General features: G+C 32.9%; 6 protein-coding genes and 1 non-coding gene across 20 annotated transcripts in view; 3 read left to right on the forward strand and 4 right to left on the reverse strand.

Moving 5' to 3' along the window:
- LOC123204236 (putative glucuronosyltransferase PGSIP8) overlaps positions 1-1,585 on the forward strand; it is a 4,285-nt gene extending 2,700 nt beyond the window's left edge. The window contains exons 2-5 of the mRNA XM_044620834.1: positions 1-121; positions 241-442; positions 566-713; positions 819-1,585. The exon at positions 1-121 is cut by the window's left edge and continues 129 nt beyond it. Of these exons, the coding sequence (XP_044476769.1) occupies positions 1-121; positions 241-442; positions 566-713; positions 819-1,359 (1,012 nt within the window). The 3' untranslated portion in view covers positions 1,360-1,585. The remainder of the gene's footprint in view (positions 122-240; positions 443-565; positions 714-818) is intronic.
- A 12,749-nt stretch (positions 1,586-14,334) lies between these two features.
- On the reverse strand, positions 14,335-16,296 carry LOC123204274 (peroxisome biogenesis protein 19-2-like). Its single transcript, XM_044620879.1, has 2 exons — positions 16,031-16,296; positions 14,335-14,847 (listed from the first exon to the last, which is right to left on the reverse strand). Exons 1-2 carry the CDS (start codon positions 16,241-16,243, stop codon positions 14,521-14,523), a joined length of 540 nt encoding a protein of 179 aa, XP_044476814.1. The 5' UTR covers positions 16,244-16,296; the 3' UTR covers positions 14,335-14,520.
- Positions 16,297-18,623: 2,327 nt separating this feature from the next.
- LOC123204646 (asparagine--tRNA ligase, chloroplastic/mitochondrial-like) lies at positions 18,624-25,064 on the forward strand. Of its 2 annotated transcripts, XM_044621419.1 has the most exons (15): positions 18,625-19,106; positions 19,207-19,275; positions 19,380-19,490; positions 19,717-19,821; positions 20,046-20,183; positions 20,590-20,670; positions 21,189-21,266; positions 21,367-21,435; positions 21,560-21,634; positions 21,770-21,853; positions 22,028-22,114; positions 22,612-22,707; positions 22,824-22,898; positions 24,400-24,526; positions 24,728-25,064. In XM_044621419.1, exons 1-15 carry the CDS (start codon positions 18,750-18,752, stop codon positions 24,841-24,843), a joined length of 1,668 nt encoding a protein of 555 aa, XP_044477354.1. In that variant the 5' UTR covers positions 18,625-18,749; the 3' UTR covers positions 24,844-25,064. The 2 variants fall into 2 exon arrangements, with proteins under 2 accessions (XP_044477355.1, XP_044477354.1); XM_044621420.1 differs by lacking the exon at positions 20,046-20,183 and having other exon boundaries at positions 18,624-19,106.
- A 718-nt stretch (positions 25,065-25,782) lies between these two features.
- Positions 25,783-34,560, reverse strand: LOC123204197 (protein transport protein SEC16A homolog). 6 transcript variants are annotated; one of them, XM_044620792.1, is made up of 15 exons: positions 34,420-34,522; positions 32,767-34,318; positions 32,443-32,679; positions 32,010-32,324; positions 30,777-30,896; positions 30,562-30,684; positions 30,235-30,405; positions 29,884-30,009; positions 29,662-29,796; positions 29,260-29,387; positions 29,069-29,177; positions 28,683-28,991; positions 28,424-28,582; positions 27,993-28,294; positions 25,783-26,749 (listed from the first exon to the last, which is right to left on the reverse strand). In XM_044620792.1, the coding sequence occupies exons 2-15, from the start codon at positions 34,177-34,179 to the stop codon at positions 26,266-26,268; spliced, it is 4,131 nt and encodes a 1,376-aa protein (XP_044476727.1). In that variant the 5' UTR covers positions 34,180-34,318; positions 34,420-34,522; the 3' UTR covers positions 25,783-26,265. The 6 variants fall into 6 exon arrangements, with proteins under 6 accessions (XP_044476727.1, XP_044476722.1, XP_044476725.1 ...); XM_044620787.1 differs by having other exon boundaries at positions 32,443-34,220; positions 34,420-34,560; XM_044620790.1 differs by having other exon boundaries at positions 32,443-34,236; positions 34,420-34,550.
- A 2,379-nt stretch (positions 34,561-36,939) lies between these two features.
- On the reverse strand, positions 36,940-39,495 carry LOC123204021 (protein NONRESPONDING TO OXYLIPINS 2, mitochondrial-like). Of its 3 annotated transcripts, none has more exons than XM_044620547.1 (4): positions 39,167-39,495; positions 38,955-39,073; positions 37,472-37,513; positions 36,940-37,159 (listed from the first exon to the last, which is right to left on the reverse strand). In XM_044620547.1, the coding sequence occupies exons 1-3, from the start codon at positions 39,334-39,336 to the stop codon at positions 37,494-37,496; spliced, it is 309 nt and encodes a 102-aa protein (XP_044476482.1). In that variant the 5' UTR covers positions 39,337-39,495; the 3' UTR covers positions 36,940-37,159; positions 37,472-37,493. The 3 variants fall into 3 exon arrangements, 2 of the variants coding, with proteins under 2 accessions (XP_044476482.1, XP_044476481.1); XR_006499438.1 differs by lacking the exon at positions 37,472-37,513 and adding an exon at positions 38,370-38,432 and having other exon boundaries at positions 38,899-39,073; positions 39,167-39,494; XM_044620546.1 differs by lacking the exon at positions 37,472-37,513 and having other exon boundaries at positions 39,167-39,494.
- Positions 39,496-47,154: 7,659 nt separating this feature from the next.
- LOC123204974 lies at positions 47,155-47,261 on the forward strand. Its single transcript, XR_006499660.1, has one exon. It is a non-coding gene; the product is annotated as a small nucleolar RNA R71 (small nucleolar RNA).
- A 13,492-nt stretch (positions 47,262-60,753) lies between these two features.
- Positions 60,754-71,787, reverse strand: part of LOC123203916 — a 14,201-nt gene continuing 3,167 nt past the window's right edge. For 5 of the 6 annotated variants that reach the window (XM_044620400.1, XM_044620402.1, XM_044620399.1 and 2 more), the window contains 14 exons: positions 70,451-71,787; positions 70,053-70,370; positions 69,495-69,641; positions 68,499-68,896; positions 67,844-68,316; positions 67,602-67,654; positions 65,024-66,843; positions 64,727-64,835; positions 64,087-64,267; positions 63,417-63,484; positions 63,199-63,314; positions 62,213-63,097; positions 61,394-61,491; positions 60,754-61,318 (listed from right to left, as the gene is read on the reverse strand). The exon at positions 70,451-71,787 is cut by the window's right edge and continues 375 nt beyond it. In XM_044620400.1, the coding sequence (XP_044476335.1) occupies positions 61,312-61,318; positions 61,394-61,491; positions 62,213-63,097; positions 63,199-63,314; positions 63,417-63,484; positions 64,087-64,267; positions 64,727-64,835; positions 65,024-66,843; positions 67,602-67,654; positions 67,844-68,316; positions 68,499-68,896; positions 69,495-69,641; positions 70,053-70,370; positions 70,451-71,787 (6,010 nt within the window). In that variant the 3' untranslated portion in view covers positions 60,754-61,311. The remainder of the gene's footprint in view (positions 61,319-61,393; positions 61,492-62,212; positions 63,098-63,198; positions 63,315-63,416; positions 63,485-64,086; positions 64,268-64,726; positions 64,836-65,023; positions 66,844-67,601; positions 67,655-67,843; positions 68,317-68,498; positions 68,897-69,494; positions 69,642-70,052; positions 70,371-70,450) is intronic. The other variant, XM_044620405.1, reaches the window with a different exon arrangement.

A 71,787-nucleotide genomic window follows, 5' to 3' on the forward strand; every position in this document is an offset into this window, starting at 1 on the left:
GGTCATGCTTGATTCTGATAACCTGTTTCTTCAAAACACTGATGAATTGTTCCAATGTGGACAGTTTTGTGCTGTTTTCATTAACCCGTGTATCTTCCATACAGGCCTCTTTGTGTTGCAGGTAAATTCAGTTGCTCCTGTTTCCCTTAACAGTATCTTCGAACTTAATTAATTTATTATTTTAAAGACAAGCCATTTCTACTGCTTTTAATGTGTATCTCTATGAATATGAAATTGCAGCCATCAGAGGAGGTGTTCAAGAATATGCTTCATGAACTGGAAATTGGGAGAGAAAATCCAGATGGTGCGGACCAGGGTTTTATCAGTGGATATTTTTCTGAATTGCTTGATCAGCCAATGTTCCATCCTCCCCCAAATGCCTCCAAGCTTAATGGCCAGTATAGGCTTCCTCTGGGTTATCAAATGGATGCCACATATTACTGTTAAGTAAAACACATAATAGTATATCAGATTTATATTCTTTGAACCATATACATATATACTTGTGAACTTTTGCATTACATTTGTCTAAACTAAAAGTGAATTTATCAAAATCATGTTCCAGATCTTAGACTTCGATGGAACGTACCCTGCGGGCCAAATAGTGTAATTACATTTCCTGGTGCACCATGGTTGAAGCCATGGTATTGGTGGTCATATCCTGTTTTTCCATTAGGAATTTCATGGCATAACACTCGTCTTCAAACTCTAGGGTAAGTCACGAAGTCACTTTCAATAATTTATTTCCAAAAGGTAACTCCCCTTGTTTTATCAAATTTTACTGCATCACATAACATTGCATAGCTGGAATTATACAGATATGGTGCAGAGATGCCAATAGTGCTTATTCAAACAGTAATTTACCTGGGAATAATAGCAGTGACTCGTCTAGCACGGCCTAACATCCCAAAGCTGTGCTATCGGCGGATCGACAGGAGTGTCTCCTTGATTCAAGCAGGCCTGAAATTAGTAGCAATATGGTCCATTCTTGCTGCTTACATAGTACCCTTCTTTCTTGTACCTACAACGGTGCATACAATATTAGGCTGGTTATTATACTTACTAGGCACTTTTGCACTTTCCTCTATGGCAACCAATTCATTTTACTTGCCAATGCTTCCTGCTGTGTCTCCATTGCTGTTGATATTTGGCTCACTTTTGGTCATGGCATTTCCTTGGTACTCGAACGGTATTGTAAGAGGTTTAGTTATATTTGGCTACGCTTTCTGCAGCTCACCGTTTGTTTGGGTTTCATTTGTTAAGATTATGGCATGTCTACAAGTCTCGCTTGAAAGGGAAGCCTTTTTCCCTAGATTGGGTGAATCTACACCGCCTCCTGGATTTAACAAGTTGTACTAAGGAGCAAGCCTTCCTGGGTAAAAGATTTTGTAGCTGATTTTTTTTTTTTTTTTTCTTTTGTGGGAGAAGGCTATGGGAAAGTTGCTCTCCTGGGTATAATTTTTTTTCCCTTTGTACAACACTTGATACATTTTAGAATAGCGGTCGCTCAGCTCCCTTCAATTAGAACAGTGGCTATATAATGACACACATTGCTTCATTAATTATTCAATTGCTTTCATGGAAACTACTTATATTCCCAAACATAGAGATTCATTTTATTATGGAACAAATGAATTTGAAATCGGGCGATTGGATAAAAGATGGATAACTAAAACATGAGCAATGCAACATGTACAGACTTTTGAGTACACAAATGATGTGTTATCATATAAATGAATGTTATTTTATTTTTAATTCAAAATAACTTAATTATATAATGAAACATCATTTATATATCAAATTTTATACTCAAAAATATATGTACATATATTTATTGCTAAATCATACATTACTTAAGTGAGAAATGCTATGCATATACTTTTGTATAAACAAATGGGTGCATACCTATATTATTAAATATTATTTTATTATAGTCAAAAAGCTTATTCCCACCCAAGGCTTAGTGTATCCCTAAACTCCTGTCTGCTAAATTTTAAAAACTCAAATACTCATCCGTTTGTTGAAATTTGTTATTACTATCAAGAGGAAAAATATTATTTAGAGATATTATTTAAAGAAAGAAAAATTTATACCTTTTTCTCATCTTAGTTTTGAAAACTAATAATTTCTTCCTAATTTAGTTTTAAAAAATTACTTTTACACTTCCACTATCTATGGTGTCCATATTTTAAGGTTAATAATCGCCTCTTCTCAAAGTTCAAAAGATTGCATTTACACATCAAAAAATTCATTATCTCTTTTCGAAGACTTTTCTTCTCAACGATTCACTCCAACCCGTCATCAATCCCACCATCGATACCTTCTCTCTCTCCCCAATGGTTTCATATTACAAAAATCACCTAAAATTTGATCAAAATTGTTGAACTTTTTTGCACAGATATGTGCAAAGATCTGTGTGTTAGTTGACACACAAATAGGTCAGAGTTCATGCACACAAACAACTGATGCACATATCTGTCATACAGGTCTGTGCAACAAAGTTCGACCATTTTGGTTGGATTTTATGTGGTTTTTGCACCAGAAAATGAGACAGAGTGTCAATGGTGGGTTTAACAATGCACCAAAGTAAATGATCGGGGAAGAATGATCATCGAAAAAAGAGAATAATTTTTTTTAGATATAAGTGCAATGTTTTGAACTTTGAGAGGGACGATAGAGAACCTTAAAATATGGAAACCCTAGATGGTGGAAATAAAAAGTAACTTTTTAAAATTAACTTGGGAGAAAATTGTTAGTTTTCAAAACTAAGGTAAGAAAAAGGGATAAATTTTGCTTTCTTTAAATAAAAATCTCTAAATGATATTTTTACCCCTGATAGTAACAACAAAGTTTAATAGATAGATAAGTGTTTGGAGATGTACTAAACCTTGGATGGAAATAAGTCTTTTAGCATTTTATTATTAATTCAAAATTATCTAACCACACAATAATATCTCATGTGATTGTTAAAAAATTGTATGGTCCACATACAAGAAGACAAATAACAACGCTCTAATGAAAACTCTAATACTCTTTTTCATAATTACAAAAATGTTACGATATTGTATCCCAAAAAACAAGGATTGATGATCCTCCATTATTCAATCCAATAGTATTTAAGGTCACCACAAATCATTCAAGAATCACGACCCTGATTCATCACAACCATGTGGGACGAACTAAAAATAAGGCCAAGGACTATTTCCCACCCAAGGATTGTTGTTTTCTCAAGTTTCCCCCCTTTAACTTTGAAAATCCCAAATACCCACCCATGAACAGTTAAATTTAACTGTAGTAAGGGTAAAATCATCATTTTATCTATAATATTAAAAATAAACTAAAATATAACCTCTTTTTTCTCTTTTAAACTTTGAAAACTAAAAGTTTTCCCCCAATCGAAGTTTTAAAAAAAGATAGTTTCCCCCTAGGGTTTGGTTTATAGATCTCTAGTGCTAAATCCGACAACATTGTCGGCCATCTATCTCTTTCGAAGCTTCCTCTCCCTCTGGCAATCTCTTTCCACCTATTTGGATGTCTGTTCGACATCGATCTTCTTCTAAAAGAGACGAAGCTCTTCGTCTTCGTCAGGGAAGACAAAGCTCTTCATCTCCCATTGTCTTCCAAGCCTCATTCGATGCCGATCGGATATTCAAATGGGTGGAGAGAGACTGTCAAAGGGAGAGAAAGCTTTGGAAAGGATAAATGGTCGGCAATGACGTCGTATTTAGCGTTGAAAATCTGAAAACTAAACCCTGGGGGGAAACTATCATTTTTTAAAACTTAGGTTGGGGGAAAACTTTTAGTTTTTAAAGTTTAGGGGGGAAGAAGAGATAAAATTTTAAAGGGTTAGTGTTCCGTTAAATTTAATTGCTCATGGGTGGGTATTTGAGATTTTTAAAGTTAAAAGAGGGATACTTGAAAAAATAGCAATCCTTGGGTGGGAAATAGTCCTCTGGCCACTAAAAATACATGCAATCATAGTCGAAAAATTTTACGAAAATGTCACAAGGGTATCTCTACTGGTAATCATAAAATATGATTTGGGTGATGTTTTTAGTGACAATTTTGTCATATGAAAGAGCTTGTATCTTGCTCTAAATTAGGAAACAATGAGTTTTTGGACATGGATTGAAAGTCAAGCTGGTTCAAGTCTTTTCTTGTTTGACCATACTATAAATATATATTTATAATATATATATAGTTGTATTGATGCTATATGTGTGTGTGTATTACCTTATGTTTTAATCCTTAGCAGCTAAATATTCATTGTAGCCATCTTTCTATTTTTCTATTCTTTGACCATTGTAATGTTCTTTTAATGGCATTTTTGTTATCTTTGGTACTTTAGAACTAATATTCTTGGTGATATATATCTATGTTAATTCATGTTTATACTACTATAAATGACACTTTTTATTTGTAAGCGCATATATTTATAGGTATGCTAAGATAAATGCCTTTAAAATAGTGGAACCATGATGAAGATGTATCTTGATCATAAGGATCCTATGTGCATATTGGTTGTCACTCTAAAAATATTCGTAGTCCTAATATTATCCTGACCTAGAGCACAAAGAATATGATAAAGCTATTATTGTGTTGATGTTGAGTAGTGTTCCAAAGTCAATCGTCATTACTGTATAATCACGTGCAATCATGATTTTGAATTAATAAAATGATTTTTTTTTCATTAATCTTGTATATAAAGTAAATAAAATCCCTTAACATGGTAAAACCATCCTGACGAAAGGATACGTGCTTGTTAACTAATCATGAGGACCTTATGCTTACATGAGGTGGCCATTTTAGAAACGTCTATAGTCTCAATATTATCTTGACTAAAGGCACAGGTAATATGGTGTGAACCATCATAGTATTGAATGATCCCCCTAAAAGATTGGTGACAAATCTCACGTGTTAAAGTTGTTTATAGACAACTTGATACAATACATGGATGTATACTGTATAGAAGTTTTTAGCAAACTAACCAACCAAAAGGATTCCATATTGATGGTCGCTCCGATGTCTATGAAATACATCCTCTTAATGAATAATAGTACATATGATCCTTTGATTTGAGGTCATCAAACCATCTTGTACCATGTCACACCCATATGTATGTCATAAGAGTAATTTTGTCATTTTCAAATTTGAATTAAATTATGCACACGTGTTATATGTTGAGTGCACTATACAGTCATGCATACCAAAAGTGCACTTGTGCATGTGTAGTGAAGGGTAGAATAGTCATTTCTTGCATGAAAGTTATAATTTTTAAAGTACATAAAGGCATACAACTGTGCATGGAGGTGGTGCACGTCGTACACCTAATAAAGATGAATAGAATCAACAGGTCGCTATGAACACTTGTGCATATGGAGATCTATGGTTGTGTATAGAGTTTAAATTTTTGGATAACATGTTCCCAGAGATTGTAAGACCTAATTTTCATTGAGAAACCATTTGGACGATTGTGCAGGGAGGCTACACAATTGTGATTGACTTTATATGGCCAAAAAAGGGGTGAAACAATGATCAAAGGAGTTATTTGACTTTTATACAATTTTTAAGGACATAGTAAAAGGAGAGAGTTTGAGAGAAGAGTGCTTGAGTGACCAAAGGATGTCGAAAAAGAGGTGAGTCGTTGAAAAAATGACCATGGGAAGACCAGCTTGTCATCGAAAGTTCAAGTGAGTAGGATGTCATCCCTATTATCTGGTTGTAAAATCTATAGCTCTTAGAAAATTGTGATGTGATTTTAATATTGAGTAGTTTAATGAAGAGAAGTACTTATGAGCATATGGTATGTATAGATATTGGTAGGACAAGATTCAAATCTTAAGAATGCATGATGCCATGTGGGGTGAATTTGATATATTGTTTAAGCATGAAGATAAGTATGTAGGGATGATGAGCATGACCTATTAGGTAAAGACTTATGTTTCTTGCACTAGGGAATAAAGCTTGTTCACCACATGGGTATTAGTATTGTATGATATGCATAATACAAATAAAAAATAATACGTATCTTAAAGTGTATCAAAAATTGATATGATATTGTGTGCGTATTATACGACATAATACGTATTGGTTTTTATCAATAAAATTAATTAAATGGATTGATATACTTTTTTAAACTAAATTATGTAGGTCAAATTCAAAACTGGGTCATCCAATCAAATCTAAATAAAATCAGTTAAAGATATAATTTTATTAATTTTAATTTTTTAATTCTTTTGAATTTATCTTAAACTTAAATTCCTAATCGGGTCCACAGTCCATCATTTTCTCTTTATTCAATATTCATTTTATTTTTTCAAAATCCCTAAATCGAAAAGTCATCGCATTAAAACTAAGCATTAAACATTATGTTGAGTGCCAAACAAAGTGGATCAACATTGTAGCAAAGGTAAGTCAAATTCTGTTTTTGTATATACCTGCCCAATGCCGACAATAATCACATGAGGAAACAAATTTCTCATTATATCTCTTGACAATCATGTGAGCAAAATATGTTTGCTTTTGTCTCATTGATCATTGTTTTGATAAAAAGATGCAAACTTCAGTTGAAACTTGAAAGAAATGAGATTTTTGGGTGAAGGGTAGCCTCGCAGGTGTAAAGTTGCAAAAAAAAAAAAATGTAGAATTTTATCAACTTTTGGAATAGCCATTGCAACTGGTATCTTCAATATGAATTATACATGTTTGTCAATTTTTCAATTTGTAAATTTATTTTTTGAAATGAATGTTATACCTAACATCTAACATTTTTATTATGGTTATTTATGTTATCTAGAATTTAGTAATGAGACTTTATTTGGATCTTTTGAGATATAAATTATGTGTTTTACTTTATTTAATATAATACTTATTATATTTGACTATTTATGTTTTCGTTTCTTTATTTGGTTTGTTGCTACTTGTTTTGGTCAATTAAATTAAGATTAAGATTTGAATAATTAAACTAAAACATGAGAAATAATAAGGGGAAAATAGATGATTTTACATGGGAGTACTGTAAAAAAGTGAATGCAGAAAAATGATTTCATCTTTTGTGTAACAATTGTGGTATATCATATTAAGATGGTGTAAGAATGAAAAATCATCTTACTGGAACTTACGATCAAGTTAAGTCTTCTTGTCAAGTTTCTAAAGATGTTAAGATGAAATTTCAAGAGATGTTAGAAGCAATGAAAACATGTTAGTGATGATGATGATGATGCCGACATATTTAAATAGCAAGATGTTAATCCAAATAAGCATAAAATTGGTAGTTTTCTCACTAAGGAGAAAAAAGGAGTTTCTAAGCAAAAAAAATCTTTAAAAGAAGTTGTAAAAGATAGAGAAAGTGTAATTCAAGGTATATGTAGATATCTTTATAGTAATGTATTACCATTTAATTTAGTGGGAAGTCCTCTTTTTGTTGTTAAAGTTAGTGGGTGATTATGGAAAATAAGTGAAACCTCCGACTTATCATGAAACATGAATTTCTTGTTTAAAAAAAAAAATTGATCTTGTGAGAAATAAGCTAGAAAAATATAAAAATGAATGGAAAAGAAATGGTTGCACATTTATATCAAATAGGCCGACAGATGAAGAGAGTAGATTACTCACTAACCTTCTTGTTGATAGTGCAAGTGGGATAGTTTTTTTTAAAAATCCATTGATACTTTGGAAATTGTAAAAAATGCATAAAAAATTTTTGTGTTACTTGATAGTATAGTGGAGGAGATAAGGGAAAAGCATGTATTACAAGTGATAATTAATGGGGCATCCAATTATATAATCATCGGTAGAATGTTCGAAGCGAAAAGGAAAAAGTTATTTTAGTTTACTTATGCGGCTCATTATCTTGATTTAATTCTTGAGGATATTGAAAAGATTCTAGTATTCTATGACACCATTGCAAAACTAAACAAGTGACAAATCTTATTTATAGACATACTTAGGTGTTTACTTTATATAGAAAACTTGCAAAGGATAAAGAGCTAGCAAGATCAACAGTAACAAGATTTGGAGCCTCTTTTCTTACATTAAGTTGAATAATGGGCAGACAAATAGCTCTTAAATCTATGTTTGTATTTGAAAAATAGGTAAAAAGTACATATGCTACTACAATTAAGGGAAAAAATGGTGAATATTATCTTGAGTGATAAAATATTTTGGAAATCTATCTAGTTTGGCTTGAAATGTGTGAATCCACTTCTAGATGTTTTGAGGCTTGGTAGATGGCGATGTGAAATCAGCAATGGGATACATATATGAAGCTATGAGCAAAGCAAAAAATCAAATTGCAAAGAATTTCAACCATGTTGAACATTGATATGCACATTTATGAAAAATCATTGACACTCGTTGGGATTTTCAACTCCATAGGCCACTTCATGCAACAACATACTATTTTAATCCTAAGTAAATGTTGGTTCTTTTTCTTTAATCCATACAAGAATTGCTTAAAATTTTGAATTTAATATATTAATTTTGTTTCATTATATATTAGATCACTAAGAAGTTACAACTAGATTGTATAAGGTCATTGAGAAGATGTATCCAAATGTGGAAACAAAAATTGAAGTTGATTCTCAACTTGACAAGTTTAAATGAGTAGTTGGATTATTTAAAATAGATATGACCATATTAACAAGAGATAAAATACAATCAGGTATGTTTACTTACATGTTTGTTACATTTTCCTTTTAATTTTAACATACTAACATACTTTATTTATATGTTTGCAACTTTTTCATTTTTAAATAGCTTTAAGATTACAAGGAGTTGTAAATACTTGCTATGAAATATTAAGTCTTATATGTAGTGCCACAGGTTGTGAAAGAAAATGAAGCACGTTTGAGCATATGCATTCCAATAGAAGGAATCTTTTGGAGCAACAAAGATTGAATGCCCTTGTTTTTGTCAAATATAAAGTTCAATTAGAAATGAGGCAAAAGCTTTGAGAGGAGAAAGGAGAGGCTTATGATCCAATATGTTTATTAAACATAGAATCCAATGATGAGTGGATTATAGAAAAAAAAAAAAAAAGATATGTGCTTGTCGAATGAAAACTCATGGATGGATTTTCAAGAATGCTTCAATATAGATGAAGTTGCTCAACAACAAAAGAGCTAAAGGTCTTTCTTACATTGATGTTAATCTTCCTATCCTTTTAGTAAAAAAAAAAAAATTGAATTTACTATGTATACTAATGGTTTGATGATTTCTTTATAGGACCAAGGAATTTGAATGGTAACAACAAAAAAAAAGGGAAAGAAAAAATGGTTAAAGATAATGAAATGGAAGTTATGCATAAAGAAGATAGAGAAATTGAAGAGGAAAATATGTTACCCATTTTACATAATATTGATAACACTAGTGGAGATATAAATTTTTATACTGATCTTGGAATGATATGAATTAATGAGAGGAAAATCTTATGTTTTTGGCTTGATATATTTTCTAACAATTCCCTTTTACTCTTTAATGATTGAGAGTAAAAAGTTGAATATAAAAGATTTTGGTTGTTTTGATTTAGTTAACAAGTATAATATTCAAAAATGTGTTAAAACTAAAATAAAGAATGATTTGATTACTGTAGAGTTGGGTATTTAATATATAACTATATATTTCTATTTATTTTTTATTGTATTATTTATTTTTAATGATGAAATTTAATTCTAAATTTTTTTTCTTATGTTATTTTCTTGGCTAAGCTAGTCATAATTTTATAAGATAATTTTAGTCTTACATTTATGTTTTATAAACATTGATAACATTAAATTGAAGTAGAAGATAAAATGAAAAGTATAAAAAAAAAACTTTAATTTAATTTTTTAGATTTTTTATTATTTTATTTTAAAAGGTGTACATGTGATATGATACATAATACATGATACACGATACACGATATACGATACAGAAAATTAAGTTTCTAATAAATAATACGATACGTGATTTGACTACCATAAGAAAATGCTAGAATTTTAGAGTAGACAACAGTGCATGGATGTGCACAAGGAGGTGAACGATTGTGCATACAATAGAAAGAAGACGATGCAATCGTGCATGAGTATGATTATGATTATTAGAATGAATGGACATGTATTATAGGGTGCATGCCCATACATAGAGTCTTCAAAATGAATTGTCATATGTGGAAGGGATGCACGATTATGATAGGTATTAGAAATTTAATGAATATTAAGGGAAAGGTTAACAAACCAGTAGTTAACAAAATGATGCATAATCATGACTCAGGTTGGTGTAAACCACACTCATGCATGTAAGAAAAATTACCATTTCACCCTTAAGTTGTATGATGGAATGAGAAAGAGATTAAAAAGACCTTATTATATGAGAACTAAGGCAATTAGTAAATGAAGGTGTCTGATTATATGAAAGATGACACAAACCCTAAACGAGATAAATTTGGATCGAATTTAGGAAAAGTCATAAAAGTGAGAAATGACTAAGTAAACAATTTAGTAACAAATGTATTGTATGATAGGTGAAAACATTTAGGTTGTAGCTAAATGTCGATGAGATGTTTCATTCACTTGACGCATAGCAGTTCATTATATCTAAAAGTGCATAGACAAGGAGAACTACACTTGTTTATTCCTCATACGGTCAGTGAGGTGTTTCATATGCTTGATCGTCATTGTGCTTTATGCACCACTATTAATTAGACATTTGGGATGTCGTTTTAAATATGTTTTCACAAGACATCTGGGATGTTTGAAACTAGGATTAGGTATTTGATTAATATTGTGAGTTTAGAACTACTTATATGAGATGACAATACTTATTGAGGAAAGGCATATGAAATGTTATAGTATAGTCTGAATAGGCATAAGAGATGTTGGAAAATATTTGAGAGTAAACCTTAGTTAAATCAAGAACACATTGTAGTGATAGAACGCTAGTTTGAGTTGTTATTTTGATGCCCTGATATGTTACCCATTTACTGAGTGTTTTCACATTCACGCATTCCTTTTGTGTTTTCACACTCACTATATTATCATCACACAATATATTGATGATAATGCATGCTTTATTGAGAAATTAGGATATCTTTGATGACCTCAAGCTAAAGACTCAAATTATGTTCAATAAGGCATAGTATGAACACCGAAAGAATTTCAAACGATGTTGAACGATCATTCATAACAAAGGTATAATTGTTCACATGAAAGGAAGACATGATGAACAATGATCATGCATAAGGTGCACGGTCATAAATCACATACAAGGACACATGATAGTCATCTGGATAATGACATTCGAGGATATGAATAAAGTAGTGAACAGTTGTACATGACTATTCATAGTCGTTCATAAGGTTGAAATTATGAAAACACCCTTAAGTTGTGTGCAATTAACAGGGATTGAATGGGTATAGTCTTAAACAGATAAAACTAAAGTGAATTTATGATAAATGATGTCTAACTATGTGGAAAAGGACACAAATCTTGATATGTTTAAATTCAAATCGAAAAAAGTGAAAAGTCATAATTGTACGTAAATGACTAAATGGATTATGCTAAGTCATTTGTTTTGTGCAATGTGACATAAGATGTTAGAGATGAGTCGATGTTTTGTGATCTTTGATTCGAAAAGATTAGAAAACGAACCAATGTTGTATGATCTTTGGTACGAGACATTTAGAGCCTTTGTTGTGTGATATGGGGCAAGAGAGTAAATGTCATGTTATGTGATCATGGTGATAAAGAATTTTTTGTTACTATTGTGCAATCTTGGACATGAGGTGTCATGTTGTGTGATCATGGTATTATTGGATTTTGTGCTACTAGTGTGTGATTTTTAGTATGTTAAAATCAATGTTATGTGATCTTTTGGTTGGAGTTTGGAGTCATTATTATGTGATCTTTGGCTCACAAACTTAGTGTGAAAACATGAGAGTTGTCGCATGATATCTATGAGATGTTTCATACACACGCTTGTATGGAGGCATCCACAATTAAGGGTTTCAATTGAACAGTTCACTTATGAATATGTGCATGGAATGGAGAATTGCACCAATGTTTCCTCATGTAATCAATAAAATGCTTTATTCACACGTTTGTGGTTGGGACCACTTCTGGTTGGCTTTTTGACAGGCCACTTATGAAATTGTATAATATAAAGAAACATTATACATGCGACAATTCACATATAGCGCAATACTATGCGTACATAGTTTTAATATATAAATGGTATACATTTACGTTTGTCATTATATAATTGGATGTTATTTTATCTTCAATTCAAAATCATCTAATTACATAATAACATATATAAATGTGTATCTGATTGTATACTCAAATTGAGTATGCATAGTTTTATTGCCACATATATTGTAGGATCGAATGGCCTAAGAGGGGGGTGAATTAGGCAATTTTAAAACAATCTTTACCAAATTTGAGAATTACAGTAATTTATTCAAATCAATGAATGTTGCTTATTTTTAATCCAATTTATGAGAATAACTAAAATATTCCAAATAATCAATACAATCAAAATAACATAACATAAAGTATGAGTTTAAGGGAAGAGAAAATCAAACACGCAATATATAGTGGTTCGGCTCAACCCGGCCTACGTCTACTCCTCCAAGCTTTCTCCCTTAAAGTATTCCACTAATCCTTGATTGACTAAAATCTCAACCAAGCTTTTCTTCACAACCAAAATAGCTTCCAAGGTGCTATTAACCTTTACAAATGTTAAAACTTAATTTCTCTCACTAGAAATTTGCTAATCTCTCCAAGAGTGAACCTCACTATTTTATAGTACGATTTTTAGTACGAAATTAAAATATGATCTCTCTCAAAGAGTGTATATGAAAATTAAAGCTTAGTACAACCCAATGCAAATGGAATTACAAAGTGTATGAGCAAGAGTTTTGATTAGAGAAAAGAATTTGTAAGTAAATAGCTCAAAACTAATTTGCTCTCAAATATGTGAAAGTTCTTGATGGCAAAAGTTCTTTTCGAACGAATTTGATTAGGTTTATATAGGGGAAAATAAGGAAAGTTACCGTTGTGCACAAAGAATAGCCGTTTTAGTTTTCCAGAAAACGCACAATTCGATCGACCGGATGTAATTCGGTCAATCGGATGTAATTCGGTCAACCGGATGTGACGTGACACTTCCGTGGAGCTTACGTGGCACTAGCCGTTGGAAAAATTCAAACCAAAATTCGGTTGACCGAATTTTTGAAGTCAAAATACATGGCTTCTGGATAATTCGGAAGCTGATTCGGTCGGTCAAATTCGGTCGACCGAATTTTATCACATTTTACCCCCTGAATTTTCAAAAATCATAATTTGACCCATAAAACTTTGAAAAGTGACAATTTAACCCCTTTTTGAAAATTCTTTCAAAACCAACTTTAAGATATGAAAATGTAGTTCACAAAACTTCATCATTTTAAATGAATTAATAAACTTTGGTGAAAAAATTTGCTTAACCCAATAAGTTTGAAAAATGACATTTTAACCCAAAATGTAAAAGATATAAAAATGAGTTTTCAAGTGAGCTATCCTATGCAAATAAATATTCTAATCAAAACGAATGCTCCAAATTACAAACATGTCTACCTAAACTTGAGTTTTACTTCAAATCTTCAAGAATTATTCACTTGAGTCTTGTCTTCATTTTCATCTTGAAACTCTTTCAAGTGCATTAGATAAATTCTTGCAATCTAAACACATACTCAAGTAAAATCATTAGTTAATATGTTTAGGGACATATTAGTTTGTTATCATCAAAATAAGAGTATAATGACTCATTGAGTCAACAATATATAATATTAAAAGAATATATATGGCATTGTATGAAGAGAAACAACTGCAGGGACTAGCAACTTCAAGACAATTACTTCACATTATACAACAATTTGGCTGAGAGTCAGGCACATCCGGTGACCTGCAAGAACAAGAGCTTATTACCCATAAATTCAGAGACATTGCACCTAAAGCCAAACTAGTCAAATGTTTCCCAATATCAAAGCGAAACCAAAAATATCTCGGACAAAGACAATTTATGGGCATGAGTTCTCTGGTGCAAGTAACCAATAATGGTTTAAACATTTTTCCAACAGTTTTTGCGGCACAAATTCTGGGATAAACATTTCAACCTCAAACCTCTTCCCAATTTTTCATAAGCAATATCTTAAATGTTAAACAGTACCTACCCCCAGCCCACTGTCCTGCAGCACCAATCCCAAGCTCCAAGAGGAAATGAAGCTCAGGAAGAGTCAGTTTCCTCAAATCAAACCAAAACAATATATGTATTTAGTGATTTTAAAATAATCAACCCCTAAAATTTTAATATGATTTATACGAAAATTGTTTTGCTTCTGTCACAGTCTTCTTATTCCTTCAGTAAGAAATATTGTTCAGGCACACTTAGCTTGTATTTAAGAAAGAAAATAATAACAATTAGATTCCAACAAGGTTACACGTGCAATGAAAAACAACATTTGAATAATGATTTTGATCACTGTTGACGATAAATGAAGAGCCCTTACAGTTGGCCAAGACTAGTTAAATCGAAATCAGGGGCAAGCTCTTGAACAATATCGTTTGGTGGTTGGCCACATTCTTGCATTTTCTGCAGGAGATCAACAATCTTGGTGAAGTTACTAGAATCGTTATCATAAACTTCATTAAGCTGGTTTATAAGTTCATGTTGATGGGAGTAACGTTCATAGTCTTCTTTGCTCAAACGGGCTTTATGGTCTTCCAACCACTTAGGATATCTTTCTCCAATTTCCTTCATGGGTTCGTGAAGAATCTCCTTAGACAGAAGTTGTTGCATCATGGTCTCCACAATGGATTCCATATTCATATCCTAGGCAAAATAAAGAAAGAAGTTACCACATATTCCTCACGATTTAAAACACAAAAAATCAAGTTGGAAAAGCATATTTAACACATGCATCTGATGCAGCAATAGCAAGGGAGAGGAGAGCAATCGTTTCTTAAGGCTCACTAGCATATAAAGTTTACTGGTCTAGACAAGTTTAATCCAAAATGTGGAAAATTTAAGGCCAAATTATGATTAAAAATCCTTTACATTGGAGACTCAAGCAACACTCAAGGTCAACGACACTTAAAATCCTCTCATGCATGCAAAACTTGGCAGCACAGAATGTGGAAAAACTATACATTTTTATCCCGCTTTCCAACAATATGGCATGCAAGTTGCATAAACATATCACTGGATTAACAAGAGTCATTCACATAAACCATAAACTACCAATTGTGCGACACGAGTGGTGGGGCCCACAGAGATCTAGCATATAACCAACATGCGCGTGTATTAAGATTGCAGAGCGTGATAGTATATTAGAATTACAAATACAAGATATAAGATTAATCACAAGTACAAAGTATAGGATTTGGATCCTATATAAAAAAATATGAGTTTCTAATGTAGGTTTTATATGGTTTTAAACTATTTAATTTCAATAACTAGTTTTTAGAATGTAATTTTCTTAAAGTTCGTATCACTCTCCAACTAACTAAAACCAAAACCATGAACAAAACCACTAAAAATAATCAATCATTTCATGCAATGTTTCGAGCTCCAGGTGACATGAGATAAGAGTGACACAATCACCAATGATAAACTTCATAGCACATTTAAGTCAATAAAACAATTGACTTACACTCATCTATTTTTCTTTTACTTTAACTAGCTCAATCAATTTAGAATGCCCCTTTCCACAATAAGGTTATTAATTAAATAATAAGCTTATTTACTTTGCGGAGTTTAGGTAATTTTGCCTGCTATTGGTGCAAACAAATCGGTTGCTCCTTCTGTCTCTCATATGCATTTGATATGTGGCTTAAGACAATTCCATAAGGGTTTTTAAGTTTTGAAAGTCTTTTCTAGACTCTCAATTGAACAAGCCATTACCCAAACAAAGTAAAGCAGCACTAAACAGAAAAACCAATTCAGAAGTGGCTGCAATTTAGTTATAAATAAACCATTAAATCATAAACTCAAAAAAGATAAAACGAAGAAATACCTGAGAGCCAGCAAGCTCCTCAAATCGCTTAACCCAATTGTCAACCGCATCATCTTTACCGAGATCAAATCCACCTGGTTGTGCCATTGATTCAAATCCTTTCACAGCCTCTCTCGTCTGTTCTCTGAGCTTATCAAGAGTCTCATTGACATGGGAATCTTTTGAAACCTTTTGCTTTCCCTTTTTCTTGGTTTTCAAGTCAGGTAATCCCATTCCCAACCCTTGTACCCCAGATGGCAAAGTACCATATTCTTGCCTCTTCTCTCTGCCATTTCCTTCTCCACTCCTACAAGCAAACCAAACCAAAGCTAAAAGATTCAAAATTCTTTAACCAAAAAGGTAGATCAAAAATTTTCTACCTATAAAAGAGGAATTTTAAAGCTTGGTAATATCTACGTAGCATACTAAAAGTCATGTAATGGTGACATCCTAATACCAAAACACCACCACTTGTTTGATATGTAACAGATAAAAGATAAAAACTTGAAATTTGAATCAAAAGAGAAAAACTTGTGAACAAAATTGAGAAGCAGGGGAGTAATTTAAAGCCGCATAGATTGAAGATCCAGGGTTTGGAGCGAACAAAGACAGAAATATATTTAGGTATAGAAAAAAAAGTGAAAAAGAGAGGCCTTTGAGTTTGAGAGGAGGGATTGAGGTTGAGATGCTGGAAATCATCCAAAGCACCTGCAAGTAATTGAATTAAGAAACATGGGTAAGAGATGAAAAGAAAATTTAAAGAGAAAATATATATATACATATATATATATATATATATATATATATATATATATATATATATATATATATATATATATATTGTTGAGAAGTTGGTCTAAATCATCGGAGTGATCAGCCATAACTGCAACTCGTCGGAGAAATGCTCTGTAAGACTGTAAAGGATAGAAGTCGCACCGCTTATACACAACCAATCAATAACAAGAATAAATTTGACCCCTCAAGTCCAACAACTTTTTTATATTTCTTATAATTGTTATAAAATTCTTTTAACAATTCAGTTCATGAAATATAGGAACTGATTGATGGATAATTTTATTCCGGGGAAATTTTCTGCAACCCAAGTGGAAATTTTCAATTCAGAGGAAGACGTAAGACAGCTATCAAGCCCCACATTTGATGGAATGTCTAAGTGAAAGTGATAAAATTGGAAGTTAATTACTCCATTAAGGATAGTGCACTAGCAGGAGGATGAACCACTGAAGTTCAGAATATGGGATCAATTAGAATTTGCCTGTGTCACAAAAGCTTGTGGGATCTTTGTTTCTATTGTTCGATGCCTGTTGCTGAGTTTTTTATACCATTAGAAGAGTACTGTGACAACCAGATTCATTGGCAGTTTCTACCAGAGCCATGGAATGCTGTTGAAAGACATGATCCATGCCAGTTGATAGCACTGCAGCTTGGTGAGTTTGCGAAGGCAAGGGAAATAAGCCCTGAAAACTATGGAACGATGGCTGATGATGGCCTTGAGAATGATGTAGACCTATGTAGCACGAAAACATGGAAAAGTGAAAACTTAGACGCAGAAAGGGATATTCTATAAAAATATATGAAACGTAAACCTAGAAAAATTTATAAATACGAAAAATAATGTTTTTTTTTTATAATATTATTAATAATATATTTAAATTTTGGTGATCATTTTATTGCAGTTTATGAATTTTTTTAAATTAAATTATTTTAAATTTTAAATTAAAACAAATTAAACAAAAATAATAATAATTTAACTCATTTTAAACTATGATTTAAACTTATAGAAAATTGAAAATCATTTATTTTTAAATTTTTTTTATTTTTAAAAACAATTCAAAATAAATCATTAACACCTTTCAAATTTCAAAAATTATAAAATATCATAAATATACGATTATATATTTATATTTTTATTTGTAAAGTTTTTATTTTTAATTGAAATTATTATAAATTATGAATAAAAATTATTTAATAAAATTTTGGAGGCAAAATGTTATTTAACTTAAGAAATTTTTTGTTTTTTCAACTATTTTATAATTTAATAATTTTTTTATTAAATTTAACTATGTCATTTCATCGAATCCTAGGTGGGAAATGCTCATTTAACCTATATAAAATTTTAAAATTGATAAATGTTCCCATCAGTTTGCAAATTACTCAAATTGCACCCTTAATTGTAATCTATTTTTTAAAAATTTATAAACTTAAACCAAATAGTTTTATAAATTAAACCAAATTATATTTTTTAAATAATTTAGTACAACTTCACAGTTTATATCAAATTATATATACTCTTATATCTCTTTAACTCACGAATAATGTTAGTGTATGTATTTTGAATACAAAAAATAGATACTTATATAATTAAATAATATTTTAATTTAATTTAAAATTATTTAATTATATTATAATATATTATTTATATATTTTTTTTAAATATTTAAGATACATACATACATATATATATATATATATATATATATATATATATATATATATATATATATAATTTTGTTTTGATTCAGTGAGTATACTCAAGTTGAGATGAAGCATAATGTGTTTATTTATTTATTTATTTGTGATTTCAAATGAAAATATACTGGCCCTTCCGCTTAAAAATTCCGCTACTCATATACGACAGGTTCCAAAATAATAACAGGAGCTTGAGCTGATGACAAAGAAACATACAAGCACACAAATACGATAAACCACTAGATACACACAAATGGCTGTGGCTTTTGCACCACCCGCTTCTCTCCGCTTTCTCTACTCTTACACCAAATCCCTAACCAAAAGTCATCACCTTTTCCCGCCATTTCTCCACCGCCATCCAACTCCTCGCCCAAGATTCTTCTGCCCTGTGATTTCCGCTGCTCTGCACTCTGGCGAAAGGACGAAACCGGAATTGATGGAAAATTTGAAGGGCAAAATGGGAAGTGAAGTTGGACAATTCCGAACGAAGTTGAAGATTGTCGATATAAAGGGTGGAGCTGACCAAGGTTTGGGTCGGGTCGGGCATACGCTTGTTGTCATGGGTTGGGTTAGGACTCTTCGGGTCCAGAGCAGCGTCACATTCATCGAGGTACCAAGAGTTTCCCTTTTGTTTTTTTTTTTAAATTTATATTTATCTTTATAGAGTTTAGAGTTGAAGATAAATATTTCTTTCTTATGTGGTATAATAGGTTAATGATGGGTCATGTCTGTCAAATATGCAATGTGTGATGACCTCTGAAGCTGAGGGTTATGATCAGGTATTATTATTCTTTTAAGTAAAACCTTTTAAATGCATAGACCATTTTAGGATTTAATGCATAGACCATTAGTCAAATTTAATCTGTCTAATGCTTATTAATAGGTGGAATCTGGTTGGATCACAACTGGGGCATCAATATGGATACAAGGGACTGTGGTGGCAAGCCAAGGATCAAAGCAAAAAGTGGAATTGAACGTCAAGAAGATTGTCGTGGTACAACTTTGCTTGTAATTCTAGTTGACCAAAAATTGTGGTACAAATTTAAGTCTCAAGAGGAGTTGAAGTTTCTGCCTCAACAAGATGACACTCTATAACTATTTTGAAATATCAGTTGAATGTTTGTATTTGAGTTGAATACCGTGTGAATTATATGTTTTCAGCTGCTAATTTTTCTCTTGAAACCTTTTGCGTTGATTGTGGTTATACATTTCTTTCTTAGGTTGGCAAATGCGATCCTTCCTATCCCATTCAAAAGAAAAGGGCCAGCAGGGAATTCTTGAGAACTAAAGCACATCTTCGTCCAAGAACAAATACATTTGGTGCGGTATGTTCTTCATTTGAGTGGTTTACTTCTATCCTGTTTCTTTCTTTAAAATGTGCTTCAAGCGTTGATTAGGTCTCTGTATTGGCATGCTTTTGTCAGGGACTTGTTATGATATCAGGTTTAGTTATCTTCCTTGAACGAATAATATGGTTTTTTTGTGTGTGTTTTTTAATGTTATGTTTTTTGGTTCTTCTATCTTTAGTGACTGATGGAAGTGGTTTTAGGTTGCAAGAGTAAGGAATGCTTTGGCCTATGCTACACATAAGTTTTTTCAAGAAAATGGTTTTGTTTGGATCTCTAGTCCTATCATTACAGCTTCAGATTGTGAAGGAGCTGGTGAACAGTTTTGTGTGACTACATTGGTACGCTCGGTCGCTTAAAATAATAGAGTTTCGAAATAACTAATTGTTATATTTATTTATGTTTAGCATTATTAAAACAAAATAATTCAATGTGGATCTATCAATTATTTGTATTTGAATCTCTTATGTGTCTGTTTCCATTTCTGTTTTATGCACGATATCTTTGTATAGATTGAACATGCATGTTTTTATGTGGACCAGTGCTTTTTGTGTACTGCATCATTTATTTTCTTCCTTGTTTGCTATGATTGGTGTATCCTTGAGGAGAATTTTTGTTTTAGTATTTTGTAACTGTTCATAGAAATTCAGTGAGGTCATAACTAATTAGTGTTACTGTTATCTCATAGCACTGCTATTGCATTAATTTATTCTGTAGATCTCTTAGTGAATGTTGTTCAATTGACAGATTCCAAGCACCAGAGAAGCTGCTGATTCTCCTGCCGATTCCATTCCAAAAACAAAGGAAGGTTTAATAGACTGGTCACAGGTATGTTTCCCTTTCAATCTTAATTTTGCTTAGTGGTTTACAGAAAATGAAGAATAATATGGTACTTTTTTAATTATAATAACTGACATAAAAACTTTTGACGCTCAAATGAAGGTTCTAATGGAAAGTGCAAGTTGTCATTCCAAATTGTTCACAACTGAAGAATAGATGAAATTTTTAAAGTTTTAGAAAGGAGAAAAGGGATATGGTAATTTGGTCATTTGAGGAGTAGAGGTCTTGAAATCACATGACTAAAGAGCAATTGTTTCCTCATATATTTGGAATTTTAAAGGCATATTAATAGGGCAAATGTAACCACCTTGAAACAACATATTTGCATGCTTCTTGGGACCTGTTGCTGTGTATCTATGGTTAAGAAAACTTTATTCTGAAAATTTTCTTGGTTGATCTCTCTCTTGCATCTTAGTTGGGGTCTGCTTTGTTCTGGAGTGGTCAAAACAAATATTTATTGTTTTCAGCTGCTTTTAATTTAAGTTCACTTTCATAATTTCTTTCAGGATTTTTTTGGAAAACCAGCCTTCTTGACAGTCTCAGGCCAACTTAATGCTGAAACATATGCAACTGCTCTATCAGATGTATCTCTTTCTTATCTCATAATTGTCGTCAGTCTTATATCACAAATTGGATGAGTAACAAACTTATCATTTTAATCAAATGAAACTTCTATACTTTCAGGTGTATACATTCGGTCCCACATTTCGAGCAGAAAATTCTAATACTTCTAGACACTTAGCTGAATTTTGGGTTAGTGGATTCTTATTTGATCTTGTACTTTTTCAAAAAATAACATCTTTTCTCAATATTAGTACTTCCAATTCTTATTGCATTGAGTATCTTTTTTTCTTATGCTTTCTAATGTTTTGACAAGATGATTGAACCTGAGCTTGCATTTGCTGATCTGAATGATGACATGGCCTGTGCAACTGCCTATCTCCAGTATGTAGTATGTTACTTGTCATATCTGTGGTAATTTTAAAATTTGTGCATAAATTGTGATCTTCCATGCTCTCATACATATTCTTCTCTTGAATTTTAAAATTATGAATGAAAGAGTGACATATATCCTTTTGTGTGAAAGGTGAGACATATTCTTGATACCTGCAAGGAAGACATGGATTTTTTCAACACTTGGTTTGAAAAAGGGATCATTGATCGATTGAGTGTATGAGCTCCCAGTGTAACTTATCTGTCTGCAGCCTATCTGCTGTATACTTAATACTTTTCACTTTTTGGTTCCTTGGTCTTTTGTAAGCTTTTGCTTTAGACCTTACTCCTTCATTTTTACAATAATTTTATTAGTCCCTTGGTATTTGGATGCATATTCTCCTGTTAATAGGCAGTGGCTGAGACAGACTTTGTTCAGTTGACTTATACTGATGCAGTTGAGCTCCTTCTAAGAGCAAATAAGAACTTTAAGTTCCCGGTAATGTATATTACTCACAATGTTCAAATCTTTATAATAACCATGGACATAAATTCAGTTTACAAGATTATATGGCAACATCTTTTAGGGTGTGCCAAAGTGTTCCTATATCTATCTTTTAGTTGGCAAAAACAATTTCTTATCATGGATGTTCAGTGGAAATGCCAAATAGAGGATTCATGATGATATTTGTTACCACTGAGATTTTTTTTTTTTCTTGCTGTCAACATTTTTTAGCTAATTCTCTTTGTTTTTATTTAGGTAGCATAAGTATAAACTCTCCTATATTAATTATTGTTTTTCCTGTGGCATTTCTGAAGTTCCATTTTTTCTTCCTTTCCTGTCATAGTATTTTAGCAATGATTTGGTAATGCGATTCAATGATATTTGAAAGTACTTCAGTTCTTCACATATTGTAGAAATTGTCACACTACTAAATTGAGATAATTAGACAGACAATAACTACTTACACTTGATGGGTTGTGAACTTATTTCAGGTCAAGTGGGGATTTGATTTGCAGAGTGAGCATGAACGTTATATAACTGAAGAGGCTTTTGGTGGATGCCCTGTCATAATAAGAGACTATCCCAAGGCACGCTACCCCTCTTTTTTTGTTTCTTTTATGGAAGAAAGTAGGAGATATTATTTTTTAATTCTTGATCATGCTAGGAGCTAATATTTCAAAGTTCCTTAAATTTAAACCTGCAGGAGATCAAGGCATTTTATATGCGGCAGAACGATGATGGAAAAACTGTGGCAGCTATGGATATGCTGGTTCCTCGAGTAATGATGCTATTATCTTATTTTTACTCTACATGCCAGATTCTGTCAAAAACAGTTATGGCTATAGTAAACTGGAATTACTCTCTTGAATAGTCTCTTTCAGTTTTTGAATTTAGGTCCAGTAGTAATGTCAAGGTTTTAGTGCTTGATTTGCAGTCAATTACCTGACATGGCATTCTAATTTTTCTTTTTCTTTTTCTTGTTGGTAAGCTAAACAAATAAATGCTTATGAATACTTAGAATGTTCCCAGCCTTCCCCACCCCCCAACCGCATTATAATATTCTTGATTTTATGCTTGAATTTCATATTCCCAGCGTATACAATTCCAGGCTAATATGATTTTTGCCATTATGCCTAGTGATATTTGCATAACTTCTAGGCTTTTGCTTTATTTTGTGTATCTTCTATAATCAGGTAAACTTATGCACATTTATGTAGGTGAAAAAATACTGCTCTAATGAAGTCCATTTGTATTAATCATTTGATTATAATATCTAATTTTATCCAAAAATGGTATACTTTTACTTTTTCGCTTTCCTCCTTGCTCTTTTCTTTCTTGGATTTCTGAAAATGAGTGGTAGCAGAAATTTCTAGTGTAGCAAAATCAGCTTGTAGTGTGTTATTTTATCAAGTCACAAAACCTTGACTACATCAGTGAACCAGGCTGTTTCCTCATAACAATTCATCTCATATTGCAGTGTCATTGTCCTCTACCAACCTTGAATAGATGCTTGAAAACAGTTAACCACTTTGATTGAAGAGCATTGATTTATCATAATATATATAAACTAACAAAAAGATATAGGAATAGCTGGATCCCTTCTTTGTTTTTAGTTTATTACCAGTATATTGCTGCAAGTAGAAAACTAAAACAATTTTAAACGCGAGATATAGTATAATGCGATTTTATAGGTGATTGTCATTCTGCGCTTCTCTTTGCCAGCAAAAATATAAAATTCTGTATCCTCATACTGATATGTTGAAGCAGTGAGTGAACTTGTAGCATGTGTGCTGCTATTCTTTTATTATAATAATAATAATAATTATTATTATTATTATTATTGTGCTAGGAAACAAAAGAATTATAATCGAACTATAAAAGATCCAAAAAAAAAAGGGACTAGCTAACCACAAAAATGTGCAGCTTTCTGTAAAGACCTAAGATAGGTCATTCACTATACAATAACACACCACTAGCTATCTAGCTATATAATATTGAAGCTTCCTAATTATAATGAATGAAGAAAGTGATTGTAAATACTCTCTTTTGAATGTTATCCTTTGTATATACTTTATTAAGGGCTACAGTCCAAGCTAAGACCCTTACCTTGTTTGGGACTTTGCATTTCCAAAATACTTTTGATGGCTCAAAAAGAGGGGAAAAAGGAGATTCAATAAGATGGTTTCGCTATTCTTTTATAATTATGTCTGCATGTACTTTCAATATTTGTTATTATCAAACTACTGAGCTTATTTTTTGTTTTTGTTTTCTTTTTCGAGGTTGGGGAACTTATTGGTGGAAGCCAGAGAGAAGAACGGCTTGAACATCTGGAAGATAGATTAGATGAAGTGAAGCTGGATAAAGAAAACTACTGGTGGTATCTGGATTTGCGTCGTTATGGGTCAGGTTAGGGTTCATAAAAAATATTTGCAGCAATTGTAGAGGCAGGGCAATGCCAAGAAAAGATTGGCTTTTTTTTTTTTTTTTTTGGTTATTTTTATTTTTTGAAGTTGATATTCCAGATATGTGAATAGTAAACATATAAATACTCGTAATAATTTCTTTCCAAGATTTTGTTTTAAGTTCACCTTAATTATGTTGTTGCAGTTCCACATGCGGGCTTTGGACTGGGATTTGAAAGGCTTGTGCAATTTACAACTGGAATAGAAAATATAAGAGATGCTATACCTTTCCCTCGATCACCAGGTTCTGCTGAATTTTAATTGCGAAAATTCATCAACTTATGTTATAAAATTATAGACATTCCTTTTAGTTGCTTCTCTTCATATTCATGGTTTTTGGTATAAATTCTGAGTTTCTGTTGAGGGAAGGGATTGTATAATTCAAGTTGGTGTTAGCCATTTTACCGAGACATTCAAAATTATGTAGAATTACTTCATGTTTATATTCTGAAATGAATTTCAATGATGTTTTGAGAGTTTTACCAAATTATTTAACAAAATTAATTGATAATTATACTTAATACCTAGCGTAGCTTCTATCTACGGCTAAAAAATTAATGAAATTGATGTAATTCAACATTGAGATTTGAAGTTTGACGGAGACATGTGAGAGATTTTTTGTTTTGAAATAAATCTAGTTATATAGTACCGTTAGGTTTTAACTTTTTAATTTAAAATTTTATTATTAAAATATTAATGTATTTAATGAAAATAAAAACTTACAAAACTGGGTTTTATTGGTTTTTTTTTTTTTTTAAATCCGAGTTAACCAATTTTAAATATAAAATGATAAAAATGAGAGAATTTAGTTTATATATTAGAATATTTTCGTTAAAATAGAGATGTAATCATATGAACAATAAAATTATATGCATAATTTTATGCGTAAATAATAATGCATCATCATATGATGGGTATTGATTTATCTCTAATTTAAAACTATTCAATCATATAATGATATGTCGTTTATATATAAAATTATGTACAAAATATTACTCTTGCATGAATATAAACTAATATGTGATTCTTTCGTATTGACCCCTTAAAAATTTCCCATTCTTAATTATACAATAATAAATGGTTAGCTTCTAATAATTACATCCCATTCTAAAGTTTAAAATCACCTAAATCTAATGTTTCAAGTATTCTTATATTAATTGTTCCTCTTGTTATTAGTCCATGAGCATCTGCTTCACTTCATGAAGAAATTGTGGCAATATTATTAAAAGGAAAAAATAAATGACGAAACATCTTATTTTCTGGAAATCGGTACATTATCCTTTTTGCCCCGTCAGGGTATCTTTTAAGAGTTTTTCTTCTATCTTAACTTAAGGGACATTCCTGTTGTAAAACAAATGAACAAATCATCAACTGTACAATAGTACGCCCTATTTAGACTTTCTTTGCCTTTAAAGTCAGAAGAAAAACCCAGAAGAAAAGAAAAAATAACCAGCCCCTCATATCTTCAGTGGAAACCGAAGGAATACATTCGAGACGTCACTTGTGACTTAAGTTAAATATTTGCCGGCCGGAACCATCCAACCCAATGCTGATCCACTAATTCAAGCGTGCCACCAGTTTCTTTTCTCATATACGAAAGGCGTATGAGCAGCACAGCGTCCTTGAATATCGTATTGACCAAAGGGAACAAAACTTCAATATTTACATCTTCGTTACTCTGGTTCAAAGTTCCACCTCATGAAGGTCATCCCCAAAACTCCCATTCATTGGACCAGGCATAAATGACGATGGCGGCATGCTCACTGCCTCACCTTTACCTTCTGTTTGAGGCATGTGTGGATTGAATGAATCGCTGAAGCTTCCACTCCAAGATGCTGTCCGTCGACTCTGAAGTCGGAGGAAGCTATTGTCTTTTGTCATGACAGCTGCTGGGATATTATCCATACTCAGGAACCTTTGTTTAGCCATTGTTGATGTAGGAGGCGGGGAAGCCTCATTTACAGTGGATGTTGAAGGCTTTTCAAACTTTGCAGTTTCTTCTTGAACATTTTCTGCAATAGCCTCCATTGGTTGTTCAGCTGGCGTTGTAGGTGCAGGAACAAAAAAATTGGCATTTGAAGGAACAGCTGGTTTCACAGAAGGAACAGGAGGAGACTGGAACGATTTTGCTGGGCTCACATTACCTTGGTTGAAGGTGTCCACATACCTATCAAAAATGAATAAACATGACATTTTAATCAATAATAACTAGAACCTTTATCATATCTTGCTGACTTCCCATTTGGCTCCCTCTTTGACACTTCAGTCTTTTAAATGCCATCAGGGGTAAAAGAGGGATCCATTGGTGCAAGACTTCTCAAAATTAGTGAGCTTCATTGATTTCAAATAATAACACATAAGGTCAAATGATATTTTTTACCCATAATCAACTCTTATGAACCTCGTGCACAAACATTATATTAATTTAATTATCATGTTTTTGCTCCATACTTGTTCACAGAAAGTAGGGAAGAGTTCAGAAGAGACATGTGGAAGGTAAGCCATCCATTCCAAAACTAAAACTTGGCTGTCTGGTATGGGTGAAAAAAAAAAAATTATTCTTGACTCTAGTTTCAAAACCTACTATCATTTTATCACTCAGTCTAAATCTTGGTGCCCTAATCTTTAGATCTGCCAATAAAGATGGTTAACAGATTGTTTCACCAATTACGCATTACTAGAAAAGCCACAAAAGCACAATCAGTTTCTCAAAGAGATGCATGAAACAACTTATGGGATATGTTTGGTTCGAGTAGTATTTTATTACTAAAAAATAAAAAATAATTATAAAGATACATTATTTATAAGATTACTAAGTATAAATTATTACTATATTTGATAAAATTATTCTGTATAAATAATTATTGTGTTTGGTTAATAACAATAAAAGAATACTAAAATATTATTTTAACAGATTTTTTGCATTGTGAAATTCTGAAATTAATCATTTAATTATTTTTTTCTAATTATCATTTTATTGTCAATATATTTTTCATATTACTTATTATTTGAATTAAAAACAAAAGTATTTTTGTTCTAAATATTTAATAAGGATAAAATTGTAATAAAATTAAGATTACCAAGACAGAGGTGATAATTAAATTATCCACTATATTCTCTGTCATGTCACCTTGGTAATAATAAATTACCGGAATCTTTTATTGATGCCACTAATAAAATAAATTACCAGGGTAATTTGATTACCCCGAACCAAACGTCCCCTTAGACAGTTCCCATCAACCTAAATGAGCAAATGAACTATTGGACCATTAAAAAAATTGATTTATTCTTTACAGTCAATTTCCAATTCAATTTCAATCAGTAATCTACTAAAGGTACTCCAGCAATATGTCTACTTTAATGAGCATTAGGAAGGCTTTTCAAAATAAAGAAAGAAAAATTTAGAATACCTTGATCGAACACTCATACGCCCACGAGCAGAAAATTGGTTTGTGCTTGTTGGAATAGGTGGGATTCCCGAGGCATGTTCTGATGGAGATGAAGTTTTATTTGTCAGACTCCCATTACTAGGAAAGCTGCCCTCACTTTTCAATGCAGACTGCAAGTTGTAGTCAGAAGTTCCATTCTGGAAGGAAGCAGTTACTGGAGGGGGTGGCAGGGCTGCTTCTTCAGCTGGGGGTTCAGCCCCCTCCTCCACCCACCTCTTAAGCTTTTCATCATAGTAGAATTTATTCTTTTCACCCAATTTAGCCTTTAAAAAGAATGCAAATCCAAACAAACAATCAATTTTGGGTACTAATATAATTTTCCAACATTTTTTCCATGAAAATCCATAGAGTAAAAGCTAATGTACTATGAAGATATAGATCAAGAACTTTACCTGTTTATCTGATCGAGGCCTTAAGACTAGCCCCACTGTCTTTTGTAAAAGCCCTGAGCCAAAGCCAAAACGAGGAAATCGAGATGCCCCACCTGAGTCAGATGATTTACCTTGTGCACTGGATGAGGTCGCCTCTGTTGACAAATCGCCATGATGCTGCTGCCAGATGTCATGACGACTTCATGAATACAAAATTATGCTTGTGTAACTCAAGCAGTTAAACATGAATATGGAGTACTCTTTCCAGGTAATCACACACCTGTCTTGGAGTTCTACCAAAGTCTGGCTCTGAGACACTTCTATTAGGCATCATCATTTTGTTGCCATCAGCTGCCCACTCACTTATTGGTTCCATTGAAGCAGAAGGCATTAGTGATGACATGGCCATTGTCGATTGACTAGATCTTGGGCCCATAGGCTGGTTATAATTTTCAACACTTTGAACATTTCCAGATGTAGTTGGTGCAGGGGGCGGTAGGCCTCCAACAACACGATGTGCAGTACTATCAAAAAAATTGAGCAATTTACCGACTAATTTTGTGGGAGCCAAATTTGCAGCATATCCACCCTGTGAACAATTTTCATTGAAGTATGAACAGGAAAAACAACTAAAAAATAGATGAGATAATGGAAACCAGAAAATACCTGCTGATGGGTTCTAATTCTCTCCTCAAGTGATAGCACCAATTGCTTCCATGTTTCTACTTCAGGAGCTCGACCCATTTTCAGTGATTTTAATAGTGCTTGACAATACCTAAAATTGAATTCACCACATCAAGTGAACTAAAGGCAAAATTACTTGGTAAATGGAAGTCAAAAAATGAACATAAACATACTTCAAAGATTCTGAAACTTTTCCCACTTCTGCAAGCATGTTTGCATATATGAGCTTATATGGCTGAAATGGTAGCAGGATAAACTGAGAGTTTCCCAGCACCTTTGAATATTCATATAACTCGGTCCTCTGTCCAAGTAGCCATTGAACCAATTCAGAAAGATCTTATTAAGAAGCATAATCCACAAAACAAATTGATGAAGAGTGGTTTGTTTATGTGCCCAACATGTGTGCGGCGTGTCAGATGTGTTTGCATGTACACATAGGTATGTGAGAGAAAGAGGCTGACACTATCAAAGATGTACAAGAAGCAACTAGAAGCATACTGATTTTATGTACTATTAAAAACAAAAGCTTTTAAATGAGTCATTGCCTAAGAGCCACAAATAAATTCCAAGAGCACCTGAATAGCCTCTGGACTAGCATACGTTCGAGGACATTTCCAGTGATCTGCTCCAATAAGACAAAGTCTCGCACTATCTGAATATGACTCAAAGTTTGCTTCCGCAATTAAGTAGCAGATGTGGGCGGCAGTTATCTGAAATAGAACTCTCAAGTGAGATTCCGGAATAAAATGTAAAAATCAATGCAAGGTAGCGTAACTAACTTAAAATAATATACACACCTCACTTCTTTCCTTCCATAGACAATCTCCGAGATGAATAATCACAAGTTCATCATCTTTTGTTCTGTTTGCAGTTATCACAGCCAAATTCTTCTCCCAATCATCAAGCATGTAATTAGCCCCAGACTGCAGCTCACAGCATCAAAATGAAAATTAAACACTGAACGTTTAATGGCAAACAACACCATTTGAAATTTTCTCTTTCTCAGATGTATACATCCCTTGCAAATTTTATGCTAGGAATTTTTTCTCATTCTGAAAAAAATCCCCAACATAGCACAGACAAACAAATCAATAAGATAATTGTAGCATAAAATGCAGGAATAGACAATTCTGCTATCAATAGCATACCACTGCAGGTCGTTGAGACATATTAAAAGCACTAGAAAGCCCACTATTAGCTGACACATCTGAGGTAAAAACATCTGCTGGTTGCCCAGCTATTAGCAGGCATAATGTCCGCAAAGGTGATCCAGCCACCAGTTGGCGAAGTGCCATTTGCTTGACTGTGTCAACATAGAACTGAAATAGTTACAAGTCCCAATATTAGCACTTAAGGAAAGAAACATGTGTGAGATAAAATAAAAAACAGAGAGACTGAGGCAAGCAACAAACAAATTGATGGTTATCCAACATAAAGTCATCTCATATGACAAGAACATGGAACAGGAAGCAAACCTGATCACCAAGTTGTGACGCAAGGACAAGGGCAGGTCCCCACAACTGACCACCTTGTGCACATAATAGAGCTTCTTTTTTTTTACCACATACCAAAAGATTCTGCACCTCAGATGCAGTTGCCTGAAATACACATTCAGAAGCACATTTAGAAGAGCAAAAACAAAGTTGTCTATAGAGAACTAGTAAAGATTTGCACTGTGATCATAAACTACCCGAATCTGTCCTTCAGATGGCAAATTCTGCACACAGTGACTAAGAGTACCAAACTGGGTCTCATTCCTCTTGGCAGATGCAAAGAGTTTAGCAACTGCTGATTCTGGGGAATCACTCTCCTATCAAAATCACAGAATCAAGATGAATACCAAATGCAAAATTAATTATCTATCTTGGGGACTCTAAAAGAATATTATCATCAAGGGAGGGAATCATTATTGCTAAGGAAAAACAACTGAAAGTATTGGGAGGTGTACACAACATAAGGCAAGGACAAGTAGCTAAAAATGGTACATTTAAAAATGAGAACCTTTTTAAACATACAGCGTGAACTGACGGGTAAAGTACAACATACTCATTTGTAAATTACTAATTTTACAACACATCAACAGGATATTTCCAGTAGTTTGGTACAAAAACTCCATGTATTCCCCAAGTTTCTTAATTTACATGGAATCCCCTATTGTTTTATGATACTGTGGTTAAACAACTCTTAAACATGATTAGTTTCTCTCTTGCAGAAAAACATTTACCCTGAAACATATAAATAAAAATAATTATTTTTTTAAGACAATTTTTTAAAATAAAAACAAAACTTATGACAACCAACCCCCCCCCCCCCCCCCCCCAAAAAAAAAAGTTCCCTCAATTAACCTCCATTGGCTTGCAGAAGTTTGCACACTGTCGGCAAACCAAAGGTTTGGCAGCTACATCATGGAAAAAAAAAAAAGATACAGTAAAGGAACAAATTTTGAAAGCAGTATCTGTATATATCTTTATTTAATTTAACTTTCACAAGTTGGAACCTGTGAATAAACAATCATATCAACTGATTCAGTGATTCTTTGAATTGAACACAACTCTATTAATGAAGATATAGATTCATTTGTGCAAGGCTATAAAAGGAGAATAAGCTACTTGCCTGATAACTAGGGCACATATTTGAGTCTATAAGAATTCCAAGCAAATGAATGAGGGTATGGATGGAGAAAGGCCAAATGATAAAGATGACCCAATACGAAAGAATACTGAATGAGGCATCTAGCTATTTATATAAACCCACAGCAATCTTAAAAGTAGCATGAAATATGGGCAGAAATGCACAATGTACATAAAAATTTTGGGAAGAAAAAACTGTGGAAACCTTTAAGACAGTAATTATTCTACTAAAAAAGGAAAATATAAAAAGAAATAAAATAAAACCATCACCAAATAAAAAACAATTAACCCACCCTCAATGCAGTGTCAGTACCAAAAGGAGATCTAAGTTTTCCGTAATGTTGACAACCAATTTTTAGTAAAGAGAGAAGCAACTTCAAAACTTCGCCCTTTCTGTAATCCATGTCATGAGATTCACAGTTTGCAACCCGCTCATCAATCCATTTATTCAACTCCTTACTTCCAACATTGCCACCAACCAATGGACCCGGAAAGGCTTGTTGGCATAGTGCATTAAAGTATGTCACTCCTCCAGCGCTAGAATCACTGGTGTTTCTAGAGATAACATCCATCAAGTTCAAAACAGAAATAGACCCTCCTACATGATCCTTCACAAAAAACAAACTTACATGATTAGCCTTTCAGGGAGATCAAAATCAACACATAAGAATTAAAAATGTAGCTGCCAAAGGGATCTTAATGTGAGAGAATATTTTTAGTCCTAACCTGGCTTCCATAAGTTGCGTTGTGGAAAGAATTGATATCTTTCATTACTATGAGTTTTCCACCAAACCCAAAAGTAACCAATGCATGTGGGGGGCGACCAGCAGTTGATCTTCCCATGTTTGGGGCACAAGAATTCTGGTAGCCACTCTGAAATGACTGTTGTGGAACATTTACTCCTTTCTGTCCACAATAGTGGTCATTTGAAAACTGCATTTGTTCATTCTGCTTCACATATGGCTGATTCAGTTGACGACTAAAGTTATCACTAGGGACAAAGCTTTTAAACCCAACAACCCCATTAGCCTCAGCATGAACTTGACTTACATTGCCATGTGATGCAACAGTCCACATAGAATTAAAAGAACTCTGTTGATCCACTTGGTTATCCACAGATGCCTTTGAACCATAAAAATTATCCACTTGCTGATGTTGACTGAAATCTGCAGCATCAACAGTGTTTGCAACAGACTCAGACTGCAACATGCTAAAGCCCTGTTGGTTGTAATTACCAAAAGTCTCAGCCCAGCTTCCTTGTCGATCTAGGTTGCCAAAGCCCTCTGACCCATAAGTATCAGCTTGCATTCCATGTTGGCTTTGGCTACTATCAACATGTGGCCCATATGTATCAACTTGCCTAAATTCACCATATATGCTGTTTCTGTTGTTCACATATGTATCAGTAGAAGCAAACCCATTTTGACCTTGCTGATAATGAGCTTCAACTGATGGCTGTCCAGCTGAATCATAACTCTCCAATGCGCGCCATTCTTGAGCCATTGTATCATAATACCAACCAGGATATTGTGGATCAAAAACCATGTGTTCTGGGTAACCATTATTATCCCCATGAGAAACCAGATTATTCCAGTTAGACACACTCTCAGTTGTGCTAGTATCAGGTAGGGTCTCCACAACAGATTGAGAGATTTGTTTCAAGTATGATAGCTCTGATTTCTCTGAAACAACATTCCAATCACTACTTGCAGTTGTATCAGAGCCCCCTTGGAAGCTTGCCGCCATATCCACCTGACACCATTGCCCAGTATTCATATCATACTTCCACCCCGGATATAAATTCTCCCAATACTCACTGCTATTCACATCATGCCCATTGACCATCTCTTGTACTCCGTCAACTTGCCTCTCTTGGCTTTGTGCATGAAAATCATAAGTAACTGAATTATCAATAAAACCAGCAGCCTTAACTTCATTTCCAGTTACAAATCCATTGGCATTCAAATTTGAATTTTCCTCCACCTGTGTAGGAAATTCCATGGAATTGTCCGCCCAACCACTGAAAAAATCCGAGGCTGAACCAAAACCATGATTGCCATTCTGCTGCTTAGAATCAGCATTGAATGCACTCCATCCCACCTCCTTAACCACAGATCCACCATTCTTACTAGCACTTAAATCTGATAAATCTTCCATTCCAGTCCCATCCTTATTATCATTATCATTATTTAATTCAATCACGCTACCAGAATTTGATTCACTTTCCGTTTCTGCAACAACTTTTCTTTTCGTATCATTTCCACTATCATCTATACTCAGATTCGCAAAAGCCTTAGCATCGTCAGAATCGGAGTCATTCGACTCCGATAATTTAGGGGCGGAGGAAGCAGAGGTAGTTGTGGTATGGGTGGGCCCACCGAAATCTTCTTCATCCACTAACTTGTCGAAGAAATCCTCATCCGTCTGATCCTCCGCCTGAAATTGAGGAGGATTCGAAGCCATCGATGCGACCCAATCCTTAATAGTCTCTAAGTGTCGGTGATCTACAGAAATTGAAACCTAGATACCTTAAAATTACACAAGTACCTCAAAGTTGGAGCTGTAAATCAAGATCCCTAGATCAGATCTAGGTTCTGAAGATCTATTCAATTATAAAATCGTAAATTGAAATTAAATGAGAATTTAGAAGGAAACTAATGTAAAGAAATAGAATGATTTCAAAAGAAGCAAATAATAACTTACAGAGATGAAGAGAAAGCGCCCCCTGATTTCGCACAACCAAAGAAGAAATGAAAAGAGAAGAAAAGAGAAGACCTTAATAAATTTTAGTTTTTTTTCACTTGATAGTTTCTTCACCTTGTTTTTTATTTATTTATTTATTGGCCAAAGAACCATATCCCACCCAAGTTTTACCCTAAGTACACCCATATTGGAAATAGATAAAAACCAAAAAACTTACCTATACACTTTCTGTTAAAATTTTTTATTAGAAATAAAAATAAATTATTTTTATACAGCTAATAGATCGATGTCAAAAGATTCTCTTAGTTTTGATAAAAAATTCTAATTAAAATTATTTTATAAATAAATATTCAAATTTTTTATTTATTACAGATATATTTTTGAGTTCATGATAAAACTTGGGTGAAAAATAGTCATTTAGGTTATTTATTTGTTGTTTTGGGTCTCAATGGTATTTGTTTGGTTTTCAGTCTTACGGTACCGCCATGTATACACGGGAGCATTTTATTGACGTTTGGAGTGAATTTTATTTTTACCACCCAAGATTTGGCTTAAAGTCTTTTTCACTCCTAATTTGCATAAATAATATATTTCCAATCACATTCAAACACGGTTAAAAAAAATTAACAGTATAAGAGTAATATTATATATATTTATTTTAAATATATAAATAAATATATATTTATGTATATCATTATATGATTTGATATTATTTTATTATTAATTAAAAAGCATTCAATCATATAATATCATACATCAAGTATATACTCATTTATATATTTAAGAAAAATACACATAGTTTTTATTGATAATATAAAGATTAAATAGTAATTTTACTATCTTATAAATTTGAAAAACTCTTTTATAGATCAAACTTAAATATTCTAAACTTGATAATTAACCTCTAAATAAATTTGAAAACTCACAAATCAATTATTAAAATCTTTTAAAAACCCTAATCGTGGCTTTGCTTCTTAAAAATTTATCTTATTCAACCCATATATTTTAAAAATATTTTTTATGACTCCAATAGTTTATAATATGACATCTATGTCCCTAATAGATTGTGTTTTGCTTAATTTTTCAGGGCATACATTAGCATTATTGGCACTATTGAAGCCCATATTGAAAATTCAACATTTTTGAAAACACGACGAAACTTTTTTCTTAATATCTGAAAATCTCCTGAAATTATATTCTACCCCGCACATTTTGAGTATTTTCTTATTACCTCAATAGTTTGTAATATAACATTTATATCCGTAATTTGTTATGCTTTGTTCAGTTTTTTAAGGTTACAACTGTTATTTCTTAAACTATTGAAGAATATATTCAAATTTAAAAATATCCAAAAAAGCCTAAAATATAGAATAAATTTCCAAAAGCTCTTAAAATATTTCATTATTATTATAAATATTTTTTTTAATTCAATTAAAATATAAATAAATCATCATAATCATATTTAAATTAGGATCTTTTAAATATACTTATTTAAATATACAATAAAATTATGTATACATATTTTAAGTACATAAATGAATACATATTTGATGTATCATTGTGTGATTAAATGATTTTGAATTAAAAATAAAATATCACTAAATTATATGATAACACATAAATATATACCTATTTATATATACAAAATAAAAACATATAGTATTACTCTTAAATATTACTTCTCTTTTTTATTCTATATATATAAAAGACTAATGCAGAGGAAAATACATGCGTACGTAAAAACAAACAGTTAGAGAAACACTACCATTTTCACATTTACATCATTTTTAAGGATATTCTTTATTGCAAATACATATAAGTATTTCTACTATCAAATCGTACCATGTTAAAAATCATTTATCCTCTTATTTCTTTTGCGCCTTATTCATCTTACAATTGTAAATAGAGATTAAGGTTAATTGTGGGGTCCTCAACACCACTATCGTACTCTAGATCAATTAATTACAATAAATTTCATCATCAAAACAATTATTCGTTTCTTTCTTATATACGTTGGCTACAATCAAACCCACTAGAGAGATACATGAGTATGACTAATCTCATCACTCTTTTCTATTAAACAAGAAACACATCTGAGTCGAATCAACCCTTCAGGACTGAGCTCAACTACTCTTTTAGGGCCAAATCAACTAGACTGAACAGATAAAACCCTTAATCTTAGTCTAACTCCTATAGGTCTCAAACTCTATTCCTCTTGGGACTCTTTTAGGGGATTCCACATATTTGTGCTTAGGCTTCATTGCTCCTTATTCTATACTAGCAGAAAGGCCCGTGGAAATTGAGAAAGATAACACAGGCTAAATGGATATTCTTTCGCTTCAAATTTTATTTTACGGTAGAATATAGATGCTCAGCAATCACCTGCGGGCACCGGATTAGTACAGATAAATTAAAGCAAAGATTTTGGGGAAAAATAACAAAAAATACTAATACATGGTGATTGTGATAAGGGAGGTAGAGAAGTAAATTTGTAAGTTAAACATTCAAGACTATCTTTAATTGTACAAACAATGCAGCATAAATTCTTATTTCTCTGAAATAAAATCTTCACTTGAAATACAAAGGAGAATCAGTTTAAGGGTCAAACAGTATTCATAAAATAAGGATGCCTCTTCTAATGAAAAGCTACAAAATATGCTGCCTCTCCAATCAGCCAAAGATAATCCCTCCTCGTGGTGATGTCCACCAATGAGTCACCTTGGCACTGACAAACCTAACTCTATACAACCAACAATGCAAAGAATAAAATGAGAAGAATGTACACATAAATGAAAAAATATATATAATAATATAAAAATAGTAATTCCATGTCAATTAAAATACAAAAATAAAATCCTCTTAATACTGTAATTTCAACTGATTCAATGTTATATATGTTACAACTAGTAAAAAATTTGTTAAGCAATTATACAACTAGCTTCCAAAAAGTTGCGCTACTAGCCTGAGGACCGAAACAGATCAATTCATCCAGCTAAACTAAATCAAATTCTTTCTAGTCACAAAGCAATGAAGGATGGATGACAGTGCCCACCTCCAAAAACAGCAAATATATCTCACGTACCATCAATTCCATCTGGGAGAAGGAGCATTTATGTTACTATGGTATTCTAACAAATTATAAATGAATCATATTTACAGAAGTTCATGCCCACAAAATTCCATTCAACGCTATTGCCCTAAATTTCTGTAATGAGAACACTAAGCCTTTAAGAATTTCAAACTCATTTCACTTTCTATATTGAAATTAAAGTCTATAAGAAATAAGTTTACATCAACATATAAGCAAAAATACAACAGATTGGATAGATACCACCCACCAAGAATTGGCATGCCCTACCATAACATTAACTAAATATTGGCAGCATAATTCAGGACAGAGAAATAAATATAATGGTAAGATAGGTAGCTCCTGAACCTAAACGTATCATCACTCGCTTATTAAGCACAGCAGCTAATTGGCAGGAAGCCATGATAGGAAGCAACTAACAGTCAGGTAAATCCTGAAACTCAATGTAGGCAACAGAACACAATAAAATTAGCTGCCCAGGCAAGTTGTCAACATTTTCTTTAATTGCATTTTCAATGCAATATTTCCTTACAAGCAAAAAGAAAATTTACTAAGTTACCAATAATTTAATCCAGAACAATGGCCAGAAAACAGTTTACTGGAAACAAAAACCAAGATTGACTTCTTAATCAACAAATCCAAAAACCAAAAAGACAGTAATTCAATCATGCCAACAATAGAAGTAACTTACATGTACACAAATCCACATTCAAGGGCATCATTTTAATTTTTTTTTTTTTTTGAATTAATTTGGGGGAATTGGCAAAATCAACAAAGTAACATAGTTAGAATGAAATATGTATCCACTCTGAAATCACTAAAAGCGTCCAAGACAACTAAGAAAGAACTAATAGTTCCGTACTTGATAATGATGATGAGGGCATAATTGACAGGTCTTGCAAATCCCAATCTATTTATTATGTGCCTGCAGGAACCAAATTTTCCAGTTAGACAGAATCAATATACCCGATGAAAGCCCTTTCAACCCCTCTGTGTTTTCCTCATAGCAAATCCCACTAACTGCAGGCGAAAACTAAAATCTGAAGATAGAAAAAGGGCTTCACTGTAATTTTAAGTTAGCCAGTTGTTAGTGAAATTAAGTGCTTAAACCCTGTATCTGTAACAAACCAAAACCAAAAATTTAAACAATTTAACCTACATGTCGGATAAAAATGCCTTTCGCACACGCAAAGACACTACAATATGTAATTAACTTAATAAAAAATTTCTGACTGTTGAAATTCTAATTTCTCCGTAACACTGGACAAAAAAGAAATCTTAGAAATTCCAAAGGGATTTACACAGTCAAACAAAATAAATCAATTACGCACAGAAAAGATTGATAATTCATTTTACAGAGAACAATTTAGGAGAAGCAAAAAGCTACTCACAGTCAAAAAGAGAAAAAGCAAGTACTAGAGGCCGGGAGAGGTGCAGCAGAGTGTACCCTGTGAAAGAGATCGACAGCTCTTCGAAGTCGTGCTCAGACATGACGTCATCCTTGCCGACGCCACCACGCTGTGTAGTGGCAACAGCGACTGCACGCATCCCAGTTCCGACGGAGATCTATCAAATTTACCAAAACAATTGCAAATTATTCACAAAAAGAAAGCACAAACAACTATATTCCTATTCAAAAGGTAATTGACTGTTGCATACCTGGAAAGAAAAACCCGGCGAATGGGGGAGGGAGAAGGGTTCGTGTGGGGAGGGGACAGGACTGAGGTAGCGGATCTGGTGGATTGAGATTTTGGGGCGCTGGACCGGATGGCGGATCGTATGAACGACAAAGATGATCTTTGGATTAGTCTATTGCAAGAAGAAGCCATTACTAAATTTTTAGAGGATTGAAACAGAGAATTGTAAGAACTGTAGTTAAGGCTTTACGGCGTAAGGGTTTAGGGTTTTAGCGTAACCAAGTTCTTGCGTTTGAAGGGTTCGTGTTTTCTCGTTTGGGTTTGGATCGGGTTGGGTTCGTTCGACTCGGTATAATTGTGCTGTCATCCCAGCTTTACAGCAAACAAATTAAAAAGGGGTATTAAATTAAATACTTATTTTATCTTTTTATTAAGTGAAAATATCCATTTTTCTTATTTTAAAGTAAAAATATCTATTTTTTCTATTATTAAGTAAAAAGGGTCTAAATATTTTTTAAACTATCAAAATCACCCTTCACCACATCTATATAAACTCTCTCACTCACACTCATTACATAAACTTTTCATATCACTCAAATACTTACTTTCATTATCATTTTTACTCAATATCAATTATTACGAGTTCATTCGAAAGGAAGAAATTCGTATTTTAGAATTTGAATAAAAAAATCAATTCGTGAGAAAAAAGATATTTATACGAATTTTAACTCAAAACTTAATTTTATTTGTTAAATCTAGTTCGTATGTCATATAAATGGGGTATTTGGATGTTTGATAATAAATTAGGGGTTAAATAAAATGTTAAAAAATATGGACACATTTTGATATTACAAAATATATAAAAGATTTAAATAACATGTTAAAAATAGATAAATGCATTTTGATACAAGACAACATACAATGGTGTTAAATGAAATGTTATATAATTATGGGGGGTAATTGAAATGTTATAAAAATATGAGGGTATTTTGATATTAAATATTGTAAGAACGTTGTAAATAAAATGTTAAGAATAAATAGATGCATTTTGATATTAAATAACATACAAGGGTGTTAAATGAAATATTAGAAAAATATAGGAGTATTTTAATATTAAATATTGTAAAACGGTTTTAAATGATATGTTAAGAGTACATAGGTGTATTTTCATATAAGACAATATGTAAGGGTGTTATATGAAATATTAGATAATTATATGAAGTTAATTGAAATATTAAAAAAATATGGAAGATATTTTGATATTAAACTTTTTTAGACTGTTTTAAGTGACATGTTAGGAGTAGATAAATGCATTTCGAGAAAATACAACATTTAAGGGTGTTAAATGAAATGTTCGTAATTATAAGGGTTAAATGAAATGTTAAACAAATATCAGGGTATTTTGATATTAAATATTATAAGAATGTTTTAAATGAAATGTTACAAATAAATAAATGCATTTTAATACAAGATAACATGTGAGTGTTATATGAAATGTTGATAAGTATAGGGGGTTAATTTAAATTTTAAAAAAAATATGAAGGGTATTTTAATATTAAACATTTTTAAATGGTTTTAAATAACAAGTTATGAGTAAGTTGAGATATTTTGAGAAATTATAGATAACATATATATCAGTAAATGGTTATTGTGGATTTTTTCTTATAAATATTTAATTTTTCTCATAAATTTGTCATTGTAAGATTGATAATTAAAATAACTGGTTATGCGTTGGTTCGTTTCTAGGAAGAATGGATTCAACGTGATAACAACACAATGAAATATGTTAGAAAATGTAAACAATTGATTAAAATTCCCTCCGGAACAATATTTGAAAGATTTATTCAATTTTTGAGTGAGCATTGCGGTCTTGATCCAATCAGAAACTATTTTCAACTATTTATGAAGTCAAGAAAAATTGAGCTCAATTGCCTAGTATAAATCCAAAATGATAAAGATGTCTAAGGTCTTATCGATATGTCTCAATACTTCTAGGAATGTATTCATGTTTTTGTTACATGTACCCCGATCGAAGGATAAAAAGAAAAAAAAGAACAAATTAGTGAAGTTAAAAAAAAATATGATTTGGAAGACTTGATTGATTTCGGTAATGATGTATTGTATATTGTAAATGAATGGGCTTATGGAGAGAAAGATAGGGTTCTCGATTGGGGTGACTTTGAAGGGAATGACATGACTGATATTCCTCTTGATGAGACAGAGTCCAAGCATATATCATTGGTTATCGAGAGTATAAATAATTTGCAGCTTGAAGATCCTATCTTAGGTGGCAAAAATTATTCTGGGCAATTTTTTGACAATATCCCAACTAATCCATTTAGATAACTTCTTGATTTTCCTCCACAGCCATCAACATTATCAAGTGGTACATGATTGATTTGAGAGGAGAATATTATAAAGTTTGATAATATTTTCCATAACAAATAATACTTGAAAGATATTGTGGATCAGTTTGTCATAAAAAAAAGATTTCAATACAAGGTACTTAAGTTTGACATAGGGCAATGAAAGATTAAGTGTAATGATGAAAAATCTCACTGGTTTCTATCTGTAACCAAACCCAAAGTCAGTGAAATCTTTCAAATCATTAAAATGGATCCAACTTATACATGTTCAATTGATCAAATAATACCACATCACCAATAAGTTGGGCCCCAAGTTTTAGGTCTATTAATAAGGTCAAAGTTGGTATTGACTGATCGAATTTATCGGTCTAAAGAGATAATTATCGACATTGTCGACTAGTATAAAATTGACATTTCATATTCACAAGTTTGACGGACAAGAAATTAGGCGTTAAATTCACTAAAGGGCTTACTAGAAAAATCATTTATACCCTTATCAAATTATTGCTACAATTTAAAGTGTACTAATTCAGGAACCCCTACCGCTATTGAAACGGACGATCAATATCGATTTACGTATTTTTTTAATGGCATTCGGATGTTTTGTCTGTACATTTAGACTATATCTTCGACCTATTATTTATATTGACGTTGTTTTCCTTAAAAGTCAAAATCTTGGTTGTTTATTCCTTGCGATGGGTCTCAATGGTAATAACCAGATATACCTAATTTCTTTCGGTGTCGGTAAAAAAAAAAATCACAACACGTGGTGTTGGTTTCTCAAGAAGGTTAAAGAAAAGATCCATACAATCCCCAAGTTGACAATAATCTCAGATCGACATCATGTTATATACTCTATAATAGTTGAAGTTTTTCCAAATGCTACCATGGGTGTTGTTTCCATCACCTTCTGTGATAAGTGCTGTCGTCGACACCCAAATTAAAATTTTAAATTCCTGCAACAAAAATGTAGTAAAAGAAAGTAGGGATCGTTCCCTCAAAGAGTTCCAATTAGTACGTTGTCACAAATCAATCAAAACAAATAATAAGAGGGGTTTTGAATTGAACGTGAATTATAATTAAAAACCGTAAATAAAAATTCAGAAAAATAATCTAAAACAAATAATCAATTAAACAAACTTTGGTCTATGGTCACATCCACCATTGAACTATGATTGATCATCGATACCAAAAATATCAAATTAATTATTCAAATATTCGTTGTGATATTAGTTACCTGTCTTTCTTTATGAATAGTTAACCAAAAATATGTATTTTAGTTAACTTTTATTGATTAATAACCTGTATATGATCTCGAATTCAATTAAACAATAACATTAAGAACTAGAAAGACCAACAAAACAAGATAACACAAACGTACGATGTTGCATTTAATCTAATTGAATATTTTCCCTAGGAATTACAGTTTCTGACGTAGTAAACAATAAATCTCAGTTGCCATTTCGATTAGATGGATTGAACAATTACGGATTCAACATCTAAACTAGCATTAGATTGTATTAATTAATAAACTAATCGTGTGTCTTAGCAATCAACTAATACAATCATAATAAATAATCCAAGAAAATAATCAATACTTGAATAATTAAAAAATGCATTAAAGAACAAAACCTAATCTCACAATTCTTGTAATTCCATGGTTTCAGATCCCTTCAACCAAGAGAAAAGAGTTTAGTCACTATAAACCATCCAAAGCAAGCCACAAATTCAGAAAAATGTTGCTACCAATTACAATGATGAATCCAAGCAAACTAAAAATAAAAATATATATTTTCACCCTACTTAGATCTGGAAATAAAAGATAATATTAATCTCATAATCAAACCAAGCAAATGTGATACATATCTTCCCAAAAAGAAAGCAAAAGATATATATATTTTAATGTATAACCTTCCCCTAAAAATATTCTTCGTTATCTATCTAAAATAATCCTCTTTTCCAGCTAATAATCATCCTGTTTTCTAGGAAACAAGTTTTGACTTTTCTAGAATGTCTCAGTTGAATTTTTCTTGTTGTCCTTTTGTCTCCAAAATGGCCTTCACAAACATATGAATGGCAAAAGGTAATAATAGAAGAAATTTCAGCTTTAGGTATACAACTTCTTGTAACCTGATCAGCGCAATGTTTCCACAAATACGGATCATCCCATATGTAATACTTTGCATCATTTTTCAGTTTATCTTTTTAAGCCTTAGATAAATTAGCTGATAGTATGTTAGTAACCAAATAATTCACAATGTTTGCGTACCAAGACAACCTGCAGGGTGCTGAAAATAACTATTCATCAGGAAATTGCTCCTACAGATTCTGCTCTGTTTTCACATGAACCAGACGGCTTAAATGGTCAACAACAAGATTCTCTTGTCCAGTTTTATCCTTGATCTCTAGTTCAAATTCACTCAGTAGAAGAATCCATTTTACAAGCCTTGGTTTTGCCTCCTTATTTGTTATCAAATACCTAAGGGCTACATGATCAGAATAAATAACAACTTTAACACCCAATAAATAAGAACGAAAATTTTCTAATACAAAAACAACAGTCAAGAGTTCTTTTTCAGTGGTTGAATAGTTTTTCTGTGCATCATTTAAGGTCATCGAGGCATAATATATAGCATATGACACCCTTCCAACTCACTGGGCCAAAACAGCTCCTATGGCGTAATCACTCGCGTCGCACATTATCTCAAATAGAAGACTCCAATCAGGTGGCTGAATTATTGGTGTAGAAGTCAACAGCTACTTCAGCTTGTCAATGCATTTTTACACCATTCATCAAACTTGAAAGTTACATCTTTTTGTAGCAACTTGCACAATGGCAATGCAATATGCGAAAAATCTTTAATAAAGCGGCTGTAAAAACTTGCATGGCCAAGGAAAGAACGAACTTCCCACACACTAATGGGGTAAGGCAGAGATTGCATAACATCGATTTTAGTCTTATCTACCTCTACACCTCTATGCCCCAAAACTATACCTTGCTCAACCATAAAATGACATTTTTCAAAATTTAAAGAAATGTTAGTTTCAATGCATCTTTGTAAAATAAGTACGAGATTATGCAAACAATTATCAAATGAATCCCCATGGATAGTAAAATCATCCATAAAAATTTCTATAATATGCTCAATATAATCTGAAAATATACTGACCATACACCTTTGAAAAGTGGTCGACGCATTACAAGTTCCAAATGACATTCGTCGATATGCAAAAGTTTCAAATGGGCTGTGAAAGTCGTCTTCTCTTGATCTTCTCGAGCAATTGCGATCTAAAAGTATCTTGAAAAGCCATCTAAAAAATAATAGTAAGCTCGACCAGCTAGCTTTTCCAATATTTGATCAATAAACGACAACGAAAAATGATCTTTATGGGTTACAACATTTAATTTCCTGTAATCAATACAAACCTATCACCAATTTTGAATTCGGGTGGGTACCAATTCATTATTTTGATTTTTTACCATTATGATGTTAGTCTTCTTCAGTATAACTTGAATAGGGCTGACCCATTTACTGTCTGAAATTGGATAAATTACTCTGCCTTGATGCAACTTCAAAATTTCCTTATTTACTACTTCTATCATCGGCGGGTTTAACCTCCTTTGTGGTTGTCGAATTGGTTTAACTCCCTCTTCAAGAAGAATTCAATGCATGCAAGTAGATGGACTAATTTCTTTAATATCAGCAATGGTCCATCCTATGGCTGTTTTGTGCTTCTTCAGAATTTGTACCAATTTTTCTTCTTGCTGCTCATTTAACTTACTAGAAATAATTACTGGTAAGGTCTCCCCATCTCCAAGGTCCATATATTTAAAGTGATCTAGAAGAGGTTTAAGCTCCAGCTCTTGTGCCTGCAAAACAGAAGGTACCAATTTTTCATTAGGCATTGATAGTTCAATATAAGATACATTACCTGTATTTTTCAACTCTCTGCACATTAGAATTTAATTTAAATTCATCACTTTCTTTCAAAAGTTTTTCATGGTTAGTCACTTCCAACTCATATTCTCCATCAAGTTCAAAAATATATAGTGCTAGAGAATCAATTAAATCAACTGAATAAATAGAAAAATTCACATCAGGTTATTTCATAACATCATAGAGATTAAACTGGACAGTGTCACCATCAAACTCCATGGTCAGTGTGCCTTTATGAACATTAATTTTTGTTTTGGCTATTTTCAAAAAAGGTGTTCCTAACAAAATAGGTGTTGATTGGTCATTATTTTCTATGTTAAGAACATAAAAATCAGCTGAACAAGAATATCTTCAATCAACCTCTTAGGATATGCATTCGATCTATCAACCAACTAAATAACTACATCAGTTTTTTTCTAAAAGCCTAAGATTAAGAGCAGAATAAATGGAATATGACATTACATTAATAGATGGTCCTAAATCTAACATGGCCTTTTCAATTTTAGTGCCACCTATTATGCAACGGATATAAAACATACTTGGATCTTTGTATTTTTTAGGAAGACTTTTTCGAATTATGGCTGAAACATTTTCTCCTACCCTTACCTTTTCACATCTTTTGAGCCTTTGCTTTCTTTTCATTGTACACAACTCTTTCAGAAATTTAGCATAGCGAGACACTTGTTTGATTGCATCAAAAAGTGAGATATTGACTTCACACTTTCGAAAGGTCTCATATAAATCCGCATTGCATTCATACTTCAGATTTAAAGTTTCAGGAAAAGGAGGAACAAGTTTATATTCACTGAAAAAAGGATATTTACTTGTCACTGCATTTTTAAAAGAATTATTTTCTGCTACCACTTCTTCTTTATTTTCTGCTTGCTACATTGGTGCATGTGGTGTTTTAATCGGCATCTCTAACTCTTTTCCACTTCTCAATACTATTACACTAGCATTGTCCTTTGGGTTCACCACAGTTTGTGATGGCAGTTTGTGATGGCAGTTTGCTTGAATTATATGCTTCCAGCTTACTGACTGCAGTACCCATCTGACTCATTTGATTTTCCAGATTTTGAATGATGGTTCTAGTCTCCTGCTAAAATTTCACAGTATTAGTAGTCAAAGTTTTAACAATATCTTCAAGAGATATACACAATTTTGAGTTGGTTACTACTGTTTAAGAATATAAGCCTATTGATATGACTGAAAGTTATTCGAAGACTAATTTACATGTGCATTCCCATAACGAGGATTAGGATGATCCCTCCAACTTGGGTTGTAAGTATTCAAATAAGAATTATAATTATAATTTCGCTGCTATTGTCCTAGAAATCTACCTACTGCATTTGCTTGCTCAAAGTTGTCCTCTTGAACTGTTGGGCACATATCAATTGAATGCCCTCCCACTAAACAGATTCTGTAAACTTTACTACCTCTATTTTTCCTACAGCCATTTGACGTACAAGAGAAGTTAGATCATCAAGTAATCTTTCAAGAAAAGAGACATTTAGCTCATTAAAACGTCGAGACGATGGTCCAATCTATTCCCAAATTATTGTGAATTCGACGCCATGTTTGCAATTAAATTTTAGGCTGCCTCAGGTGTTTTGTCAGCCAATGCTCCACCACTCATTGCATTAATCATATTCTTATCATTTGATAAGAGTCTTTCGTAGAAATATTGAATAAGGAGTTGATCACTAATTTAGTGATATGGATAACTTGCACAGAGTTTTTTAAAACGTTCCCAATATTCGTATAAAGACTCTCCAGTATGCTGTCTAATGCCATAGATTTCGTTCCTTATACTGGTAGCTCTTGATGCTAGAAAGAATTTCTCCAAAAATAGCCTCTTCATCTCATGCCAAGTGGTGATGCTTCTAGTAGGTAGTTAATAAAGCCAATCTTGCGCATCATCTTTCAAAGAAAATGGGAAAGCTCTCATCTTGATTTGTTATTCAGTTACTCCATTCGGTTTCATACATGTGCATACCACATGAAATTCTTTTAAATGTTTATGAGGATCTTCACCTGTGGAGCCACAAAAAATAGGTAAAAGATGGATCAGTCCAGATTTTAATTCAAATATAGTATTAACATCTAAATTAGGGAAAGTAATGAAGTATGGTTGTTGATTCAAATCTGAGCAACAAGCTCTCTTAGAGTCCGATTCTTAGCCATGTGTTCTGTTGTTTTGTGAGCAGATCTATGTGCTTATAGTCTCATTTTTGCTTCTTTTCATAACCCTTTTGTAGTTTTTTCAATTTCTGAATCAAATTGTAAATTAGCTTGTTTCGAAGATCACGTAACAAACATACAAAGTAAAAACTCCCCGATACCCAAATTAAAATCCTAAATTCTTGCAACAAAAATGTAGTAAAGGAAAGTAAGAATTGTTCCCTTAAAGAATTCCAATTAGTACGTCGTCACAAATCAATCACAACAAGGAAATAATAGGGGTTTTGAATTGAACGTAAACTATAATTAAAAACAGTAAATAAAAATTCAGAAAAATAATTTAAAACAAGTAATCAATTAAACAAACTTTGGTCTACGGTCACATCCACCATTGAACTACGATTGATCATCGATACCAAAAATATCAAATTAATTATTCAAATATTCATTGTAGTATTAGTTACCTGTCTTTCCTTACAAATAGTTAACCAAAAACATGTATTCCAATTAACTCTTATTGATTAACAACTTGGATACGATCTCGAATTCAATTAAACAATAGCATTAAGAATTAGAAAAACCAACGAAACAAGACAACACAAGCGTACGACATTGCATTTAATCTAGTTGAATATTTTTCCTAGGAATTACAGTTTCTGACACAGCAAATAATAAATCCCAGTTGCTACTTCAATTAGATGGATTGAACAATTACGGATTCAACATCTAAACTAGCATTAGATTGTATTAATTAATAAACTAATCGAGCGCCTTAACAATAAACTAATACAATCATAATAAATAATCTAGGAAAATAATCAATATTTGAATAATTAAAAGATGCATTAAAAAACAAAACCTAATCTCACAATTCTTGTAGTTTCATGGTTTCAGATCCCTTCAACCAAGAGAAAAGGGTTTAGCCACAATAAACCATCCAAACCAAGCCACAAATTCAGAAAAAATGTTGCTACCAATTACAATGATGAATCCCGGCAAACTAAAAATAAAAATATATATTTTCACTCTACTCAAATCTGGAAATAAAAGATAATACTAATCTCCTAATCCAGTCAAGCAAATGTGATACATATCTTTCTAAAAAAAAAGCAAAAGATATATATATTTTAATGTATAACCTTCCCCTAAAAATATCTTTCGTTATCTATATAAAATAATCTTCTTTTCCAACTAATAATAACCCATTTTCTAGGAAGCAAATCTTGACTTTTCTGAAATGTCTCAGCTGATCTGGACATCCAAATTTAATTTTTGAAATCTACTCTCATCATTTCACATGTCCATGCCTAGTCAGCATCAAAGATTTTGTTAACTAGTAAGTCTGCTCCAATTTTAGTCTCTTTGGCCCAAACTTCACTCAACATAAGAGAATTATAACTCAAAATAATAACAATTAACGACGTTATCATTCTATGTAACATGCGATCAAAGTACAAATGCGACGATAACGTGTTTAAACATGTACAGAATATTTATTTCGTTTAACATTTTACAAATTTTGATCATAAAGTTCTCATATTATTTATTACCTTGTATGTTGTGGGTGCATATTGGAAAACCGCAAAATCATATATAGAAGCAGATTTTGGGACTATGATGCGATCTTTTAATGCGATGAATCCTCAAGTTGGGGCTTACCTAGGTAAGGTGGGATTTCAACGATGGGGCATGGCACATTTTCTGGGACATCGGTATAATATAATGACAACTAATATTGTGGAGTCATTTAATGCCCTGTCAAACATGCATGGGGTCTACTATCACGATGCTCGCTAAGTTCATTTGGGGACATTACAACAATGGTTTTACGAGAGGATAAACGATACAAGTACATACCCAATTATTATTATCTATTTGAGCGTGTCTTTCTTCCTTTATGTTTGTTGTTAACAGATATGTTGTTCCTTTTTTCAAATTGTAGATGAATACCCCAACTTTATTACCCCGAGGATGGAAGAGAAGATCAGTCGTCATGTGTTAAAGTCTACGCGCTTAAAAGTTCAACCAATTACAACAGACATGAAATTTAAAAATGACATGTCCAAGAATCCTAAATCACGAAAAATGGATATCAAATTAAAAAATGAATGTTAAATTAGTTTAGTATGACAAAAAACGAAAAATTTATCTGAAATTTCATAATTACATCATAAAACATGCCTACACAAGTACAAAAATCAAGAAACAAACTTTAAATTCGAAAACTACATATCGAAAAACTCTAAAACAGGAAAAACGAATATGAAATTTGAAAACTATACATTAAAAAACCTTAAGTGTGAAAAATATCAATTTACCTCCTTATATATTATTTACTCTCAAATAGGTCCAATATTTTTCCGTAGCCCCCTTATCAATTTTCTAATCTCCTATAGATCCTATAGATTAAAATAAGTCAATTTCCCTCTATAGATTAAAATAAGTCAATTTCCCCCTAATCCCCTAGATTCTCTGCCTTTCACAAATCTATTCACAATTTTGTGTAAAATTTTCCACAGACCCCCGTGGATTGCCCCTTCTTATCCTTGCCCCTAATATTTTGAAAAAGCTAAATTTACTGTTCATTCCACGGGCAATGGTTTCTATCCGTGGGAGATTTAATTCGGTCTGTGGGATCTACTGTTCCCTCAAACCCGATCTCTAGCCAATCTAACCCATTTTTCGACCAAAAATCATTATTTTACCCTCCAATTTCAACACAAATCAAATCTACACATCCTATCATACAAAACTCCTCAAAAATTTTAAACAAAACAATCAATAATCAAAACATTTTATGCATTGTTCAAAATCGAAACCCTAAAAATTCAAATATCAAAATCTCCCTCAAATCTCAATAATTCTAACAATAAATTGATTCAAACAAGAGTAGGGATAATGTACTAACCTTCTTTGCCATTTTCAATCGTCGAAAAACAAGAAAAATCGATAGACAAGACAAAAGATTATGCGCCCGTGGAAAACCTGTGGTAGACCCGTGTTTTCTTTGAATTTCAACAGTGAATCTGTAGGAAATATGAGGAGGGTTATGTTAAATTCTTGGTTTATATATAGGAGCTGTTTGGTCATTTCATAAAAAGAGGGCATTTTCATTTAACCCCCTTTAGTTTTAGACATTTAACTTAATTTGCCAATTAAAAAACAACTCCTCCAAATAAAGGTGTCCATGGGCCGAGCTAGGTGGCTCTGATGTGGCCCATCAAACTCATGGACCAAGCATAAGGCCATTATAATAGAGGGTTTTCAGGTCAATATATAGGATTTATAGGACTCATAGCCCCCCCGGATATATATGGGGTTGGGTTAGATCAACGAACACAAGTCGATCCATTAATTTTTAATATTATAATTATTAATTATTTATTTATTTTTTAAATATTATATGAATAGTATTAGGTCAAGTCAGGCTATAGCCGCTCTAAAGGCCTATGAACTAAGCTTGACATACTATAGTATTGGACTAGACCCTTTCAGACCGAACTATTTTTCTGAACTTTAGATTAGATTATGAGTCGATCCAATCCAATTGACACCTCTACTTCTGAATAAGATAAAAGAATAAATTAATAAACAAAAAAAGGATCAACCTTCTAAAACCTTTATATTTTTGTTTTAAAAATAGGGTAATTATCCACCCCAACTTTGCTTATATTTTTAAGTGGTAAAAGCTCATTTATCTTCTCGTCATTTATTTCTGTTATTAAAAATTATCATATGAAATATTAAAAGATGATTTTATATTGAATAAAATATAATAATTAAAAAATTTTTAAATATAATTTTCCCTTATCCTAAAATATTACACATTTGTCCTCTTTATTTTCTTATATTTCTATTACTTTCTCTCTCTTCCACTCATTTTATTTTACTAAGTTAAATATTGAAATTTGCAAACAATAAAACTATATATATAAATGATGATATATCATCATATGACAAAGGGAAAAGAACTATTTTCCACCTATCTTTTAGCCCATTCTCAAACCTATACCCACGAGAGATCAAAAACCCTTTTTCCCACCTATGACCAAATTGCCGTCCATTTTTTCAGTTAGGGACAAGGGCAAAATCGTTATTTTATTGTTTATATGAAAAAGCTATAAAATTTATTACTTTTCACCCCCCTTAGGTTTTAGAAACTAACATTTCACCTTTACCTAAAGTTTTTAAACTTTAAAAACTAACATTTTCACCCCCAAACCTAGGGTTTCCATATTTTCTAAAACGCAGCCGCCCCCCATAACTTTCAAAACTAGTAGTTTCACCCCCATTCTTCAACTTCATCCTTCCACGTCATCACCGGCCTCTTTCTTCTCTTGGTGTGACAACGGTGGTGCGATGAAGAGATTTTCATCTCCTCGTCGCACTACCGTACGACAAAGAGGTCTCTCTTCATCACTCCACCTAGACGCTCGTCGTCTTTCGTCGCTTATTACGTCATCTAGACACGACGACGAAGCGTTGTCCTTCGTCTGTTCTTTCAGATCTAGACGATACTTCATCGTCCAAATCTGGGCGACGAAGGGTTATCCTTTATAGTCAGAGATGGGAGATCGGTCGGATGCGTTGGCTGTCGGTGGTGGCCGGAGAAGGAAGCAAACCCTAAGGGTGAAATTAAACTTCTCAAACTTTGAGGAAGGGTTAGTTGTTAGTTTTTAAAACCTGGAGGGGGGAATGGTGAAATTTTAAAGTTTTAAGGTTTTAAACAGTAAAATGACGATTTTGCCCCTGTCCATAACTGGAAAAATGAACGGCAGTTTGGTCATGGGTGGGAAAAAGGGTTTTTGATCTCCCGTAGGTATAGGTTTGAGAATGGGCTAAAAAATGGGTGAGAAATAGTCTTTTTCCCTATGATAAAATATTGATTCATATCTTACTTTGAATGTAGCATGTTAGTAACTATATCTTTCTCTTTGAATCAACAATGACTTTCCATTCAACCAATAATAGTAGTAATAACTACCTATCTTATCCATTCAACCAATTACATTAACAATAACCACCTATCCTTGTTGTGTCTATAAACCTCTCTAAATGTTATTCAGTCCTAATTCTAAGCTTTCAACAACTTATTCATTGTCGATTTTGAACTATCGATTATCAACTACTATTGAAAATTTTCAATCATTAGAAATAAATCTTTCGCTTGTATTTTTATGGAGAGATGCACCTATTTTTAATGAAGAGGTTGTTATCCATCAAGATTTCATAAAAAGGTTAGACAATTGATTGAAATTAGGCATTTAGGATGAGTTTTTTACTATAATATGGATATGAATCCACACTTTGGTCGGTGTCATCACACTTGATAAAGTTGGTACTTTACAACCAATTGTTTTGATTAATGTATATGTATTATATATTGTTTGTATACGATGTGTATTGTTTATAAATAATAAAGTGTCATTTAGTCGTCATAGCTTTTTATATATTATATGTACTAGATAAATGACCATCATGATGAGGGGATCAATGCGTATCTTAATCATGAGGACCATATATGTCTATATGGTGGTCATTCTATAAATATCCATAATCTCAGTATCATTCTAATTAAGAGCACAAACAATATGGTGGGACCATCATTGTGTTGAATGACCATACCAAAATGTAATAGTGATAGATCTCACATATCAAGGTTATTTGATGACAACTTGATGTAACACATAGGTGCATATTGTCTGCATGTCCACCAGAATAACCCACTAGAGAATTACATATAGATGATAACTTCAATATCTATGGAATATATTTTATAACAAATGATGGTGCATGTTTTCCTTCAACTTAAGATTATCGAACTATCTTATGCATCAATCAACACAGTTTGACACTAGTCCAATATAGTTTTTAAGTTAGGACTAGAGATGTTAGTGGGTTAGGCCGAGTCGACCTATTAAAAATGTAAGGCCTACAACTTAGCCCACCAAAAATGTAAGGCCCACGACCCGACTCTATGTATATAGGGTCAGGTCGAGCCTTAAACACGGGTCAACCTGTTTATATTAATTAATAAAAAAAATTTAAATAAATATTTAAAGGCCAAAGGACTATTTCCCCTCCTCCCCCAAGTTTTAGTGCGCTCTCAAAGTCACACTTGCAAAGTTTGAAAAATCAGAAGTCCCACCCATGAGCTAACATTTGTTAAAAGAGGCAAAGGTAAAATCATTATTTCATTAATAATATTTAAAAAAAATATAAAATTCATTATGTTTTTCCTCTCCAGTTTTGTAAACTAACAACTTTGCCTCTGCCTAACCTAAAAAGATTTTTGACTTATTACTAATATTTGTCACAAAATTGTGCACTTGACAAATATTCCTCTTTGTGTATGTATATGAATGATTGTGATTTATTTTTGTTGTGATACCATTTATAGCTTAAGAGAAGATATCGAGGATGTGGAACAAATGGATGGTACTATATGTTCAATGCAACAAAAGGCTTTTTCTTTTTTCCTAATTGACATTCACAATCGTGTCTTTATGGAATAGGATCCAAACAATCTCTTTTATGGTTCACTTGATTATAAGTTTGTGTAGCTTTGCTGCTACATTTCAGTTTGTTCCATAGAATCAATTATGGAGTCCAATTTAATATATAGCATTAGGATCACACATGGAACCATGTAAAATGATCAATTTTATGATTTCCAATAATTTACATAATATTAAATTTAGAAAATCAATTTTCAACACTAGTACAAGCTTGTAAAATTGTTGCATTTGTATTAAAATAATAAGGGTTTTGATTTTATTCATCATCAATATATATAAATTGTATTGATTGAAAGATTATGTAGCATGATATGTAAGTAAGAATAAAAATCAAACAAGCATTAAAATTAGTTATTTTTCATTCACTAATTTTAAACTTGGTGTTGGTGTTGCATCAAAATTCCAAAGATGGAAGAGTGTAGTCAAACACATTCTAAGAACATTTTTTCTCATTTCCATTTTATAACGATGCTTTTATTTCTTTATCATCATCTTTTTATTCATCCATATGATTTTATTTTTTTTAAGGTTTTTTTTCAATCCTTTTCTTAGTATTATTTTATTTTAATTCTAACTAATTTAATATCAATGAATTAAATTAATCATTTTGAAGAAATAGATTATACAAGAGGTTCAGAGAATGAATTAGAGCCTAAGCTTGGAATTGTTTTTTATTCATTAGAGATTCTTGTCCAAGACTATAAAAGCTATGAAAATAAGAAGGATTTTGAAGCTATTACACAATCTACAACAAAAAGAGATGATAGAGATGTGAAATATGTTGTGTTGGCTTATGCTTGTCGTGGCAAGGCAAGAAGTAACTGTAGAAATGCTTTTAAAACATATCTAGCGACAAAAACTGATTGTAAGGCTCAAATTCGTGCAAGCATATGTCATGATGGTAAATGGACAATATGCTCAATTATATTAAATCATAACTGTGAACTCAATAGTCTTGCCAAGACTAAATACTCTAAGGGCAATCAAATTATACATCCATCCTTGAAAAAGAAGCTTGAAGTAAATGACAAGGCTGAGATTAGACCGAATAAAAATTTCAATGCCTTAATAGTTGAAGCTGGCGGTGTTAAGAATTTGTCGTTCTTACAGAAAGATTACATGAACTATATTGAAAAAGTAAGGAAACTACAACTTGGTGTTGGAGATGTTTTTGCAATCCATAAATATTTTCTTAAAATGCAAAGTGAGAATTCAAATTTCTTCAACACAATGGATTTAGATAAAGAGGATTGTCTTCAAAATGTTTTATGGTTGGATACGACAAATAGTGCTACATTTGAAGAATTTAGTAATGTTGTGATATTTAATACTACATATTTGACCAACAAATATGATATGTCATTTGGTGCATTTGTTGGAGTTGATCATCATGGTCATTTAACATTATTTGGTTGTGGTTAATATCCAATGAAGACACGAGATATTTGTATGGTTTTTTCAATCTTGGCTCGTGTGTATATTGAACTATGTTCATAAGGCAATAATTACTGATCAAGATATAATAATGCAAAATACAATCGAGATTGTGTTTCCTGATATGTGACATAGATAGTGTTTGTGGCATATAATGAAGAAGTTGTTTGAAAAGTTAATAAGATATTGTGAATATGAACATATTAAGTTTTCTTTGCAAAATATTGTATATAATTCGTTAACTAGTTACGAGTTTGAATAACGTTGGTTCATTGCTAAACACAACCTTCACAACAATGCATGACTACTTGGATTATATAGTTGGGTGTTGGCTTTTGTAAATAATACTTTCTAGGCAGGTATGTCTACTACACAACATAGTGAAAGTATGCATTCATTCTTTGATGGTTATGTCAACTCAAAAGCCACTTTAAAACAGTTTGTGGAAATAAATGAAAATGCATTGTGTGATAAAGTGAAAAAAGAAAAGAAGGCTTATTTTAGATCTTTTAAATCATGGATCCCTTATATAAACACTTATCCAATTGAGAAATAATTTCAAGATGTATATACCAATGAAAAATTCAAAGAATTGCAATAGGAGCTTGTTGCTAAGATCTATTGTGGATTGTCAACTTTTAAAGAGGTTGATTCCTATATGAAATTTATAGTACAAGAAGATGTTGTGGTTAAAGAGGCTCATTGTCGTGTTCCTTTTGTTACTTGCTTTGATTAATCAACTTGTGATATTTGTTGCAATTGTCAAATGTTTGAGTTTAGAGATACTCTTTGTTGATATACAATTCTCATACTGACTCAAAAGCAAATTTCTCATGTACCAGAAGAATTCATGTTAAGGTGACAGAGGATAAATATAAATAGGTGTTCTACCAAGGTAAAAATAAGTTATAATATTTAGAGCTTCAATCTTGAAGGGCAAAGTTTTGATTAATTATTTAATTTATTCAACATTATTACATATTTGACATCAAACAATGATAATGATTGTTATATGGTGATGGAAATGATAAGTGATATGACAAACAAGTTGATGTAAGGTGAAAATGTTGGTATGATTTATAAAAGTCTAAACTTGTCAAATAATGGTATGACAAATTGTGAAGTTGATGATATTTTCAATAAGGGTAACAACAAAATTTTTACTCCATGGGTTGTCCCTAGCAAAGGGCATCCTTTATTCAGAAGAAAACAATCAAAGGTTGATTAAATTATTCATAAAGTGAAAAAGAATAAATTGTGTTTGCAAAAATTGATTAAAAAATGTTAAGGTAAAAATTTAGTATTTTAATTCAACTGAGCATTTTGTTTTGTTTTTTTCCCATTCGCTTCATGATATATAACAAATTACTCAAATTTCATTATTATTGCGAGAAAGCTTTTTCGAAGTGTCATCTACTAAATGCACGTATACTTAAGTGTGAATTCTTTAGTTTCATAGACATATAAATGATGGAAGATAACTTTATGATAAGTGTAACGATAATTGATAAACTTTTGCAGATATAATAATACAGTGGGATCTATGGATCATGTTGCAAAAATAGAAATACAAAATTTAAAGCTTTTTTTTTTTTTGTATATTTTGATTCTCTTAACATCATCAATGGTCATGATATCTAAGTTTGTAGATTTTATAGTTGATGATGTAATGAATTTTAACATATAATTGATATTTTGTGTCTCATTGTATGGATTTGATTTGTAATTTTATTTTCATTATTTATGAGTTTTTAGTTTAGTTTTATTAATCTAGTAGTGGCATGTTTTGTATTTTGTTATTGCAATATGGTAGATGATGTGATGAATTTTTAACTTATGATTACTATTGGAAGTTGCATTATATGGGTTTGATTTATAATTTTATGTTTGGTAGTCATAAGTTTTTAGTTTAGTTTTGTTAATCTAATAGTGTCATCTTTTGTATTTTATTATTACATTGTTTCATGAAAGATAAAATAAGGCTATAGAGTGCATATAATCCTATGAAAGGTTGTTAAAATTTATGAGAATCATACCATATATTATCTAACTCATGATAGGACTGACCTCTATTGTGTCCATTTTTGTACACACCAACCGTATAAAACATATAAAAATACTCTCTACAATTTCCACGTAGAACTAGTTAAAATAAAAAATGAACTAAATTTATTATACAAGATATAACAATAGTTGCAGCATTTGAAGTTTTAAGATTTGTATTTAGGTTGCATGTTTAATCATAACAGTATACATAACTGAACTCATTTATAAATCTCTATATAGGCATTGCCATTGAAACTCTTGCAAAGGACAAGATATTGACAAAACAAATTTGCTCATGTGCATATCTAAAAATCCTCCATCTTCGAAGGACGAATGTCGACACTACTATACAATGCAGGTGAAGGTCTATTCTCAGCCAATGCTAAAGTTCTCTCCTGCAATTTAAGCAATAAATCAAAATAAGTTTCTGACCACTGTTCCATCCTTAAGCAACACAAACTCAATAACCATTTACACAACACTAACAAAAAAAAGAACTTGGCAAGACACAACTTTTATATTTCACTGCAACTTTGAGCACACAAATATCAATTTAAGCTAAATATGCTGCATGGAGACAAGTTACCAAAGGCATATTACATCAATATGATTTTAAACCATCGGAAAACACAAGAATAAATGCCTTAATTCTTTTTTTTTAAAAGCATACCTATCATTCATATATATATATATATATCCTTGATCAAGTAAATCAAGTAAATTAGCTAAATGAATCGGATAATGATCGAGTATAATAGTGTTGAAAGAACGATTCTTTAAAATCTCAATAAACATAATATGACAAACAAACTACCCATTTCAAAATTTCTATCTATGATGGAGTTTTAATTTGAGAGATTTGGTCATTGAACTCATATATTTAGACAAAAGGAAACAAAACCTCAAAAATTTTTAAAGAGATATTTGTTTCTACTAAAAATTGTTAAGAAACACTGAGACAAAAACAAATTAAAACCATGATATTACCCATCATGGTCATAAAAAAGATTTGATCCACAAAGATGTCTAGGCAAAATAACAATCTTCATAACCACTAAACATTGTTGCAAATCATAAAACTGATTATTCTACAAGGTTTAATGTGTGATCTTAATAGTATGTATTAAATGGGATTCCATAAATGATTCTATGAAATAAACTGAAATGTAGGAGTAAATCTATGCAAACTTGTAATAAGATGAGTTAAAAAAGAGATTTCTTGGATCCTATTTCATAAAGAGACGATTGTAAATGTCAATTAGGAACAAGAAAAGCCTCTTGTTATATTCAACATATAATACGATCCATTTGTTCTATATTCCCAATAATTTTCTCCTACGCTATGAATGGTAGCATAGCAAAATAAATTACAATTATTCATATATACCCACACATAGAAGTATTTGTTAGGTGTACAATTTTGTACAAATACTAGTAATAAGTCAAAAATCTTTTCAAGTTTATTGCCACAATATAGCTCAAGGACTATGAAACATACATTTATTCATATTCTCACCTAACACATATAGTGAAGAACATTGAAGTATTTCCAGATTAAAATTAGCATACATCATCAAATGAACATAATTAAGTTGTAATCTAGATTAAAACACAAATCAATGGAGTCTAATAGAAAAAAGCCCAAAATAGAGCGATATAGATATTAAAAAGTAGAGCAATCTTAAATGTTTTGTCTAAACATTCTCTGAAAATCATTTGTTGAAAAATACATTTCTTAGTATTAATAGTACGAAATTGAAGGTTTGACATTCAAGTGTATCAATGTTTAAAAAATAAAAATCAACTTTAACTGCTCTAATAAAAGTTGCAAAGAAGTCTAACTTTGTAACAAATCCAATCTTGTAGAAAAAGTTAAGAAGTCGTTCGACTTTTTCGACAAATGAAGTCCAACAGTGGTTTTGAAAAACAATGGCCGATGGTGGTTTCGAAAAATGACAGGCGATCATGGTTCTAACAAATGACAATCTATTATGTTTGAGGTAGAGAATGGGTTGATGGTGGTGGATGTAAACTTTCTAGTTTTCAAAAGTTTCAGTTTTTGTTTTTAGAAAGAATGTGACAAAGGAAATTTTTTTTTTTTTTTAAAATTTTAGGTGGCAATAAGCCAATGTGGCAAACAAGGTAACAGCTGTCACAATGATTGTCATGTCAATGGTACCAAATTGTATACCCTAAGATGTATAGTTACTTGGATTTTTCTGTATCTAAAACGAGGATGTCTATTTACGTATAACTGACTAATAAATATTGTATCTCGTTACAGTTTCATCATTCATAATAAAAGATTCAGATTTTAGTTCCTTTGTTCTTGATGCTGCTGCATCTATATGATTTTAGTCATCATTTATCTGTTTTTGGACATTTACAGGAGACACATGGAGCATAAGAGGACCATCGAACCAAATGGGAAGAGGCCCAGTGCTCTGTTCATGGCAAGACATAAGATGGAGTGGGATACTTCTGCCAGGGGTTCACGAGAGAGCCGGATGAGATGAAATCGGGAAGAGGTGTATTTCGTGAATTCCCCCATTCTTGTATTTGTGAAAAATTAGTCAGTGACATTAGAAACAAGAAATATGGGGATACCCTGGACTCAACCGTCAAAGTTAAAACTAAAGAGGAAGAGAATCCAGGTGAGTAAAGATTTTAAACAGTATAGAAAAAGCCTGGATAACTACTGTAGATAACTACAGTAGATAACAAGTTTGATGAACAATTTGTTTAATAACCGGAAAACCTTCCCTGAGCTTGTTGAACAGAAAAACGTAAAATATAATAACCCAACTCACACCTAATATATCATGTAAATCAACGTGATAAAAAATCAAATCAAAACCTTTTGTTTGAAAGTTCTAGTGCTCCATTTTTAACAACCCCTAATGTCTTTGATGAACATTTTCCTCACTAATGGAATAAGGAAACACTTTGTTTAAGCGGATCACAGCCACGTACAAATGAAATGACATCAATTTTATCGCGAGTTAGCCAATTTTGAGACCACTGGTGGCATCAAAATTTTAGCGTGGCTCTACGGCTCATGCCAAATCAAAACGATAATTGAAAGCAAGCCAACTTTGATTGATTGTCACTTCCATGAAAATAGTATTGAAAAGAAAATCATAAGACCCAACTCATATAAAGACACAGGCAGTCAGTGAGTCCAAATTACAACTTCCATTAACTGGCTATTGAATTGAAACTAGGATACGAAGGCGGATCCAAAATACATAAAAAGGTTTGTGAATATAGCGGGCAGCACTACAACAGTCACCACTAACAGGGTTTTGTGAATGTTATTGGCACCACCAAAGAATGATGAGAGGCCCATGGTGAGCATATTTTCAGGGTAAAATTTATCATCTTCAAAGCTTCTACATGGAAAATTCCCATATACAACCACCTATTTCTAGGGTAAGACCTAGGAGGATGACCAAATCATAACTTTAATAAAAGCTAAAATCAATATTAAAATCTACCGGCTAAATCTCTCATAAACTAAACCCAAGGAAGCAACAACTTCCATTCCTAGCTAGCCTTTTCTCCACTGTCATTAATATACACAAAATAATAAAATCTATGTTGGTCACCCTATAACACTACTGACTTTCCTTTCTACACAATCCCATCCCATCCCATCATTGTATGAGCTTGTCTCAACCATGCTTATTCCCTGTTACAGTCAACCAGTCAGTAATTCATGCATGATGATAAAATCTCTAGTGATTTCTGAAGTTTGAGCTCTCACCTTTTAGGCATATTCCTATTCTGACTTTTCTGACTTTTGTCATGTGAAACACTAGGAATTTTTGAGATGATCAATGAACTCTGCAAACCTTCCAATAGCTGTGGGGGCAACAAGATCTATAAGTACTTTATGTTGCAAATCAGGCTGATAAAATTAGCAAACACAAAATGAAACTAAAAAATAGGACAATAGAAAGGCAATGCTATGTGTACACACTTTTGAATACACAATTGGATATTCAAATGATATATCGTTATGAGATTGAGTGTTACTATATCTTTAATTCAAAATCACTCAATCATTTTATTATACATCATTTGTGTACTTAATATTATACTCAAAAGTGTGTACACATAATTTTATTGGACAACGAAACAGTACTGCATAAAGTATCGATAACAGAGTATAGTTACTGTGACCCGAAAGTATATACGACATCACAAGACTCAATGAGCAAAAGATCTTTCAGTACAATGCTGGTTTGAAAGACAAGCTAAAAATGAACTAGGCACTAGGAACTTAAATATTCAAGGGGCAAAATGTATGAATTAAGGACAGTTGAAGAATTTCACATGAATAATACATAATTCTTTTAAGCGGAACTGAAGCCACCGTCAGATTCTCTAAATAGTAAGTGTGAGGTGATTAGATATAAATCAAGTGAGTTGCACCAATAATGAATAAAAGAAATATAAGAGGACTATAGGCTACAATCAGTGGGTGGAGGAGACGACAACAACAATAATAATGATTCAAATGCCAAAATAAAAAAATAAAAAACAATTTTTAGAGAGAAATTTAGAAGATCCAAAGGCTCACCCGTGATGTTGGCTGAATTCTGCGGTTAGATCTACGAGGTTCAACAAGTTCAGATGCAGATTTTGCAGAATTATCACTGAAGACTTTGTCCTCTTCAATTTTAGTCAACTTTCCAGCAGCAGGTACAAGTTTCCCTTTAGTCACCTTTTCAGTTTTAGAATTTGATGCAGAAGCTTTCTTAGATACAGTATTTGATGTGAGAGGCATTGAATTTGAAGTAAACAAGATTGGACCCTCCAGTGCTCCCTCAGAATTAGTCATGGATTTAAACTCCATCAGGTCATTCTTTTCCAAAGTGGTGTCAACATGCCTTGCAGAATCTTTGATCTTTGCAACAGCCCCACCATCATCAGGAGCAGACACTGAAGAACTCACAAAATTGTCCTTCTGCATAAGTGTTCTGCCTGAAACACTTGGTGGCTTTCCAGACTTCGGAACCTTTGGCTTGGATACAGCTGCACGTTTTTCCTTTGGTTCACTCCTAGAAGCATTTCTCCATCCACGAGATCCTGATGCTTGACCTTGAGGCATCGAATATTTTGTAAATTTAACTGTGTCATTTGCCCCACTGCTCTTGCTGGCCTGATCTACCACATAATGTTTGCTTACTTCCATGAACTTCCTCTTCTTACCAGGCTTTGGAACACCAAAAACCACTCCAGATCCCTCCTTCTGCAGACCACACCGTATCATTCCAAGTGTAACAGGTTTATTCTCATCTCTAGTATTTTTTCCCATACAAAATATTTTTTCACTTGCTGACAAATCTGGCTCATCAGGCTTCCTAGATTCCATAATGCCAATATCTTTCGACATTTTATCCTTCCCTTTAGAGTCGCCTGCATGATCGCCCAACCTTGGTCGCTTTTCCAGTGGAATATCACCCTGAAAATGGAGTTTTGACAAGGTATAAGTAACAAGATGAAAAGTTTCTGAGTTCATCCCAGAGTGATATCAAACAAAAAAGCACAAGGAAAATATAAAACCTCATGGGAAGCCTGGTTGTTTTCTGGTGAAGTGGACCACTCGACCCATTCCCCATCCTTCCAAATAAGAGAAGGTCTGAGATTCCATGCTCTAAGAGTTTCTGTTTCTCCTTGCACTGCAGGCAGAACCACAACATCACTCATTTCCATTCCAAAAGCTCTATATTCTATAAAAGTTAGCATATAACCTTCAAAGGTTGTCAATAAATCATACAAACCTTGGAAACGAACAGTGAACAATGTTTCATCTTTCTTGTTCTTTTCAGTGACAACTCCTTCCCGCCAGCTGAAACAAGGAAACATATACATGAGCTAAGTTGAGACAGTAATATTAGGAAGCATAGATTGTTGAAGAGTAATTGAATAACACTTATTGATACAAATTGAAAGCATTGGCAACTAAATCATTGGTGCTAAATCAATAATCCTATATATGGCCAGTTGGGAGAAGGGAGATCTCGGAATCTAAAATTTACAGAGCAGATATGCTATAAATTGTAAATCATTCCTTTCTAAATTATCATTAAGAATCAAGAAAAATGGAAAATAATTAGTCCAACGACCTAGGGTTTAGTCTTAAATGGGGACCAAAATTATTATACAAGAAAATAGTAATGATGGGGTGAAAAATTACATAAATTTGATGTGTGTAACAATAGTATGGATTTTTGGTTCTTGAGCCATATTGAACTTGAATGCAAGATGTAAAATACACATCACATTATAAGTCACACATAATAGTACCAGCCCCTACATAAGCGTTATTTAATCCTCACTCAATAGTTAGTTTCATTCCTCAAATAAACTTCATATCTTGTGCCAAAAAAAAGGATATGAATCAAGACTACACATAAAGCAGAGGTGATGCAGGACAAAGAATGGGCATACCTATCTCCCGTCCAAGCATCAACTCTATCTCCAACCGACCAAGTATACTCCCCCATAGCTGCTCTGCGTCTCTTCCTCGTACCTTCAAATGGCATAGCAGTAATAGGACGAGCAATGCGTATCTTGGGTGCTTCAGCTCCTTCACCATTAAGGACCACCCATTCCTTTAGTTTCTCTGAGCCTACATATTAAAGATCAAATACACAAATGTAAACAATTGATGCACAACATAAAGAGCAAAGTCTTGTACATAAGAAGACTTCAGGTAATTGGTATTTCCATGAACATATCATACTAGGCTCTTGTCCTAATGGACTCCGCATTGAACTGTGTGGATAACTCATTATCATATGAACCAGGTAAGTTTGACAGTTGAGGATAACACTACTATAAACCTTCTTTTATGGCAAGACTCACCAAACAAATGTCCTGACCTCCAGCTATGGGGTAGCATGGTTACAGAAAGCTTTGTGCAGTAACATGAACATGGCATAATATTACCAGAGTGGTCCAAAAAGAAAGCACACCAAATATAACACAAAACTGGCATCTCTTTCATTCACAATGTTTTTGTAGTTAAAGAATATACATTCAGCTGACTCATATAAGATTTTGGTCAAATTAAAAGAGAAAACATTACCTTCATCTGAAGTAAGTTCAGAGAAACAAACATATGCCTTCCCATCCTTCAAACTCAATACATGGGCTGTGAACCAGCCTCCTTTAAATTCCACACCCTCCTTGAAAACCTAAGAGATACAATGGCCAAGTTATTCAACTAAAAAATAGGCATATAACACAATCAAACAGCAAAAACAAACCAAATCTTCAAATTTATCAACATCTGAGCTTGAGTCCAAAAAGCAAAAATACGTAAAGATGCAAAAGTTATACTTCAATATAAACAGAAATTCCAAATTACTCAAAGTTCACAAACCTCTACATCTGAACCCTCCTTGATGCTGTTCTCTTTTGATGGTTCAACGTCCTTTTCATGCACAATCTGAATACTCATGGAAGAGGATCTTGGTATCGTCTCAGAATCAGGAACGACTGTGTTTTTTTTAGCCAAACTGGATGCTTTTCCACCCTTGTGTCCTTTCATACTTTTTCCACTAGCTGCAACAGAACCTGAAAAGCCATCTACTAATCGAGCACCCTCCTCAAATGACTCCCCAGATATCTCTTTCACTGTTGATTTCCCTTGGTTAGTGGTATGCATTTCTCTATTGCCCAAAGGCACCTCTTTTGGATTCTTGGCAGAGGTATCCAGGCCTTCTCTGATGTCATCAATGTTCATTCTTTCACCATTTACATTATTTGATTTCACAATCAGTTGAGTTGATGCTTGGGGCACTTTCCAATAACCATCCAGACATGCTTCAATGAGATCACTCAAAGGCAAAGGATCACCCATAGCAACAATTTTTCCAGCTTGTGACACAGCTTCTGCAGCAAGCTCAGCAGCTTTTACAATTGCATCGATATTTTCAGCTCTTCTAGAAGCAGCTGAAGCAGCCTCCACCTGCCTTCTAGCAGCTTCCCTAGCAGCAAAAATAACCGCACTAGATCCACTAATGGTCTTCTCACCCTTCAAGATGGATGCAGGAGTAGCTTTTCCCAAATCTTTCACACTGTCAGAAAGAGAAGATGAATTACTTAGACTAGGATTGCTGTAAACATTTGAATCCAATGCTTCATCAGCCATCAATTTAGCTACCATTGCAGTACCCGATGCAACATTGGCAGCTGCAGCTGCAGCCTTCGCTACAGCAGCAGCAGCAGCAATTGCTACTGCTGCAGAAGCTAGTTTGCATTCAACATCCAGTACCAATCCAGAATTTTTCTGCTTTTCCAATTGATTCCATATTTCTTGGCTTTGACTAACAGAAGTAGCAGCAAAGGCAGCTGCATCCTCTGCTTGTGTTCTAGCCTCCTTAAGTTTAGAAAGGGTCTCCTCAGACAAAGTATCTCTCTGTTGTGTCTCTCGGTCCCCTTTTTTAAGGTGACCAGTAGTAATTGCAGGAGATAACGGCATGATGACTTTCTCCGTTGAGGCTTTAGACATAACACTTGCAGGAGTTGCGATGGCAATGGAAGTAGAGACAAGACTAGTAACAGTGGGGACTGAAACTGATTCTGTTTGAGATTGAGAATGCATAATAACTTGTCCAGAATCCTCAGAAACTAGGACCTTCTTTCTTTTCCTAGAATTCGGTTCAGTAGAACATTGACCAGGTGATTGCGTACCCTTTCTTGGGTCAAACATGGAAGCTGGCCTGGGAAAGACATTAGCAGCACTCACGCTATGAATAATAGGTCCAGAGGATACATGCTTCATGCCAGACGAATGGGGGGGCACAGATGGTTCTTTTACAGGAGTGTGATTAACTGTTTCTGTTATGGGCAATACAGGAAAGCGAGTATTAGCATCAAATGCTGAAGCCTGTGGGGGAGCAACCCAAGTACCATGAAAAGGGCCCTGAGAAATCCAAGAAGTGTTCTGTCCAACAAAATTCTTGATGGGTGGGTTTTGATGAGGATGCAGGGGAGAAAGTGCCTGCTGATAATCCATAACAACACTTCTGGGGATGCCAGCAGATCGCAAGCTATCTGCTGATGGGGTAGGGATACTCCAAAGTGGTGATGAATGAGGTATCATAGGGTTTATAAACGGAGGAGATCGACCAAGAGGTGAGGAGGAAACTTTGCCTTGGTTCGCAACATGTTTAATTGTTTGGTCAGTGGCTCTAGCACCTGCAGAGATAAATTCGGTAAAGGTTACATATTAAAGCAATCTTGGTTCAAAAGATACTCAACCCAAGCATGAATTAGAATCATGTCAAAAACACCCAATCTGAACACAGCCTACGCTGTGAATGAATTGACACGACACAACTTAAAATGGTTAGTTTAAGAAACAGGTCAGTTCGAGTCAAAACACAGCACATTTCAACCTATTCAAACCGTTTTGACATAAAACAACACATTTTGTCAAAACAAAATTGCTCTATTACAACTTCACTGTCTGTTCATTCTGTCCAATGCTCATAAAAATCTCTAATAAAGGAATTCTAGCCCAACGAACTAATACACATGCACAATAAAATTATGCAAACGTATAAATATAATAAGAATAAAAAAAGGCACTAATTAAACATTACATTACATAAAACATAATTAAGCATCTATATAAGTACATCTTTAGAAGTTAATTATAAAAATATACATATATAATTTTGGCAGATATATAGAATTGCCAAAAACCCATTTTTTTAACAAAACATTGAGTTTGTGTTTGGGTTATAAAGGGTCAACCTAAAGGGTCAACCTAAACACAACCCGATCCACAAACATGTTGACTCAAACTCGACCTGAATTAGAATTTGTATATTCAACCCAACCCCAATTTTTTACATGTCATGTCAAAAATGACCAGCTCTATTAGAAGTAACTTTCTGCTACATGTCAGATGCATAAAAAATTAAAAATATAGGAAATCAAATAACACTAACCAGGTCCACCAAATGCTGATATCATGTACACATCATCTGGTACTGTACCTTGACTGCAGAAACAATTTCAAAGATAATAAAGTAGACATGTCAACTAATCATGACCACCAAAACAATTCCATTTCTTTTACTTTTCCAGGTGACATACTGATCTGAAAATTGGAAAAATCCAGATCACAGAGACAGGCCATATCTATTCAAAAAAAAAGCTTGTACAATTATACAAAAAAATCAGTTCTTACATGAGAGCTCCATAAACAAATATCTGTGCACGCAGTTGCACTTGCTGCAAGTCTGTGAAAGGCTGCTTAAACACTGCAGATGAAGAAGTATTCAAATCTGGCAGAGTAGATGCTGAGGTAGCAAGAACACCAAACGGCTTTATTATACCGCCGTCCACATGTCCATAGTGCTGCAACTCACCCGATTGCACAAGCTGGCAAATCCCAGAGGGACTCAGGGACACATTGTTTGTCTTGTCCCCTTTATCTGACTGTCTCAATGGAACAGTGTCCTTCACTGCATTTCCCTTTTCAGCAATGTCTTTTCCTATTCCCTTATTAGATGTTCGCCTTGTCTTACGGTAAGATGTGCCTTTGGAACCACTATGTACATTCTCTTTATCTGACATCCGAAGACCTCCACGACATATGCTTTGAGCAGTAGAGGAATTCAAATGGCCAACACCAGAATTTGGAGGAGATCCCTCCAAAATCTTTACACATATCCCAGGATAAGGATCACAAAGTTACATGTTAGAAATAAACAGTAACATAAATCCATCAAAAATTTTAGAGAATAAAGCTACAGGAAGAATCTTCTAGAGACATCTGGAAATATAAGTGACACAGAAGCAAAGGCAAAGTTATCACATATTACAATAGTAAGAAAGTTTACCGGCTGCACTGTAGTAACATGTATAGTGGAAAAGGGTTGCCAACTTCTTCCGACTTCTCTTTGAGACAAATCTTCCATTGAACTGACCTCAAATGTGAAACTCTTATCACTTTTGGAGGCATCACTTCCTTTTAAATCTGGAGAAACAGACTGCAAATTGTTGGCATCTCCATTAATGCCCTTAGAAACTGGAATGCTCTGACCTGTAGATCCTTTCACCACATTCTTTTCACTTTCACTCAGAGAAACTTCTGCAGCTCTAATAACAGTAGGAGATCCACAGGTAGGTTTATCAGGATTGGCACAACTGATTCCACTTTCCAAGGCACAGAACTTAGCATCAGATTCAGACAAAGGGGTAGAACTAATGGAACCTTCATGAATTTTCAAAGCACCACCTGAATCATTGAATAATAATAATAGAATAAATACCCAGATATAAGTTAGCAAGTATTTGCCCCAAGACAGAGCACAACATAGCACTTATACATCTCTCTAAAGAAGAGAAACTTATTTTTCAACAGATAATGTTGAAATTTGTGAGTCACACAAGGAGAAGAAAAAGAAAAATGAAAGGGTATTTAATGTAACGGGTATCCAAATTAAATTGGCTTAAGTTATTTTAAGTACTAGAGCCTGAAATATGTTAAATCCCATAATTAATAAAGATGTTGTTCAACACTCCAAGTTTAACGGGCACAAGATTTCTAGCAAATATAACAAGTAACTAGAGCATCATCTATCCAAGGACAGAAACAATTTTCAAAGTAAACATTTTTATTTCTTAATAAGAAACAAGGAAGCCATTATAACCAGTACCTATTTGTAAAAGAAAAAAACACCCCAACAAATATTAATCTTACATGCTTCCCATACCCAATCAACAATACCAGTAGAAGGAAGAACTACTCCCCTACAAATGAGAGGAAGGGGTAACAGAGATACAAAAAAATATTTCTTGATTAATAAAGACACTGATAACATCACAGGGCTCACCATCATTATGTGGCACATCAATCTGCTCACAACTCTTGTCTTCAGATGCTAACATGTCTTTACTGTCTTCCTGACCATCTTGGACTGCAGCACAGTGTTTTTGTTCCAAAGGTTCTGCAAGCATATCACAGATTTTTAAAATTGGTTCTGCATCCAAGAAAAAAAAACCATTTCTTGTCATCAATATCATGGAGTCTCAATTCAGAAACAGATTGAAATTATTGCAGCGAATATGAAAATAAACACAGTAATTTGTCAAGCATTCAAACTCTTAGAAAAAACACATAAAAATTCTGTAAAAATAGATGGACAGATGGAATGGCACTAACTTTTTATAAAATATGGTTATAACCTCTATGAAAGTCTCTCTTTTCACGTGTGTGTTTGTGTACAAATAGTCAATCTCTACTGCAGACCTTAGAGTTTTCTATATAAGGGGATAATATTAATAATATGTGGTTGTATGGGTATGTTATAGTGTAAAATCTGACTTAAGTTTGACTTCAAATGATTGCTAACAGAAAAAAGAGATATTATCTATATAAACAAAATAATCACCAGAAACTTTTGAGGATGTCTTTCCATGATTTTCTTTCTTGATTACTTCCTCACACTTTTCAGAGATAACTTGTACTTCAGCACCATCAACCTCTTTTGATGAACTAGGGACAGCAGGACAACTTTCCACCTCCATAGTTCCCTCATTTCTGACTTCATTAAGCACTACTTGGGGATTGCTTTGGCTTTCTTCATTACAATCATCCATCATTTGAACCTCTTGATGGATGATAGCAGCTTCTTTGGCAACTACATAACTAGCATCTGATTGAACACTGTTCCAGGTATTACCAGATACCAAGTCAACATTTTCCAGAGCTGCAAAAGGAAAGACTTAGAATTAGCAGAATACGGAAGCTTGTTTTTGAAAAACCATAGTAGTTAAATTCATTACGTACCAGATTCATCACCAACAGTAGTGTCAGTGTGTATTTGAGAAACTATCAACTCATCTTCTTTGCTGCTTTGACCCAAAGATGAAGGCGCAACCGCTTTATCAATGATAAGGCATCCACCAACATCTCGATCTACATTACTAGAATTGGAAGGGAACTTTGTGATCTCCTTTAAATCAACAGAAATATCTTCACAACATTTACGAACACCACTCTGTTTGGAAACAACATTTTCTTCGTTTATTTCAGAGGAGCCTCCCAGAATATAAGATGAAACATTGACTTTGGCATTTGAATCGTCTTTGTGAATTCCAGAATCATCATTAACACCTTCAGAAGTTAGAGCTACTGGTGATTCACTCAGCAGTTCAGTGGCACAACATTCCACATTTACAGTAGAAATGTTTTCTACATAACTACTGCAGCTTCCATCACCATTGCCCTCCAAAATTTTATCCTCATTCACCAACAACAATGATGCTTTAGAATCATCAGTACTGCTGACCTCAACTCCAGGCCTCTCAAAACTATTATCATGATTGAAGGCAACTGATGATGCCTCATGTACATTTCCTTTAGATGAATCACAGATCTCAAATTCATTATATCCACTCTGAACATCCTCATTGGATCCTTCTACAATGTCTCCCTTCAGCATCCCCTTAGAAGATTCTCCTGCAATGTCAGCGCTAAAAGCCACATTTCCTCTCATACCTTCTCCAGGGTTCCCCAGATGTTTGGTGTCATTTTCAGTTACATTTACACCCAAATTCTGATCAATCATTTCAGCCTCTTGGACAAAATCCAACCCTTTTTCCTTTTTCTCTGTCAGTAAAACATCTACCTTTTCATTAATATTATTTTTCAGACATTGGGCATCTTGCCAGTTCAACTCCCCAGTGCTTATGTTAGTATTCTGGGCAGAAGTAATGATGCTATCAAATTGTATCCTTGAAGCAGCAGAATCTTCTTCTGTATTGCCACTTGAAGATTCAACCAATGTATCCACTTTCATTTCATCAACTACATTATTCTCATTAGCAGGAGGAAAAATGCTCTTGTCACTGACAGCATCTGAAATTGATTTACTTAAACATCCAACAATAGATGTTTCAGATTCATTTTTCTGGGAAGTAACAGCAGCTAGTGGCTGTCCACCAGCCACATCCTCCTTTGAACTAGAAAAGTTTCCCAAAACCTCATTCAGGGATAGTATAGGCCTTACATCTATAGCATCACCTGCTTTGGAAAGACTAGTATCATCATTTTTTGAATCCCGCTCCATTTGCTTTATCAAGCAACCCAGTTCATCACAGGCATCTGATTCCCTAATAATAGTT

Source organism: Mangifera indica, chromosome 20 (assembly GCF_011075055.1).
Source record: "Mangifera indica cultivar Alphonso chromosome 20, CATAS_Mindica_2.1, whole genome shotgun sequence".
Lineage (NCBI taxonomy): Eukaryota > Viridiplantae > Streptophyta > Magnoliopsida > Sapindales > Anacardiaceae > Mangifera > Mangifera indica.

Bases quoted from the DNA above. Each gene is read 5' to 3' on its own strand.
- LOC123204274 (XM_044620879.1), bottom strand. From the start codon at position 16,243: ATGGGATTACCTGACTTGAAAACCAAGAAAAAGGGAAAGCAAAAGGTT. The intron at 14,848-16,030 runs GTATTTCTTCGT...TATTTTGCCTAG, and splicing joins AGGAGCTTGCTGGCTCTCAG to GATATGAATATGGAATCCAT.
- LOC123204646 (XM_044621419.1), top strand. From the start codon at position 18,750: ATGGCTGTGGCTTTTGCACCACCCGCTTCTCTCCGCTTTCTCTACTCT. The intron at 19,107-19,206 runs GTACCAAGAGTT...GTGGTATAATAG, and splicing joins GCAGCGTCACATTCATCGAG to GTTAATGATGGGTCATGTCT. The intron at 19,491-19,716 runs GTACAACTTTGC...TTTCTTTCTTAG, and splicing joins ACGTCAAGAAGATTGTCGTG to GTTGGCAAATGCGATCCTTC.
- LOC123204197 (XM_044620787.1), bottom strand. From the start codon at position 34,179: ATGGCTTCGAATCCTCCTCAATTTCAGGCGGAGGATCAGACGGATGAG. The intron at 28,992-29,068 runs GTATTTTCTGGT...AATTGTTCACAG, and splicing joins GAATTAGAACCCATCAGCAG to GGTGGATATGCTGCAAATTT. The intron at 28,583-28,682 runs GTGTGTGATTAC...GACATCTGGCAG, and splicing joins TTGGTAGAACTCCAAGACAG to CAGCATCATGGCGATTTGTC.
- LOC123204021 (XM_044620546.1), bottom strand. From the start codon at position 39,336: ATGGCTTCTTCTTGCAATAGACTAATCCAAAGATCATCTTTGTCGTTC. The intron at 39,074-39,166 runs GTATGCAACAGT...TAAATTTGATAG, and splicing joins CGCCGGGTTTTTCTTTCCAG to ATCTCCGTCGGAACTGGGAT. The intron at 37,160-38,954 runs GTACACTCTGCT...TTGGTTGTATAG, and splicing joins CTGTCGATCTCTTTCACAGG to AGTTAGGTTTGTCAGTGCCA.